Source organism: Spinacia oleracea, chromosome 5, assembly GCF_020520425.1.
Source record: "Spinacia oleracea cultivar Varoflay chromosome 5, BTI_SOV_V1, whole genome shotgun sequence".
NCBI lineage: Eukaryota > Viridiplantae > Streptophyta > Magnoliopsida > Caryophyllales > Amaranthaceae > Spinacia > Spinacia oleracea.
The window spans coordinates 93866184-93938272 of record NC_079491.1 but is presented as its reverse complement, the minus strand read 5'-3'; the positions used below and the strand labels follow the sequence as shown (position 1 = coordinate 93938272).

The following is a 72089-nucleotide window of genomic DNA, read 5'->3' as shown; positions in this document are numbered from 1 at the left end:
ATATTACGATTACGAAATATGGCAGATGGATGTCAAAACTGCTTTCTTAAACGGCGTTTTAACAGAAACTGTGTTTATGACACAGCCTGAAGGTTTTGAGGATCCAAAGAATGCTAAAAAGGTATGCAAGCTAAAGAAATCAATCTAAGGATTGAAGCAGGCATCAAGGAGCTGGAATATACGTTTAGATGAAGCAGTTAGTGACTTTGGTTTCATCAAAAACGCAGACGAATCTTGTGTATACAAGAAGGTCAATGGGAGCAAAATTGCTTTCCTAGTATTATATGTCGACGACATATTACTTATCGGAAATGACATTCCTATGTTGAACTCTGTCAAGATTTGGCTTGGGAAATGTTTTTCGATGAAGGATCTAGGAGAAGCACAGTACATATTGGGCATCAAGATTTACAGAGATAGATCTAAAAAGATGATTGGACTTAGTCAAAGCACTTATATCAATAAGTTGCTTGATAGGTTCAAGATGGCAGACTCCAAGCGAGGCTACCTACCCATGTCTCATGGAATAACTCTAAGCAAGACTCAGTGCCCAAAAACACTTGATGAGCGTAGACGAATGAATGGGATTCCATATGCATCATTGATTGGTTCAATAATGTATGCTATGATATGTACACGCCCGGATGTTGCGTACGCACTCAGTGCTACGAGCAGATACCAGTCAGACCCAGGAGAGGTGCATTGGACTGCTGCCAAGAATATTCTGAAGTACCTGAAAAGGCACAAAGATGACTTCCTGGTCTATGGTGGAGATGATGAATTCATTGTTAAAGGCTATACGGACGCAAGTTTCCAAACCGATAAAGATGATTTCAGATCACAGTCTGGGTTTGTCTTCTGCCTCAACGGAGGTGCAGTAAGCTGGAAAAGTGCTAAGCAAAGCACCATTGCGGATTCTACAACTGAAGCGGAGTACATTGCTGCACATGAAGCAGCAAAGGAAGCTATATGGCTAAGGAAGTTCATAGGCGAACTTGGTGTAGTCCCCTCCATTAAAGGACCAATAGCCCTGTATTGTGATAATAACGGAGCTATTGCACAGGCAAAGGAGCCTAGACACCACCAAAGAGTCAAGCATGTACTTCGTAGATTTCACCTTCTACGAGAGTTTGTTGAAAGAAAAGAAGTCGAGATAAGCAAGATTTGAACTGATGACAACATATCAGATCCATTGACTAAACCTCTGCCGCAGGCGAAGCACAACTCGCACACTGCAGCTATGGGAATCAAGCATATTGGAGAATGGCTTTGAAATCCTTGTTTAATGTTTTAAAGTTTTAGAGTTTAAATCTTTGTAAAACATTATTGGTTAATCATTCACAATAAATGAATAGAATTCATTTTTCCATTTATTTGTAATTTATTAAATGATGAGTCCCTTCAATTTGACGATATATTCAAGATAGACTGTCAGGACCAGTCCTGTGACTAAGAAATGTCTATCAAGTGAACTTGAATGTCAAAAGTTGAAAATGGTCCCTGGTCGGAGTTTTCTATAAAATTGGACGCATAGAAAACGTTAAACGACTAAAATGCAAGATGACTAGTAGTTCTGTTTCTTGAACTATGTGGACATGGCAATGTCATAATCATTTGCATAGATACTTACTTTGGGAAGACTAGTATCGGACAGACCTATGAAACTTTACTGTAAGAGATGAAAATATGTCATAAGTAAATTTCATTAAAATTATTAGACACTAAATCCTCAATACCTGAGTGATTTGAGATTACTTGTTTGAGAACTGGTTGTTTTGACGTTGACCAACCGTCGCACCGTAAAAGGAGGCTATAAAGGCAACGATCAGGTAATCACCTATCAAACGAAGTCTAATCTCAAGATCGGAAGAATGGGATTAGGAATGTCAATGGGGCGGGGCGGATGCGGATGTAGGTCCCTCCATCCCCATCCCCACCTAAAATTTTCATCCCCATCCCCGCCCCATCACCCATGGCGGGTACAAAATTCATCCCCATCCCCGCCCCAACGGGTGTAAGCTAAAATCCATCCCCGCCCCGCCATCCAACTGGGTATCCATCCCCGTCTTATCCCCGCTTCATACCCGCGCTAATACCCACCTAATTTTTCTTATTTAGCAAATATTTGCTATATATACGGATTAGTCAAAGTTAACTATAGAAAAAAAAAAAAATACTAATGACTAAAGTAACCTATATAATCAAAAAATACTCGTCATAAAAAAAATTCAAACAAAAAACATAAAAATCTCACCTAAACTTATATTATCACCTAAAGATGCAAATAAATCCAAACCCACCCCATCACCCATGGCGGGTATGAAGCGGGGCGAGTGGGGATGGGGCGGGGCGGGCAGGGATGGGGCGGGTTCAACACAAAATCCACACCCGCCCCATCACCCATGGCGGGTACGATTTTTATACCCATCCCCGCCCCATCACCCGCCAAACCTACCTCCATCCCCGCCTACTTGGGGCGGATGCGGGGCGGGTCTCCCGCGAAACCCGCCCCACTGACATCCCTAAATGGGATTGTCCTCCCATAAATCGGGATGAGATGCTTAAAAGTTGTACAAGGCCACTCGGAGAGCTAGAAACTGTGAAATGCATGGCCGTGCTCGGATGAATCATAGGCTATGATTATCTGTTTATTTGATCAGTTGAACTCTCAAACCGAGAAACACCTCTGGACATAATAAGGATGACAACTCTTACCTTATGTTCAAGAGCAAGCATCAAGCGACAAAGAAATTAGGAAATGCACACTTGTCCCTAAGGACAAGTGGGAGACTGAAGGAAATAATGCCCTTGGTCCAAGTATGCATTCTATGTTAAGTCTAATAAATGCGGTTCATTATTAATTAAACAAGTTAATAATTCAGTGAGATCAAGTGAGCTGAATGCCTAGCTAGAGGCCGCTTCAGTTCAAGTGGAATTAATGATCTTAATCCACAGCTTACTCTTGACTGAACCCGTAGGGTCACACAAATAGTACTTAAACGGATCAAGTATTTAATGGCATTAAATACTCTATCTATGGATATTCGGAATCGACGGATCTTGGTTTCAGTGGGAGCTGAGATCGTCACAAGCAAGAAATGAATACTCAGAAAACAATGATATTGCCGGAAACGGAAATATGGATCGTATCGGTAATATAAATATTATCCAAGTCGTAGATGTTGCCGGAAATGGAAACATGGTACGTATCGGAAAATATTTATCGGAAATGGAAATATTGCCGAAATCGGAAATATTGCCGGAAACGGAAATATTGTCAGAATCGGAAATATTATCGTAATCGGAAAATAATTCCGGAAACGGAAATATTAAATATTTGTTCGAAACGGAAATTAATTCCGGAATCGGAAATATTAAATATTGTTCGTATCGGAAATGAATTCCGGAATCGGGAATTTTATCGGAAGCGTATCGTACGAATTAGCATCGGACGAGGCCCGCTAGACGAAGGCCCAGCACGAAGCCAGGCCATCGCCCAGCGAGCCGCACGCACCAACGCACGCCTCGACCAGGCCCAGCGCAAGGCCAGGCCCAGCCAAGGGCGCGCGCGCGCGAGAGCACAGCAGCGTGGGCTTTGCGCCTGTCGTGGGGCGCAAGGCTTGCGCGGGTGCTCGGCTTGTGCAATGTTTGTGCGGGAAATCCTAATCCTATTGGGATTTGTGCAAAGATTAAAATCCTAATCCTATTAGATTTGTTTTGTTATTTAGAGTCCTAATAAATTTCTAACTAGCAAATCCACATCCTAGTAGGATTACAATTCCTTTTCCATACCCCTGTAAATAGGTGCCTAGGGTCACAATTTATGGGCACGATTGAAGTATTCAAAAGGTAAGTTTTTGAAATAAAAATCAGCCATACACTTGCAAACACTAGCCGAAATTCCTAAGCACCTTAAGGTCGATTCTAGTTGGTCTAACTTGAGGCGGATCCGGACGTAGTGTGGACTATCTACGGAGGGACGACATTTGGAGTCCTAAAGACTTGTTCTTGTTCGGTTCGGGCGCAGCTAGGGAAGGCACGCTACAACATGTATGCATCCATTCTATGCTAAATGATTATGTGTAAATAATATGCTTTCCTGGCTTTATGGTTTTTCCGCATGATTTATGAATTGTCATATGTATCATAACCTAACAGATTGTGCAAATAACAAACACTGGTTGTACAAGGCATTTACCAAGAAGAATTAAGGGAATGACACAACGACTTGATCTAATAAAATACCTTATAAATTGGACTTCACTTGGGGAGGCAAGCTCATGATCATGGACCCCAACAAAGTGTCTCACGAACCAAGAGTCGTCACTTGGATTCCACTTGAACTTGATTACAGCTTGGCACCGACATCTTGTTTTCGGTCTTGACGGGCGCTTCCTATTTGGGTTTTCCAAGTACTTTAGCTCGCGTACACCTTCCCTGCTGCACATCAGGTTTTTTGATGTGAATTTACCATCCACTTTGCTCCTTACAGCTGTTTTGTTTCCTGCTCTGAAACCTTTGGCCTTGGCATACATATAATAAAACGTTACACGCAATTTCATTGACGCAAAGGAAAATTTTTTCATATCGTCAAAATTAAAATCTTCTAGGTCTTTTCCGATTTTTTCCCATACTTCAGGGGAAATAAAGTATTCTGGAAGATTTTCGATGTCTACATCACCAGAATTACCATCATACTCAGCATTGGAGGCTACTACTGATTTCATGTCATCAATCGGTTCATGGTGTGCACTACAATTTTTATCCTCAGCCATTTATGCCTAAACACGAACGAGTATAGGTACCTGACGACAGTGTAAGAAATTAGCATGACCATTGTGTAAATAATTAGGAGACTAGCAACAATAGTTACCGATTATAACGTATTTAGTGATGATAAAAGAGTTCCCACCTACATAGAACATGGATTTATCACCTACCTTACAGCTAGCTACCAGCCTACTACCAATAACATTAAGGCTTGCAAAAGTGTGATTTAGGTACCAATGACGGTAAAAGTCACTGGTGTTGTTCCTTTTGACATAACTAAACAAACCGACAACTGAATTGTTCTTTTTCACAAAATTAAACACACCCCACAACTCAATTTCTATATGATTCAAAATTAAATGAACTAGGGTTTACGAAAGAGTCTTGTCAAAGATTGAAACCATGGTAAAAGAACCGACTTATGAAATTATACCACGTACCTAAGAAAAGAACCGAAATATAAATGAAGCATATTTATTGCTTAGTTTAAAAAGTAAAAATTTACCTTTAACAATGGTGGTTGGAGGTTGGGACACTAGGTTGGAGAAGTGCCCTTTGATGCTTCCAAGATGAGAGTTGGATAGTGAGAGAAGTTGGTATAGTGAGAGAAGTTGGTGTATTTAATGTAGGACAAATATCTTAGCTAACATAATATAAATTAATATTATAATAATACTTCGTAAGAATAAGAGACAAGTTCAGTTTGAATTTAAAAAACCATTACTTTTTTTAAAAAAAATGTAAATTATTAAAGACATTTCAAACCCCCGCGTTTCCCAATTCCTATTCCCCCCTTCTCTCTCATCTCCATTCCGCTAGTTCTTTGGTATCATCCATCAACTTTTCAAATTCTCAACTAAATTCCTCTGGTCGCGTCGTCACCCCGCCGTTGATTTATCCGATTATGTGCAGAATTCACTGATTCTCCGCTAAATTCACCGATTATCCACTCAAGTCTCTACTTCCCCCGCTTCACTGAATATCGGTACTACTTAACCCTAATTCAGTTTTCATGTGTTTGATTAATATAAATGATGGTCTCTGATGAATTGTTTTAATTATAATTGTTTGTTGGGCGTCTTCCATTTTGTATATGTAAGTTTATTGGAATGAATTAAGGTGTTAAAAATATATATTGAACTCAATTTAGGTGTACTTAATTTTGTATATGTTGGTAAATAAATGGTTATGTTCTAAACGATAATTGCAAAGACGAAAATTGCAAAAACGAAAATTGTTTCTCTGTATATATTGATACGTAGTTGCATTTTAGGTTTTTTTTAGGTATCTACTGATTACGATTTATGTTACCTTAATCAGGGTTCAAACAAGTCTCTGGAAGTGGCTAAGAAAACCAAAGCATAACACATGGAATCCAACATATAACTTGGAAATTCTTATGTTGTTCAGGGATTGGATAGGGATATAAAAAGAGTTATTGAAGAGATGGATTTTGGTAATTTGTTCTGTTTAAACTGCAAAATAGTGAGAAAGACGATGTGCAAATGGATCATGGACCACTTTGACACAAGAACTCGAACACTCAACATCAACATGGTACTAACAGTGGTGTCTCCGAGGCATGTAGAGTACCTACTTGGGTTTGAAGACACTGGTTTAGACATTATAGAGAAACATTTTTTTCGATACTGTTCCAGATGAATACCTTCGCCTTGGGTCTATGCCCACAGACCGCTTGGCCAGGGATATGAAATATTTAGATCACAACAGTCAAATGTGGTTCAAACTCCCAAATGCGATTTGCTCCACCTAGTTATCGATCCTGAAAGACCGGTGAGATGGAATTGGACAAAATACATTCTTGACAACACCAAAAGTGTTGATGCGGTATCAGAGTTCAGTATCTCCCCTACACCACCAAAAGTGTTGGGGGGTGTCCTCTTTTGTTGATGGTAGGCTCTCTTGCCCAAAAATTCCTTTTATGAGTGTCCAATGTCCAAAGTGTATGGGATCATTTTTGTAGTGCGCAAGTAAAGCAATATGTGAATTAGTGGTAGTTTCCCTCGTAAGCATTTGGTTTGATACGTAATCTATTATGCACCATACTTTACGTGCTCTATGTGATCCTCCGGCAATATCCATATGTGTGTTTGGTAACGTCATGTAGAGTCTATTAATTGTCTATTGTTTACCATTTGTCTTATGTTGGCAACTTCCACGTCGTTGTTTGGACCCTACTAGGATTGATTTTTCAAAATTCTACGTATCCCACTCTGTTACACAGAAGTTCAATTATATTAGTTTATACTTGAGTTTATATTTATTAGACGTGTGTTTTGTAGGCCATTTTTTGTGAGTACTCTACCACAAGTTCTTTGGATCAACTCTGCAGTTATTCACTTCCTAGGATCCGCGATTGGATTGACGCATCCACCTAGAACTTGGATAATCATGTTTTTAGTTTTGCGAACGATTACCAAACAACCAATGTAAGTACTTTGGACCATATTCATTTTCTATTTACATTATTTGCAAGTACTAACATGCAAGCATGCAAACTTTGTCGCCAGCTTATGAAGTTAATCGAATCTAAGAAGCTGTCCATCTCGCGTAAGTTGATCATAGATCATGATCGAAAGATGGAGTTAACGTTTAATGTTGTCCTTGACAAGCTTGAAGTGCTAAGAACGGATGTCAGCACTTTGTGTTACAAACAAAGTTAGTAACCATTTCACACTTTGGTAGATATAATTGTACTTGTGTTTTAATAAAAAACACTTATCTGATTTCATTTGCGGTGGCGACGCAGCTTTTATAGAGAACTAGTCGGATAACAATGAAGGCCTATCGGGAGGACAGATAACTGGAGGAAATAGTGAAGGGACATGAAATGAGGAGTATGGAAGCCAAGAGGATAAGGAGACCAGTGACTTGGAAATGGTGAAAAAACAAAGGATGAGCAAGAAATCTGACGAAGGTAATAGGTTTAGAATTTGTGATCTGCCTGCTGCACAAGGAATAGGATCTATAATGCTGGAGAAGGCTAGAGACAAAAAAGATAATAGTGTGATTGTCAAGGAGTCTGTGAAAGACGCAGAAAACATGATGGCAGATGATGATAAACAAATACAGGTGGAGACTGGGACAGACGTAAGAAAACTAAATGAAGAGGAGGATCATCTGAAAACTGAACTAAATGGAGAGGGGATATAGGAGAAGAGGAGAGGTTAGAGAACGAAGAGAAACAAAAGGAAATGGAAAGACGTGAGTTGGAGAAGCAAAGGCAAGAGGATAGGGTGGTTGAGAAAACAGACGGTCAGCAAACACTAGACGGTGAGGAAAGTGGGTGTTTGAATAGCTAAGAAACAACTAAGAATCTGACCGCAGAGAAGGTGGAGTTGGAGACACACGAGAACGAAAAGAGAGATAACACTAGGACAGCAAACGAGAACAAAACACTGCAAGAGGAGAAAGAGGGGCAGGAAAGGGTGTATATGGCGGAGCGACAAAGGCTTTCTGAGGAAAAATGGTGGAGGAGCCAGCGAGCCTTGAGGTGGAAGCGGAGACGAAAAATTCGCAGGATAAGACAAACCAGCAGATGCCGGAAGGGGAGGTTGAAGAACCTGGTGATGAAATGGACAACGATGATGGTGGCCCGGAAAACAACAAGAATGGCGGAAAAAATAACAAGGATGACGATCCCGCTGTGGGTGGTTCGAGTGAGAGCGTAAAAGGGAAGGGTGGTGATGAAATGGACAACAATGATGGTGGACCGGAAAACAACGAGGAGGGCGTGAAAAATAACGAGGATGACAGTCACGTAGTGGGTGGTTCGAGTGAGAGTGTAAAAAGGAAGGGTGGTGATGAAATGGACAACAATGATGGTGGACCAGAAAACAACGAGGAGGGCGAGAAAAATAACAAGGATGACGGTAACGTAGTGGGTGGTTCGAGGGAGAGTGTAAAAAGGAAAGCATAAGATGCCCCTCCGTCAGAAAAGGCACCAAAGGAACAGAGGGTAGCAACTCATGTCCATAATTGGTAATTTCCATATTGTGCGTGTTTCACTAAGTTGGTAATGTCCATACTGAAGGAAATAATGCCCTTGGTTCAAGTATGCATTCAATGATAAGTCTAATAAATGCGGTTCATTATTAATTAATTATACAAGTTAATTATTCAGTGAGATCAAGTGAACTGTATGCCTAGCTAGAGGCCGCTTCAGTTCAAGTGGAATTAATAATATTAATCCACAGCTTACTCTTGACTGAACCCATAGGGTCACACAAATAGTACGTGAACGGATCAAGTATTTAAGTGAATTAAATACTCCATTTATGGATATTCGGAATCGACGGATCTCGGTTCCCGTGGGAGCTGAAATCGTCAAAAGGCAAATTATGAATACTCTGGAAACGATGATATTGCCGGAAACGGAAATATGCATCGTATCGGAAATATAAATATTATCCAAGTCGTAGATGTTGCCGGAAACGGAAACATGGTACGTATCGGAAAATGTTATCGAAAATGGAAATATTGCCGGAATCGGAAATATTGCCGGAAACGGAAATATTGCCGGAATCGGAAATATTATCGGAATTGGAAATAAATTCCGGAATCGGAAATATTAAATATTTGTTCGAAACGGAAATTAATTCCGGAATCAAAAATATTAAATATAGTTCGAATCGGAAATGAATTCCGGAATCGGAAAATTAATCGGAAGCGGGACGTACGAAATAAACATCGGACGAGCTTGCTAGACGGAAGGCCCAGCACGAAGCCAGGCCTGCGCCTAGCGAAGCCCGCGCACAGCAGGCGAGCCAGCAGCCCTCCAAGGCATGCAAGGCCCAGCCAAGCAAGCACGCAAGGCCAGCCCCAGCCAGCATGCGGCAAGGCCAGCCCCGGCCAGCATGCGGCAAGGCCAGCAAGCTGGCACGCCCCTCGTGAGCTGCGTTGCAGCTGCTAGGCCGAGCCAGCCCACCGTGCGCGCGAGCAGGCCCCTTGCGGGCTGTTCGTGCGTGTTGGTGTGTTCGTGCATGTTACGAATCTTAAGCTTCTAGAATTCAATGATAAGTCTAATAAATGCGGTTCAGTATTAATTAACAAGTTAATAATTTAGTGAGATCAAGTGAGCTGAATGCCTAGCTAGAGGCCGCTTCAGTTCAAGTGGAATTAATGATATTAATCCACAACTTACTCTTGACTGAACCCGTATGGTCACACACATAGTACGTAAGCAGATCAAGTATTTAATGACATTAAATACTCCATCTATGGATATTCGAAATCGACGGATCTTGGTTTCAGTGGGAGCTGAGATCGTCACAAGCAAGAAAAGAATACTCCGGAAACGATAATATTACCGGAAACGAAAATATGGATCGTATCGAAAATATAAATATTATCCAAGTCGTAGATGTTGCCGGAAACGGAAACATGGTACGTATCGGAAAATATTATCGGAAATGGAAATATTGCCGGAAACGGAAATATTGTCAGAATCGGAAATATTATCGGAATCGGAAAATAATTCCGGAAACGGAAATATTAAATATTTGTTCGAAACGGAAATTAATTCCGGAATCGGAAATATTAAATATTGTTCGTATCGGAAATGAATTCCGGAACCGGGAATTTAATCGGAAGCGTATCGTACGAATAAGCATCGGACGAGGCCTGCCGGACGAAGGCCCAGCACGAAGACGGGCCATCGCCTAGCAAGCCAAAGGCGCGCCACACGCCAAGCCAAGGCAGCGCCCAGGCCCACCGCAAGGCAGGCCTAGCGCGCGCCAAGGCCATGGCTGCGTTGCGGGCCTCGTGGCGTGGGCTGAGCGCGCGCGCGCATAGGCGCCCCTCGTGGGCTGCCGTGCGTGTGTGTGTTTGTGTTCATGCACGATTCCTAAAGCTATTAGGATTTGGTATATGATTAAATTCCTAATCCTAAAAGGATAAATTAATTAATTAGAGTTCTTATAGGATTCTAGTTTAATTAATTCGTATCCTAGTAGGATTCCAATTCCCTTTCCATACCTCTATAAATAAGAGCCTACGGTCATAATTTATAGATACAACTGAAGTATTCTAAAGGTAAGTTTTTGAAAGAAAAATTCAGCCATACACTTGCTACACATTAATTTGAATGTAATTGGTCTAAAGCACCAAATTTTTTTTTTCAATTTAAATATGGTCTGCGTACCATCAAATAGTTGTAATTAGTTTTAATTATAGCTTATCCTATTTGAAGAAAATGGCGCCTCCCACGGTGAATTCAAGAGGAAGTTTCCATTTTCAAGACGGACTTTGAAGTTGAAGCTTCAAGATGAAGTCGGGCCATACTAGATCACATTTATCTTATGCATGCTTTAAGTTATTTATTGCTTTAAATATGTCTTAATTATGCATGAGATTGTGGCTTGATTATGTTGCATGATTAAGGATTTTAGTTCACTTAAAATCTAACCAACATAGTAAGAGCCTTAAGTTCCAAACTTAAAAATTGAGTTAAAAGGTGCCATGCCAAAATATACACTTGCTTGGATATCCTTTACATCAATCTAGTAATAGTTTTCGCTCAGCGAGGTGTTACTTATTGGTCCTAAAGGGGCAAGGTACACAAATAATTGTAAGTACATGTTATTTTTGGTGAAACTCAACGATATAAGTAAGGAGTCCTTTTATGTCGTGGCAAAATCGATAGGTTTACCTAATAAGTTCTTAGACGTACCTATCAACCAAGAGTAGTTTCTAGACTATTAGCAAAAGGCGTTTGCTTACCTAAAAGATTTTAGAATTGAATCTAAATACATAATGTGCTTAATTCTTCAATGGATTTTAGGATCTTGGAATCATTTTATTCACACCTGCCGGAACACATAACTTGAATAAAATGCTTAATGAACATTGAATTATGCATGTATGCTAGAATTTAAGTTTATTAAGAGAAACTGTGAATGATTATTTATTTGTTTATTCTTTTCAATTGTAGTTTTAATTATGGCAAACAACAATTCATTCAACATTCGGTCAATTCTCGAAAAGGAGAAGTTGAACGGGAAAAACTTCCTTGAATGGCAAAGGAACTTGCAAATAGTTCTTATGGAGGAAGAAAAGGAGTATGTCCTGGAAGAGGCGATGCCTGAAGCCGCAGGCGACGGGGTCACTCAGGCAGCCCTCAATCGTTGGATTGATGCCATCAAGGATGTGAAATGTCTAATGCTCGCCACCATGAGTGCAGATCTGCAGAAAACGTTCATCAACTCAGATGCTTTCACGATCATCAGTGAGTTAAAGAACATGTTCCAAGATCTGGCTCGAGTCGAAAGATTCGAGACTCATAGGCAAATTCTTGAGACCAAGCTTAAGAAAGGCGAGCCCGTAAGTCCACATGTTCTCAACATGATTGGACTCATTGAGAATATGAGTCGGCTGGATCAGCAATTTTCTCAGGAAATGGCTATAGACACCATCCTCCATTCTCTTCATAGCGGGTATGATTAGTTCAAACTGAACTACAGTATGAATAGTCTGGACAAAACTCTCTCTGAGCTTCACGGTATGCTGCAAACCGCTGAAAAGACGCTCAAAAGTGATAAGCAAGATGTGCTTATGGTGCGTGGGGGCAAGTTCAAGAAATCTGGAAAGAAGAGGAATGCTAAGAAAGGTGGCAACAAGGCCAGCCAGACTAAGCAACCAGCTGGCGCCAAATCTGAAAAGAGGAAGGTCAGTCAACCCACTTCTGAATCTGAATGCTTCTACTGCAAGAAGAATGGGCATTGGAAGAGAGATTGCTTGAAGCTAAAGGAAGATCAGAAGAACGGAACAGTCGTTCCATCTTCAGGTATTTTCGTTATAGACTGTATACTTGCTAATTCAACTTCTTGGGTATTAGATACAGGTTGTGGCTCACACTTCTGTTCCAATCCACAGGGACTAAGAAGAAGTAGAAAGTTAAGCAAGGGTGAAGTCGACCTACGAGTGGGAAATGGAGCACGGATTGCTGCATTAGCTGTAGGAACTTATTATTTGTCGTTGCCCTCTGGGCTAGTTTTGGAACTGGAAGAGTGTTTCCATGTTCCAAGTCTTACTAAAAACATCATTTCAGTTTCTTGCTTAGATGCTAAGGGATTTTCCTTTTTAATAAAAGACAATAGTTGTTCGTTTTAATTTAAAGAGATGTTTAATGGATCTGCTAGATTAGTCAATGGACTTTATTTATTAGATCACGACAAACAAGTTTATAACATAAATACCAAAAAGGCCAAAAAGGATGATTCAGATCTCACCTATCTGTGGCATTGTCGATTAAGCCATATTAACTTGAAACGCTTAGAAAGACTTTAAAAGGAAGGAATTCTAGAACCAATTGACTTATAGGATTATGGTAAATGCGAATCATGTTTACTTGGCAAAATGACAAAGCAACCTTTCTCTAAAGTTGGAGAAAGAGCAAATGAACTATTGGGTTTAATCCATACAGATGTATGTGGACAAATGAGTACAAATGCTAGAGGTGGTTTCAGCTACTTTATCACTTTCACTTATGACTTCAGTAGATATGGTTATGTCTACCTAATGAAGCATAAGTCTGAATCCTTTGACAAATTCAAGGAATTTCAGAGTGAAGTAGAGAATCAATTAGGCAAGAAGATTAAGGCACTGCGGTCTGATAGAGGCGGTGAATATCTGAGCTATGAATTTGATGACCATCTGAAAGAATGTGGAATTCTATCAGAATTGACTCCTCCTGGAACACCACAATGGAACGGTGTGTCGGAACGGAGGAACAGAACCTTGCTAGACATGGTCAGGTCAATGATGGGTCAGGCCGAACTTCCAATAGAATTTTGGGGACATACACTAAATACAGCTACACTCACTATAAATAGAGCTCCGTCTAAAGCTGTCGAAAAGACTCCATATGAGTTATAGTTTGGAAAACCTCCAAATGTGTCTTTTCTTAAGATTTGGGGATGTGAAGTATACGTCAAACGATTAATTTCAGACAAACTTCATCCGAAATCTGACAAATGTATCCTTGTGGGTTATCCAAAGGAAACAAAGGGGTATTACTTCTACAATACATCTAAGAACAAGGTGTTTGTTGCTCGAGATGGTATCTTTTTGGAAAAGGATCACATTTCCAAAATGACAAGTTGGAGAAAAGTAGACCTCGAAGAAATTCGAGTCGAACAACAAACTCTAGAGAATGCTCAAGATGACATTCAGGATGAAACTCAGAGATCTTTAGAAGAATCTGGTGAGAACCATGGTTAATCTAGAAATGTTACCCCGCGTAGATCGCAGAGATATAGATCTCAACCGGAAAGGTACTTAGGTATTTTGACGAACGAGAGCTATGACGTTCTATTACTTGAAAGTGATGAACCTGCGACTTACAAGCAAGCTATGACGAGCCCTAGCTCCAAGCAATGGCAAGAAGCCATGCAATCTGAATTAGACTCTATGTTAGAAAACCAAGTATGGGATTTGGTCGATTTGCCAGATGGCTACCAAGCCATTGGAAGCAAATGGGTTTTCAAACTGAAAAAGGACAAGGATGGGAAACTTGAAGTTTTCAAAGCTAGATTGGTTGCAAAAGGTTACAGGCAAGTCCACGGTGTGGATTACGATGAAACCTTTTCACCAGTTGCAATGCTAAAGTCTATTCGGATAAAGTTAGCAATCGCTGCATATTACGATTACGAAATATGGCAGATGGATGTCAAAACTGCTTTCTTAAACGGCTTTTTAACATAAACTGTGTTTATGACACAGCCTGAAGGTTTTGAGGATCCAAAGAATGCTAAAAAGGTATGCAAGCTAAAGAAATCAATCTACGGATTGAAGCAGGCATCAAGGAGCTGGAATATACGTTTTGATGAAGCAGTCAGTGACTTTGGTTTCATCAAGAACGCATACGAATCTTGTGTATACAAGAAGGTCAGTGGGAGCAAAATTGCTTTTCTAGTATTATATGTCGACGACATATTACTTATCGGAAATGACATTCCTATGTTGAACTCTGTCAAGATTTGGCTTGGGAAATGTTTTTCGATGAAGGATCTAGGAGAAGCACAGTACATATTGGGAATCAAGATTTACAGAGATAGATCTAAAAAGATGATTGGACTTAGTCAAAGCACTTATATCAATAAGGTGCTTGATAGGTTCAAGATGGCAGACTCCAAGCGAGGCTACCTACCCATGTCTCATGGAATAACTCTAAGCAAGACTCAGTGCCCAAAAACACTTGATGAGCGTAGACGAATGAATGGGATTCCATATGCATCATTGATTGGTTCAATAATGTATGCTATGATATGTACACGCCCGGATGTTGCGTACGCACTCAGTGCTACGAGCAGATACCAGTCAGACCCAGGAGAGGCACATTGGACTGCTGCCAAGAACATTCTGAAGTACCTGAAAAGGCACAAAGATGACTTCCTGGTCTATGGTGGAGATGGTGAATTAATTGTTAAAGGCTATACGGACGCAACTTCCAAACCGACAAAGATGATTTCAGATCACAGTCTGGGTTTGTCTTCTGCCTCAACGGAGGTGCAGTAAGCTGGAAAAGTGCTAAGCAAAGCACCATTGCGGATTCTACAACTGAAGCGGAGTACATTGCTGCACATGAAGCAGCAAAGGAAGCTATATGGCTAAGGAAGTTCATAGGCGAACTTGGTGTAGTCCCCTCCATTAAAGGACCAATAGCCCTGTATTGTGATAATAACGGAGCTATTGCACAGGCAAAGGAGCCTAGACACCACCAAAGAGTCAAGCATGTACTTCGTAGATTTCACCTTCTACGAGAGTTCGTTGAAAGAAAAGAAGTCGAGATAAGCAAGATTGGAACTGATGACAACATATCAGATCCATTGACTAAACCTCTGCCGCAAGCGAAGCACAACTCGCACACTGCAGCTATGGGAATCAAGCATATTGGAGAATGGCTTTGATGTCCTTATTTAATGTTTTAAAGTTTTAGAGTTTAAATCTTTGTAAAACATTATTGGCTAATCATTCACAATAAATGAATATAATTCATTTTTCCATTTAACTTGTGGTTTATTAAATGATGAGTCCCTTCAATTTGACGATATATTCAAGATAGACTGTCAGGACCAGTCATGTGACTAAGAAATGTCTATCAAGTGAACTTGAATGTCAGAGGTCGAAAATGGTCCCTGGTCGGAGTTTTCTATAAAATTGGACGCATAGAAAACGTTAGACGACTAGAATGCAAGATGACTAGTAGTTCTGTTTTTTGAACTATGTGGACATGGCAATGTCATAATCATTTGCATAGATACTTACTTTGGGAAGACTAGTATCGGACAGACCTATGAAACTTTACTGTAAGAGATGAAAATCTGTCATAAGTAAATTCATTAAAATTATTAGACACTAAATCCTCAGTACCTGAGTGATTTGAGATTACTTGTTTGAGAACTGGTTACTTTGACGTTGACCAACCGTCGCACCGTAAAAGGATGCTATAAAGGCAACGCTCAGGTAATCACCTATCAAACGAAGTCTAATATCAAGATCGCAACATTTGGATTGTCCTCCCATAAATCGGGATGAGATGCTAAAAGTTGTACAAGGCCACTCGGAGAGCTAGAAACTGTGAAATGCATGGCTGTGCTCGGATGAATTATAGGCTATGATTATCTGTTTATTTGATCAGTTGAACTCTGAAACCGAGAAACACCTCTGGACATAATAAGGATGACAACTCTTACCTTATGTTCAAGAGCAAGCATCGAGCGACAAAGGAATTAGGTAATGCACACTTGTCCCTAAGGACAAGTGGGAGACTGAAGGAAATAATGCCCTTGGTCCAAGTATGCATTCAATGATAAGTCTAATAAATGTGGTTCAGTAATAATTAACAAGTTATTAATTCAGTGAGATCAAGTGAGCTGAATGCCTAGCTAGAGGCCGCTTCAGTTCAAGTGGAATTAATGATATTAATCCACAGCTTACTCTTGACTGAACCCGTAGGGTCACACAAATAGTACGTAAACGGATTAAGTATTTAATGACATTAAATACTCCATCTACGGATATTCGGAATCGACGGATCTTGGTTTCAGTGGGAGCTGAGATCGTCACAAGAAAGAACAGAATACTCCGGAAACGATGATATTACCGGAAACGGAAATATGGATCGTATCGGAAATATAAATATAATCCAAGTTGTAGATGTTGCCGGAAACGGAAACATGGTACGTATCGGAAAATATTATCGGAAATGGAAATATTGCCGGAATCGGAAATATTGCCGGAAACGGAAATATTGTCAGAATCGGAAATATTATCGGAATCGGAAAATAATTCCGGAAACGGAAATATTAAATATTTGTTCGAAACGGAAATTAATTCCGGAATCGGAAATATTAAATATTGTTCGTATCGGAAATGAATTTCGGAACCGGGAATTTAATCGGAAGCGTATCGTACGAATAAGCATCGGATGAGGCCTGCCGGACGAAGGCCCAGCACGAAGCCGGGCCATCGCCCAGCAAGCCAAACGCGCGCCACACTCCAAGCCAAGGCAGCGCCCAGGCCCACCGCAAGGCAGGCCCAGCGCGCGCCAAGGCCATGGCTGCGTTGCGGGCCTCGTGGCGTGGGCAGAGCGCGCGGGCGCATTGGCGCCCCTCGTGGGCTGCCGTGCGTGTGTGTGTTTGTGTTCATGCACGATTCCTAAAGCTATTAGGATTTGGTATATGATTAAATTCCTAATCCTAAAAGGATAAATTAATTAATTGTAGTTCTTATATGATTCTAGTTTAATTAATTCGTATCCTAGTAGGATTCCAATTCCCTTTCCATACCTCTATAAATAGGAGCCTAGGGTCATAATTTATAGATACAATTGAAGTATTCTAAAGGTAAGTTTTTGAAAGAAAAATTCAGCCATACACTTGCTACACAATAGCCGAAAATTCCTAGTAACCTTAAGGGCGATTCTAGTTGGTCAAACTTGAGGCAGATCCGGACGTACTGTGGACTATCTACGGAGGGACGACACTTGGAGTCCTGAAGACTTGTTCTTGTTCGGTTCTGGCGCAGCTAGGGAGGGCACGCTACAAAGTGTATGCACCTAAATTATGCTAAATGATTATAGTGAATGGTCGGAATCGTATAATTTTATAGTGAATTTCGCATGTAAACGGCGTCTTAAAATTTTGACTAAAATAAAAATTTAGATGCCGAACCCAGAATTCCCAAATTCGAAGCCCAACAATGACTTTTCGGAGGTTTTAGTTTTTCAAACGCAAAATTTGTAATTTTTAAGATGTTAAATTAAATATTTTCGATTCTTGTTTGTAAATCTTGAATCTATGATTGACCTACTGTATATGTTTAACAATTTTAATTCCTAAGCTTGTTAATTATACAACCTAATTTGTAATTGTAATTAATTTGTTGAAATTCGAATAATTTAGAATTTGATTTGATTTTCATAATTAATTGTCAATCTAATGAGGAATCAATGATTAAAAACCACCATAAAATTTGTTAAATTTGGAAAATTTTAAAATTTTATGACCTGGATTTGAAACTATGAAAATAAACATGATCGGAAATTAATTTGAATAATAAATTTTTGATTTTTTGCCCTAAATTTATGAAATTAATATGATTTATTAATTCGTCGATAAATTTAAATAATAAAGTTTTGATTTATAGAAAACCCGTTCACGAATCTCGCACGAACGAAGCAATGGACGCTAAGTGTTACCCTTAAGGGGTGTTGTATACTGCGGGCATGAGACGACGAGCAAGGGAGCTCGTCACCCATGCGGTACGAATGCAGCGAGCAAGGGCGTGGCACGAGAGCGCAAGGCAGCAACCCTGCCTAGCGTTGAGTGCTGCGAGCAGTGGGCGGGTTGGGCGAGAAGCGAGGCAGCAAAAAAGACGAGGTCACGCTCCCGGACAGCGAGAGCTGGCTCGACCAGCGAGCGCTGCTCTGCACCAGCGAGCGCTGCCTCGCCCAGCGAGGGATGCCTCGCCACGGCGAGCGAGCTGCTGCGCGTAGGCGTGGCTGCTCGGCTTGCTGCGTCTACGCGTGGCTGCTCATGCCTTGCTATACGATCAGTCGAGTGGCAACCCATGTGGCGTTGCTACTACGTGGACTCGACGAGGCATGGGCGCGAGCCCATGGCCTCGTCTTGACCCGATTGGTTCGTTTTAATTTAATTTTGATTTTCAGTTGGAAAAACGATTTTAATTAAATTTAAAATTCGTAATTTATTTTTTTTCTCGGAATTTAATTTTGAATAATTTAATTATTATAAATTTTATTTATACTAATTATTTTACTAAATTAAAACCTTAATTAATTTAATTCAACGAAAATAAATTAAAGGATTTAAATAATAATTTATATGAGCTTTAAATTTTAATTAGTTTTGTAAGTTTCCTGTTAGACTAGGAAATACAATTTTATGTTTAAAATTAGTAAAGCATGTAAATTTCTTGGTTTTAGTGGGAGCGTTTTAGTCATAAACTCTTGATTAGGTCTACATTCCTTTAAGGTTAAAACAATTCGATTAGAATTAATAAGGATTAAATAATTTGTATATTATTGGAAGCCTTGATTAATTGCTGCAAATATTTATGTGATGCATAATATGTTCTACTAACAAGCTATATGGGTCATTCATTGATAAATGAATGGGTGAATGGTATATTGTAAATGTACTGTTTTGCAGGTTATGGAAAGTGACTAGTATGGCCCAAATAGGATAGAAAATATGGTCTGCGTACCATTAATTTGAATGTAAAATTGGTCTAAAGTACCAAAGTTTTATTGCTTTAAATATGGTCTGCGTACCATCAAATAGTTGTAATTAGTTTCAATTATAGCTTACCCTATTTGAAGAAAATGGCGCCTCCCATGGTGAAATTCAAGACGGAGTTTCCAATCCATTTTCAAGACGGTATTTGAAGTTGAAGCTTCAAGATGAAGTCGAGCCATACTAGATCACATTTATATCTTATGCATGCTTTAAGTTATTTATTGCTTTAAATATGTCTTAATTATGCATGAGATTGTGGCTTGATTATGTTGCATGATTAAGGATTTTAGTTCACTTAAAATCTAACCAACATAGTAAGAGCCTTAAGTTCCAAACTTTAAAAATTGAGTTAAAAGGTGCCATGCCAAAATAACACTTACTTGGATAAGCTTTACATCAATCTTAGTAATAGTTTTCCGCCATATATAGCGAGGTGTTACTTATTGATCTTAAAGGGGTAAGGTACACAAATAATTGTGAGTACATGTTAGTTTTGGTGAAACTCAACGATATAAGTAAGGAGTCCTTTTATGTCGCGGCAAATGAGATTGGTTTACCTAATAAGTTCTTAGACATACCTATCAACCAAGAGTAGTAATTTCTAGACTATTAGCAAAGGCATTGCTTACCTAAACTATTTTAGAATTGAGTCTAAACACATAATGTGCTTAATTCTTCAATGATTTAAGGGTCTTGGAATCATTTTATTCACACCTGCCGGAAAAATATATTCGAATAAAATGCCAATAACTTGTTTAAATTGCATGATTGCTTTAATTTTCAAGTTATTACTCATGATAAATGTTTAGACTTTGCATGCTTCAATGTATGTTTTAATTATTGTTTATAATTAAATATCTTGCACTGCAGTAATTCCTTTTAGAAAGGTAACAGTAAATTTCCTTGATTGGTTGTGAATCCAAGAACGATTCACGGAAATGAGAGAAAGTGAGCAATTTAAAATGTACGTTTCTTTTAGCGACTTTTATGGTGGTTTTCGAGTATCAAAGTCGAATGGCAAACCGATTGGTGCTTGTGAATTCAAAATACATATAGTTTTGAGATCATAAAGCATTGAGTTTAAACGCTCAGCCTTACCAATGGTTAACAACCTAATATCCTTGTCCATTCAAATTCTCGAATGAGTCTAGTCCCTTGACATTCGAATAGATCGATGCTTAGAGAACTTTAGAAGGTTCTGGTAAGATCATCTAGTTGAAATTGAATATTCAACATAAATAAAATGGTAAGAACTTTGTTGAAGTGACATTGGACATGTCTAACAAAGTATAAAAGTCAACACTAGAGAAGTCAATTCTTAAGACTATAAGAAAGGGTACAAGAAATAGGAAAACAAGGAACAAAAGAAAGGAACTTACAATTCCGTTTCTACCTATAAAGTTTATGTTTAAAGAAAAGTAACCTAGCAAATAATCTTCCTTGGTATCATATACCGCTTGAGGTTCTTACTTCGGTAATAACTCAAACAATGGAAGCTAGGCTACACTTATGGCCAACGAGTGGGAAATGAAGCATGGAAATGCTACATTAGTTGTAGGGTCATCTGGTTTGTTTTAAGTCCTTTCAAGGCTGGAACTTAATGGCTATTTTGTTTTATAATCAGCATACCTAAATTTCTGCTTCAAACACAGAAAGACTCACATTCAAGAAAAACAAAAACTATGTTTGTTTGTTATTTGAATGAAATGGTCATTTACGGGTTGAGTCAATATGCTTGATTAAAACAAACAACTCTTTAAATAATAAGAACTTTACTAGGTTCAAATCAAACTCTTGATTTTGAGTTCCACTAAACTTTGGCATTGTTACTTAGACCATTTCAACAAGTTAACATTCTAAAGCTCTATTTTGATGGACTTTTGAAAGTTGATTAATTTCTAGATCATTCAAGACAAGCTAAGTCTTACTTGTTGAAAGTAACAAAAGATGTGAACTATTGTTAGAACGCCTAGACAATAGAGTTCAAAGTTAAAGAAAGATTTTTATGACTTTATTATTTCACATGGTTTTGAGTGAATATGGATTTATTTACTCAATGTGATATAAGTTTGAATCTGTTTGGCTAGTTCAAAGATTCTTAGAAAAGTATAAAATTACCACTTGGCAAGAAATCATAAAGATCTAGGTTAGATCATGACAATGATTACCTTAAGACCAAAAATGATCATCAATGATTGTGTGTTGTAATTTCACGATCTAGCTCCATAAGATATGGCATATCTAAGTTGGAATGATCGAAGTCAATTAGTACTTGATTCGATCAATGATAAATCATAAAGACTTTTCCTATAATTTCTAAAACAAAATGCTCAACTACCACCAAACTAAACCAAATTCATCAAAGCTATTGAAAAATAATTTCAGAATACATTTTCAATTATATCTAAAGAGTTGCTAAACTCAGTGGGAGCTTAGTGTTTGTTATTCGACAAACTAAGGTCCAAATATAGATATATGTTTCATTGTGATTTATTCTAATGAGACACAAAGGTATTGTTTCTACCACAAATTTTTGAGAACATAATGTTTGTTTGCTCGAAATAATGTCCTTTTGGAGATTCGTTTCCAAAATGACAAGTGGGAGAAAATAGACCTCGAAAGTCTTCGAGGCGAACAACAAACATAAACGGACGTTTCGGAGGCTTTTAGAAGTTCTTCAGAAAATCCGAACACTTATTCTTTAAGGACTTTAGAAGTGGCTTTAAAGAATAGACATCTCTTAGAAGACTTTACAAGTGCTTCAAGGAGAACGGAATATACAAAGGACTTTCAAGTGGCTATTGATATTCTATTGTTTGATGTTATATACCCAAGTAGGCATAGAGTTCAAGTCACTGAAACTATGAGGTTCTTCTATTAGATAGTGAAGAAACATAGAGTTCAGGTCACTGAACCTGTGAGATTCTTCTATTAGATAGTGAAAAAAACCTACAACTTATGTACAGTCAAACTATTATCATGCAGATTAATGAGTTTGTGACCTGTAAGAAAGCTATGACGAAATATAGATTCCCTAAAATAGTTAGAGGCCATATATAGACTCAAATGTTTTAGATGGTTAAAGGCCATAAAACATAATCAATGTTTTGATGACAAAATTGACGTTTTGTTGATTTGCAAGAATAGTTTCACACCTATTGGTTGCAAGTTTGTTTTAAGGATAAAAACCAACAAACATGAAAATTGTGTCTTCACACAAAGCTAGATTAGTTGCTAAAGGTTACAAGCAAATTCACGGCGTGGATTGTGTTGAAACCTCATGCATAATCGTAATGCTCAAGTCTATAAATCAAGCAATGGCAATTGGATGACAAAAAATCTTCCTTAATCAAATGTTGAAAGAAACTATGTACATGGCATGTCATAGGATTTGTGGATCCAAATAAAATACTAGCTTGAAAAGGAAAGCTAGCTTATAAAATCTAAGTACAGCTTTAAGCAAGCGATTGGGAATTGAAACTGTATTTTAGTGAAGCTAATAAGTATATTAGTTTCATAATAAGTACATAATTCTTATAGATATATAAGAAGTTTAGTGGGAGTACGTAAAACTTAATTGGTCCTATGTGTATCACACACATATCTCTCTATTGTGAAATAACATTCAAATGCTAAATGACTTAGATTTGAAAATTACTCATCAATGATGGACCAAGGCAAAACTTAGTATATACTGGGTTTTAAGATTGATCTATTTACAAATATCTTAAATTATTGTTTTGGATTAAGTAATGGCATTTACTAAATCAAACACGAAAGACTCCATTGGATATATTCGACCCATATGAATAAATCTAAGTAAAGAATGTTTGACCTATGTATAAGCATTTACTAAGTTAAACATCAAAGGATCTAAGTGAGATTCTTCACCTATATTATATGTTAAAGAATTTAGTTGGATTCAGTATCTACTGAAACTGAATAATCCAATGTTCCATGAATAGAATTCAATTGGGAATTATTCTGCAAAAAAATTTATCATGTATGATATAATGTGAGGGTCGCCAAAAATGTATCGTATGGATTTAGGCATTACGAATATATACCAATCTCTATTGATCTAAGTGAAGATCAACTAGATTGAGATCAAGAAAAACTTATGGTACTTGAAAAGGTACATAAGAATAGTTCTTGATTCAACGAAATAAAGATATGCTAAATATTGATGCTACACGCATAAACATTGGCAAAGGATCAAGCAAGATTCCTTTGGAGTTAACCATTGACAAGGACGAGCTAAAGAGCATCGTGTTTTGAAATAGCAACATGGATTGGAGACCATGAGTTGTTGCGTGGGAAATTAAAATAATAATTTCTATGTTCTAAGATATAGTTGGAAAGTCTTCCGCATATCTGTGAACTGCTTGGATAAGTAAATCCAAACAAAGCATCACTAGGAACCTAAACAGTTGAAGTAAAATTAATTATTGCCTAAGAAGCAATAAAACAGAGTTGTTTACATTAAAGAGTTCTTCACTGAACTTGGGTGGATCACATGTCTGCTGACTTGATGGTTCTTCATTGCAAAATGCGTAGAACCAATATTGAAGTAAGAAAGACTAGATCACATAATAAACAAACTCAAAATATCTTATCATCTTATCTCGAAAGACATTCGATGAAAAGGATATTAAGATTGGCAAAGCATGATAACTAAACCTATGCAACAAGTGAAAAGCAACACTCACATCGTAGCACTGGAAATTAAGCATAGCTTTGAATTCCATGAAATATTTTAAAGATGGGTTTGAGGCCCATGGTTGTAAAACATTGAGGTTGAACATTTATCATATATGAAATGTATTTTCATATTCCATTTAATCTTGGTTTAGTATTAAGTGATGAGTCCCTTCAATTTGACGATATATTCAAGATAGACTGTCAGGGCCAGTCCTGTGACTAAGAAATGTCTATCAAGTGAACTTGAATGTCAAAAGTTGAAAATGGTCCCTGATCGGAGTTTTCTATCAAGATGGACGCATAGAAAACGCTAGACGACTAGAATGCAAGATGACTAGTAGTTCTGTTTCTTGAACTATGTGGACATGGCAATGTCGCTATCATTTGCATAGATACTTACTTTGGGAAGACTAGTATCGGACAGACCTATGAAACTTTACTGTAAGAGATGAAAATCTGTCATAAGTAAATTTCATTAAAATTATTAGACACTAATCCTCAATACCTGAGTGATTTGATATTACTTGTTTGAGAACTGGTTACTTTGACGTTGTCAACCGTCGCACCGTAAAAGGAGGCCATAACGGCAACGCTCGGGTTATCACCTATCAAACGAAGTCTAATCTCAAGATCGCAAGATTGGGATTGTCCTCCCATAAGTCGGGATGAGATGCTGAAAGTTGTACAAGGCCACTCGGAGAGCTAGAAACTGTAAAATGCATGGCCGTGCTCAGATGAATCATAGGCTATGATTATCTGTTTATTTGATCAGTTGAACTCTGAAACCGAGAAATACCTCTGGACATAATAAGGATGACAACTCTTACCTTATGTTCATGAGCAAGCATCAAGCGACAAAGGAATTAGGAAATGCACACTTGTCCCTAAGGACAAGTGGGAGACTGAAGGAAATAATGCCCTTGGTCCAAGTATGCATTCAATGATAAGTCTAATAAATGCGGTCACAATATTAATTAACTATACAAGTTAATAATTCAGTGACATCAAGTGGACTATATGCCTAGCTAGAGGCCGCTTCAGTTCAAGTGGAATTAATAATATTAATCTATAGCTTACTCTTGACTAAACCCGTAGGGTCACACAAATAGTACGTGAACGGATCAAGTATTTAAGTGAATTAAATACTCCATTTATGGATATTCGGAATCGACGGATCACGGTTCCGGTGGGAGATGAAATTGTTAAAAGGCAAATTATGAATACTCTCGAAACGATGATATTGTCGGAAACGGAAATATAGATCGTGTCGGAAATATAAATATAATCCAAGTCGTAGATGTTGCCGAAAACGGAAACATAGTACGTATCGGAAAATATTATCGGAAATGGAAATATTTCCGGAATCGGAAATATTATCGGAATCGGAAATAAATTCCGGAATCGGAAATATTAAATATTTGTTCGAAACGTAAATTAATTCCGGAATCGGAAATATTAAATATTGTTCGAATCGGAAATGAATTCCGGAATCGGAAAATTAATCGGAAGCGCAACGTACGAAATAAAAATCGGACGAGCTTGCTAGAAGCAAGGCCCAGCACAAAGCCAGGCCTGCGCTTAGCGAAGCCCGCGCACAGCAAGCGAGCTAGCAGCCCGCCAAGGCACGCAAGGCCCATCCAAGCAAGCACGCAAGGCCAGGCCCAGCATGCGGCAAGGCCAGCAAGCTGGCGCGCCCCTCGTGGGCTGCGTTGCAGCTGCTGTTCCGAGCCAGCCAACCACGCGCGCGGGCAGGCCCCTTGCGTGCTGTTCGTGCGTGTTGGTGTGTTCGTGCATGTTACGAATCCTTAAGCTTCTAGGACTTATCCGATTATACTATTTTCCTGAAACTACTATAATTAGTTGTTGAGTCAAACACTAAAATAAATAGATTTAATTAGAATCTAATTCTAATAGAATTAGATAAGTTGAATCCTAGTAGGTTTCTAGTTCCGATAATCCTACCCTATAAATAGGTGGTGGAAATCAAAATTTATAATACATCTATTCAAGTATTCATATAGTATTAAGTTAAAAACTAAAGTTAACAATTTGCCACAATATTATAAACGAATAACATAATACCTTAGGTTAAATTCTAGTTATTTGAATCTAAGGCGGATCCGAACGTGCTGTGGACTATCTACGGAGGGACTACTGTAGACACCTACTTTTGTCCCCATTCCCGAAAGGGAAAGGTTCGATGATGAAAACGTAAATCTCCACTTGACAACGCATCTCTATAAAAATTACGAATCTCAATTCCCCTTTTGATTTCACCCGAAACCTGCTATTTATAGAAACCTGCTATTTATGAAAACCTGCTAAAAATAGTAACTGCCGTAATGGTAGTTGTTAAAAGTGGCAAGTCATAAAACATAGAAACCTGTCAGAATTAGGTGTTGCACTCCAACATAAATCCTAAATGAGATAGAAAACTGCGAGAATCCTATTCCTAATATGATTCGGAAATCAGAGTTACGTATTAATTAAAATCCTAACGAGCCTAGAGTTCGTAACGGGCCCAGACGCATTCCGTCATGAAATTGATACGCACTAAAGACTCGATTAAGTCTCAAACACTACGGATTTCAGGAATCCGAATCTGACTAAAAAACAGCCCAAACATCAATTTCAACGCCCAGCCCTGGGCGCGGAAATTGCATGGGTCCTATTTTCAACGCCCAGAGCTGGGCGCCAATATCTTCGGCGCCCAGGCCTGGGCGCTGAAAATACCTGGGTACGTGTTTTTTCCTAATTCTTTGTGGATTAGAACTCTGCAATTCTATCTTTCCACGAACTCTTCCCTATAAATAGACCCCTAAATTCGACGTGAAAGAACACAACAACACATAATTATATTCTGAGTATTGACTCCAACCCTTAGCCTAAGCCTCTCGCTGCGAAATTGTTCACGCGTTCTGTCGCAATCGATCCATAAATCGAACAGAACGTATCCTGTCCCATAATTGAGATTCGTTAAATAAAAAGGAGAAATAGCAAAGTCAAAGTGGTTAGTTTTCTTAGAACCGTGACGCACCTCTCAAGGGTGCGTCGTAATGTGTCCCTTTTCGATGATTTAACTGCTTTCCTCGCCCTTTTTATGAACTGTTAAACTAATCTAATCTGATTGTTCTATCACGCCTAACAAATATAATATTTTTGGGAAATCGGATTATCATGCTAGGTCCCTCAATGCTATTTAAATCAGATAATCACGATCGAATTAGTATTATATGCTGCATATTGCTAAAATCAACTCAGATTAGTTTAATAGTTAACGCATGTCCCTTCAATTATTTATGCTGAGCTAGTAAGGATATCCTGCCTCTGGAGTTATCGACGAGCGAAGTACTCCTCTCGGTAGTTACAGTCCCCCGAACCCTCAATCTCTACCTTGCGGGTGTATATTGAGAGATCCCCACACCAGGGATCACAAGGGAACCTACGTCCGTCGTGGTCAAACATAATTGCACTCCCTTTATGTCACGATAACCGGGTTTTGTCAGTTTTTCTCATTGTCGTTAAAAACTGAATGGCGACTCCTATATTACTAGTCAATTGGGTGTATACTCACAGGAAATCCAATTACACTTGATTGAATAAAAAGAATCGTTACACCCACGAGGGACGAGGTCACGCATTAGCCTCGCGCTTTTTCGACCCCCTCACACTACTCATTGGCCTTGGTTGATGTAAACTCATGACCCTAGCTTAAGGCTGCAAATTGTGAGTCCTAGCGGATGTAATCCTCATGCTTGACCAATACCTATACAAATTATCCTATCTCATACAACCCATCCTTTAAACCGTCTTGAGTCACGAATAAAAAAGGAAAACAAGTGAAAAGTACAAAAAAGTAATAAATAATAAAAAGGAAACTTTGCAAAGCGCCTCTAAAGTTAGTCTAAAAAGAAAAAGAAGCATTTAGCGCACCAAAAAAGATCCTCCCATAAGTCATTTTCAGCGCCCATAGCTGGGCGCCGAAATCTTTAGCGCCCCAGCCTGGGCGCTGAATCTCTTTGCTTGCTAAAATTTTGTCCAGAAGTGCTCGTCATTTTATCCGCACATGCACGGAAAAATAACGAACACCTGCTAGGGATACAGCACGTATTCAGATATACGTACCACCAAAAAATACATGTACTCAAAAAAATTATAAAACAAATTTTGGCAGCAGATTTAAATAATAATAAACTCCACTTATTCTACCATTTCAAATAATATGTTTCCACCTCGGAACGTACTTGTTTAAAATCGGCATTCTAAGAAACCATTTTCTAGGCTTAGAACTACGCAAGACCTGATTCCAAATTAAATCTATTTAAGGCGGATACGTAGGCAATCCATGATTCGGTCCAACCAATTTGCAAAAATATTAAAGCCTATAGAAAAACAAGAATAAAAAATAGAAGTCCCTTATTGAAATTTAATTACTTGCAATCCAAGTCGAAAGAAAAATTTAAATCAAAGGAAGAATCCAAGTCACCAAGATGCCAAAACGAGCATACATCGAAAAATAATAAGGGAACGTCCCCTTGCCAGAAGGAGCACTCACACTCCTAGGCACTTAGCCAAGACTCAAAAGACCGCTTTGCCTCAATTGAATGGGGGCTAGCGCAAGCGTCCATGACCTCTAAAATACTCGACTTGACCCTCCCTAAAGCGGACTAACTCACTTAAAGACTTTCTTTCACCACTAGACATAGTCGTTCGCCTAAAAGTCCTTCTTTTACCACTAGACACAGTCATAATCGCCAACAAGTAGTAAAGGCAGTAAGCTTGCAATAAAGAGAATTGTTCTACGGCATCGCCCCATCGTTTCTTCGAACTCAGGGCACCCGTTCATGGTAATTCAAATGCTTGCTAATCCCCTTTGAAAAAAAGAAACAGACATTGTGAATAGGACTTGGCACTTAACCAAGGCTCACCCTACTCAGACATATGACACGGGCATCTAAAATCGAAATCTGAAAGCATCCTTAATGGGAAGACATAATAGCAATTGGGGGCTAAAAATTGAAATGAAAGAGCTAGGGAAAGAACTAAATATACCTTGACCTTTTGTACAGACATACACCAAGTAAATCTAAGCCAATTTGAAAACGGTTTATATTCCCGCAATTCTAGAAAAGATGGCCCTAAAAGCCCAAAGCATATGCCAAACGGGCACAAGTATATCTCGTCGCCTGCACCCTGGCTTCCAGCAAATCCTTAGACAGCATTCCAAAAATCGTAACAGTATTTTGATTCACTCATGTAATCCTGTACGAACCCTTCTATAAGTCAACCTACTTAGGACACCTCGGATTGTACACAGTAGGATTCAGATTTTAAATAATTTTAAAATAATTTTCAAAGACTTTTTCGAACATAATAAAGTGTCGTTGGTTTAAGCTAAGTATGCGTTTATCTCAATGTTGCAAGTGAGTCAAAAGATTTCCAAATATGATTATGGGTAAAGAAAGGCACCTAGCTTTTGGTCAAGGCACACTTCCACATGTTACTACCTTGACCATGGCGATGTCGCATAATACGACATTTACAAGAGAAGTAGCATGTCACTACTCGAACGTACCTCGCACTAAACGAGTCTGGTTCAAACTATTCATGATCCATGTCACCATGAATGCACAAAAACGTATGCAAGGCATTATAGCACCAAGCCAATCCCGTAGCTACAGTTGGGGGCTTGAGAAAAACACTCTAAAAATGCTCGGAATGACGATTTTATCGCAAATTCTCGACGCTAATGCTATACATACATCATAGGGGCACAATCCTAACCTTTAATCGTGTAAAACGAACTTTAGAGTGGCTACAACCCCTCCCAAATTATAAAGCACTACTTAGAATATATAAAGTAACCCCACTAACAAGGGTAACTGAAAATCGCGAGTCACCAAAACTCCGATCAAACTACTGCACCTAACGTTCGCCCTATAAAGCGCCCGTTACACAGTCTACCTCGTTCCAAAGCAAAAGCGAAAGAAAAAAATCAAGGATAAGAACTGTCAAAATATACCCAGAGATAAATTTCAACTCCCAGAGCTGGGCGCCTATATCTTCAAACGCCCCAGCCTGGGCGCTGAATCCTTCTGCTAGCCAAAGTTTTGCCCAGATATAAAAATAAGAAAAAAACACCTATGAATCCTCGCATCGAACGAAGTAATAAGCCGTGCAAACCCACGCAGAAGGTGCTACACTTGTTCAAGCAACTGAACGAGGTGTGATGAAGTACTCCAATGCAAAAAATAATAATGATATCCCAACACCTGGAGGAATGTTCTAAGACACGCTGTTAGGCCACACAAGCTTACGTCGCACCATAAGTTCAACCATCCCACGGTATAAGTCTAAAAAAAGAGTGAGGCATATTGCATTAATGCGGTCACGGCCAAGAGCAGGAGGCGAAGACTACTTATCGCCCAAATTCAAAATGCAAGTCACACGACTTCTACATTAAGGATTAAAGGTAGCAAAACATTACCTACCACGGAAGGGATATCTCGCACTTACACGAGCGAAACCCCAAGGCATCTTTTTCGAAAGAACCTACGAAAATCGTACGCCAAAAGGAAGCATCCCAGCATGCATACTTGGGGGCTCCAAGCTACGAAACAACCATAGCAAAATAAAAAAAATCTCAAAGCAAATGTTTGAACAAACGAAAGGGCACGATGTTTGAGCCCACTTCATGAATGGGCCTGAACCCTATCAAGCTTCTAAGCAAACTATTCAAAATCAGTCATTGCTCAAAAAAAAATTGATTCAAGCAAACTGATTAATGGACCGCACACAACGACCATTCTATGAACGCTCGTTCACACATACATATCATCATTCTAAGTTTCGAACATTCACGAACGCGTTCAAAAGGAAAAATATACAACAACAAGAGCGGTCAAAGTCTTACGCCTCAAGGTATGTTCCTCGAGCCAAATAGACTCGCCCAACTATCGCAATAACTGTACGCCTTAAGAGCAACAGTTCCTTAAAATAACCGCCCCAAAGCGACAAGCACCGTAGTCCACCAAACGGCTACGGCTTCTCAAGAAAATCATCACGTTCTAAAAATAAAGAAAAAACTAAAGAGAAGAGAATACATAGAACTTCCAAGAGGCCAACTGTGTCATCAAGAAAGCTCGCCAGGAATTATTTTCAGCGCCCAGCGCTGGGCGCCGAAATCTTTAACGCCTAGGCTTGGGCGGCGAAACTGATCCCAGACCCTCTCTGACTTCTATAGGGTCCTGCCATATTCATTTGACTTGAAAGTTGCAGATTTCTTTACTGAAAGTCGCACCTCACGGCTTTGTTAAGAGTAGCACACCACTACAAAGATCGCTCGCACTTACGAGCACAATCCCAAACACGATCAAGGACATTACAGATTGCGTAGGAACCTCTTTGACAAGAAATCACTAAAGGAAAAATCCTTATAAGTGGCTCATCAAAAGTTGCCCTTATACAATAAGAGCAACTTTTAATGATTAAAAAAATAAAAATAAAAATTTAATTGTTAAAACTTTCTCTCCTTTTGAAATAAGCGCAACTTTAATCACGTACTCCAGCTTCTTCTCTTCTCTCAGCTCGCAGTCACGTACTCCATATTCACTTACTCCATAAGCCTCCTTCTTCTCTCGTGCAAGTCAGCCCCTCCGACCACCATCACCGCCCACCATCACCACCGGCTCCTCTCCTCCAAAGTCCGGCCGTTCTTCTCCTCCAAAATTCGCAGTGCTGGCCTCCAGACTCCGGTCGTTCTTCTTCACAAGCCTAGCTTCGTCCTCCTCTGCGTCATCTTCACCGGCGATACTGGTTATGCTTCATCATCTATCCGGTAAATTACTCAAAATTCCTCTCTTAATTGATTTAATTGATTTCAATTTCGGGATTTTGTTTCCCCAAATTATAAAACCCTCATTTAATTTTCTAAACTCCTTAAACCCCACAAAATTGCGAACTCAAAAAGGTAAATTATTACGTGAATGTTTTACATTTTAGCTTAACAATCTTATCTAGCTAGCCAATTGCGTATTGATACTGGTTATGAGGATCAGTCGAATGCTTTCAGTTTATTCTGACTTGGTGTATTTAGTTGTTAAATTGATTCTATTACTGGTTGTTTCGTTTTGCGGTTGGATTCTTGTGCCAACAAAAGAGTATCGAGTAATCACATGATTGCACAATTACTTAATCCAATTTTCTTTAATTGAATTTGGGTAAATGAGGGATTGGTTAGATATTGTTGTTGACATCAATGCCTCTTGTTATTGCAATTCTTTTCTTTTGTAATGCCATGGAATTTCCAATTTGTTTGTTGTTACAAGTGTATGCCCAATCATGATATAGCTTTTTTCTTTATTTTTTAGTTTTTCTTCGTAGGCATTAAGATTCTTGAATTTAAGCATTAACATTATGAATTTGGATAATTTCCTTGGTATATGAGAATCAACTTCTATTGCCATGTTCCTTCATAAAGTGTAATTATGATCCCTCCATTTGGTTTATCATTTCATTCAATTGGTGAGATTCCAGTGGGTAATCATGGTTGTTTTCTCTATGTGGTTTTCCCCCTTTTGCGTTTATTTAAAAATTCTTTTTACTCCCACCAACTGTAAATTAAACAGCTGAAGGAGAAAGTAGAGGACCTGAAAGGAGTCAACTAAGATCTGAAACTGAGATAATATGTCCAATACTCACATATTGGATAAATTACGCTCTTCGATTTGTAGTTGGCAGCAAGTTTCTTTTATTTGTTTGTATGGATAAAGGATCTTAAGGGAAGGAAGGGAAGCAAGAGTGAGATATACCTTCCTTTATTTGGAAATGGATTGAGGAAAGGGAAATAAATCGGAATGATAAATCGGATTTAGGTAACTATTATAGTGGAATGAGTTTTATCTATTAGGTAACAATTGTTATGTGATATGCAGTGTTTTTTTTACTGATCTGCACTAATCTGTTATCCGATCTGCAATGTTTTACACTGATCTTCTATCTAATATGCAATGTTCTGCAATGTCTGCATTGTTTTACACTGATCTTCTATCTAATATGCAATGTTTTGCAATGATCTGCACTGATATGTTATCTGTTCTGCACTATTTTGCATTGATCTACTATCTGATCTGCACTTATTTGTTATCTGATCTGCACTATTTTGCAATGATATGCTATCTGGTCTGGACCATTTTGCACTCATCTGCACTGATCTGCACTAATCTCTTGACTAATTTGCACTGATCTGCACTGGCAGCACTGATATGCAAAGACTGATCTGCAGTGACTCATCTCCACTGACTGATCTTCACCATATGCCTAACTAAATCCGGCTGGTACATGGTGTTAATGAGGATGCCTTTTATGTATAAAAGGACAACTGTAAACTTTTCTATGACCTAAAAAGCCAAACACAAACTGCAGCTCTTGATGCCTGAATCTTTATTACTTAAATAACTTGCAGCAGAAAATTAGTTTTCAGAACTTCAGCTCTTGATATCTGAATCCTGATTACTAGCAGTATATTCGAGTGAGATTACTTTATGTTCAACGTCTCCAAGAACTTAGACTCGGAATATGATATGGTAGAAACAAGAGAGTAATCCAACATAATCAAACCTTTCTCCTTCAAGACTAGGTGCAAAAGACTCGCAAGTTCAGACGCAAATAATACCCACACACAGAAATAAGAGAAGCAGGGAGAAATTTAATTGATGAAAACTCAACTGAGTGGAATAAAAAATTAGTAGCTTTAGCTACCACTCTCATGGTTAGTGACTTTAGGTCACAACTCTCTTTACAATACAAAACACAGGATATCCTATTCTCCCTCTCTTCTTTCTCTATTTAAGCACTTAGGGATTTCTTCCTAGTACGCTTCGTTTAATGAGGTTCTGCTGCTACTTTCTATCTGCTAGTGTGGCAACGGTTCTTTCCCCCTTCCTCACTTGTGTTGTGTTTATTGTTCTTGTCTGGTTCTTTGTCAGATGATGTTGGTTATGCTGGTCCCTTTTTTTTGCTTCTTGCTGTACACCAGTTGGACACGTGGACAGTTAGGATGGTTCATTACACTATGATGGTCTTATGTCTAGGTAATGTTCTCTTCTCAAGCTAAAAGTAAACAAGGAACACTTCTTTGCCAAGAAACTAGGCTTGTAACCAAAACTGTGTAAGTGTGTAACAAAAAATTTGGAAGATTATTGGGCATACTTTTTTATTTCTACTCAGCTTAATGTAATAGCATTTGCCTCCTTGATTTATCAACTGTAGAAGAAACCACGTTTTTATTCTTTGTAGCTCTTATTTGGCAATTGACATCTTGTTTACGACTGATAAATCTCGGTTTTTCGCTTGGTTTAAACCAATTCAGCATAAGGACTATTTTCGCTGAGAGAAACTTATGTTGGACGTTTAGGCTTAGAGCACTTCCCTGCTGAAGGAATTCGAGCTCATATTCTCTCAGATGTTGTTGTTCTGTTTACAGCATTCTCTGGCTAGGTTTACAGCATTCAAATTCTTATTGGAACAAACAGGGGCGCATCTCTTGAAGATAGGGGTACCTTAAAAGTGCAGATTACTAAGTTTGCATAAGTGTTTAGGAGGAGAACTTCTGGTACGTTTTACTTTCTGGAAAATAGTGGTGATCGTAAGTAGGTGAGGAAAGAGGAGAAATTTTGGTGCGATGTCCTTCAATATTGTTTAAAGAACGTCAAATTCCTTCATAATTGTTCTGCAGTCATCATTTCCAAATTGAAATTGTCTTTTTCTTACAATCGGGAAGTCGTTGAAATTGGAAGATTCCAGTAGCTGAGTTGACTGTTTGATTCCCTCATTAGAAAGTTGTCCACCATGTGTTTGATAAAATTCCTGAACCAAAGTCGTGGTCTTTATTTTATTTTATTGTGCTTGTCTTTTATTTTGTGATTTTACGAATACCCTTTTAGTTAGTATTGAAAAATTGTTGGTGTACTCTTGGTTTCTGGGTTGTTCTCTTATGATGCATTTTCTTGCTTTTTGCCCCCTTCAGAAAGGATGCTGCGATCATTTTTGTTGAAGGAGACTGTAAGATTGAATTCCAGGCTTTCTGGGTTCAATCAATTGGTAAGTTATCCTGCAAAGTTGCAATGTACTTTCAGTTTATCTTTGTCCTAATATATAGTAAAATTGAATGAATCAGAGAGGGATTCACAGCAGAAATAAGAAAGCTATGGATTTTATAGCAAAAGGGTGGAGTGCTATGAAAGAAGTTGATAGAGTCATTGATTATTGTGAACTTAATGACAAGCGCCTCATTCCTCTTCTCAGGGTGAGTGCTTGTTTTTCGGTCTTTCTGGTCCTTTTAGACCTCATGTTTGCTAATGCATGAAGTATATGACTGTGTTTAAAGACATCTCACTTGAATGCGTTCCAAACTTGAAATATTTCCTAAACCCTTTTATGTCTCAAGCATTCTGTTGCGAATCGATAATACTTGTTTTTAATTAGACTTACATTGTGATGGATTTGCTAAGTTTCGTATGCTTCTATCTGATTTAATTGTATGCTATACTAGGGTGCTAAGGAGAATTTTGAGTTGGCTTTAGAAGTTGACAATTCAAATACCAATGCACGCTACTGGTTGTCCAAGCTAGACCTTAAATACCATGTCCCAGGGGCATGCAAAGCAGTGTGAGTTACATTCGAGACGTGATTACTTTTTATGTGTTAACTGGAATCTTTCTCTTAATCATGCTACTGAAACACTGGTTTTATCTCTAAGACCCTGATAAGAAAATTATTTAGAGTAAACAAAAAAGACCAGTAGAATTGTGCTTGATGCTTGTTGTTGTCTCTTCTCTTGCTGAGTAGATTCGTTGTTTCTTAACATGTTTTTAAGATCCTTAGTCAGCCATCTCAATTGTTACAGTCTTTCTTTAGATAGGACATAGAAATGGTGGTTTCACCAAGAGTGATCTCCTTAAAAAATTTCTTTCTGTCAGATGAGCTGCTTTGCTGGTTGAAGCTGCTGAAATGGGAATCCTGATGCACTATACGAGTTAGGTGGCCGCTTAAGAGTCGAGGTTGGTTCATTCAAGTTTTCAACTCATGTTGTTGCTTTTATGTCATAATTGGTGTGCTATTGTAAGTTATTTCCAGTCCTTTCTACTTTAAGGATATCTTGCTAAAAAAGCCTCTCAGTTCGGGACCGGGCCTTTTCATGTAATCTGAAGCACGGTATATCGGGGATGTTTGAAGGAAAATGGCCATGCAGAAATACAGTCTAACATCCTTCAGATGATTGGGGTGTGGCAAATAACTTTTTTTGGGGGGGGGGGGGGGGGGGGGGGTGGGGGTGGGGGGGGAATGGGGATACTTGCTTTTTCTCCTTCTTCCTTTCTCTATATCCATTCTTTTTGAGATGCCTCTTTGTCAAACTAGGATATTAGTCGCTAAGCTCTTGTTTTATGTATTGACCAAAAGTGTCTTCATTCTGCCACTGGACCTTTCACCACATTGTAAAGGCTGATTTCCATGAACACTATCTATATGTAGAAAATATTGCCACTACTTCACTCTGCAAAAATGTTCAAAGCATATTTGCATTTTTTTGCTTGAAATTATCATGATTCAAGGGGTGCAAGGAGGGAGTTTATCACAATCAACCAGAGCAACTAGGATGCAAATAGAGTCATGTCCCTTGGCATCCTCATTGGCCTGACCTTTCTCCCGGAGGAGGTCCTACGGGGGTTATAATTTGAAAAAAAAACTTGGTTTTCTTAGGGTTCAGCAATAAGTCCCTAATTAGATATAGAATTTGGCATTGGCTAACGCTGAAGTGCAACAGTTAGGAGGACATTGAATGCGTGTTTAATTAAGAAAAAAAAAGAGGAGAGAACTCTTTGTGTTGAAGTTAGAAATTATATATAATGATTTGAATGGTAGGGATGGTCTCTGGAACTGTAGTACCCTCATCCATGGTAGGTCCAGACTTAAAACAATAATTACCCTTGTAGTAAAATCTTTGAACTAGTTTCTCTCTTAAAACCCTCCAAAATACCATCAAGGCCTGAAGTTACAACCTCTTAGTTTGCTTTCTAATATTAATTGTTTTCTATGTTTTTGGCACTAGTTTCTCTATGGTGCCTGAATAGTTTGGGTAGTGTTTTCACAAATGGGAATCATGCAAAATTTGATTGGCGTGTTTGAGGTAAGATGCGTTAAAATTATCAGCCTTATGTTAGTTCTTGTATTATGTGCACCAGGCCACCAGGTAATCTCAGTTCGTATAAGTTTTATTCCGAGTCTGAGGTCTTAAAAAAAGTGTAGAGTAGCTGATCCTCGTTGGGATATCTTCTGATCACTCACTAAATGTATTCAAAATATGTATGGTACTGAGGAGTGAGGAGTGGTAAATATTTCTTGTTAATGCTGCTGTTGATTTCTTCAATTTGAATTCATTTAAACATTTGATTCCGAAATTAAGTTGGTAAATTTTCTTTTAAAAATCTGATATTGAAGTATTTTTCACTTTATTATGGCAGAATGACTATGTTCAATCATCTCAGCAAGCATTCTATTATCTGGAGAAGGTTGTCGAACAGGTACTTTTCATCATATATTGTAGTCGAGGATCAAATTGCTAAGCATCACATATCTAGGTTCGTTTGTTGGTGGTTGAGATCGAAAATGCCATTTTTGGCCATAAATGACCTATATCGACCCAAATGACCCTTAGGTGTGCATAAAGAACTTCAAATGAGTCTTATAATCATATAACTAATCATATGAATCATGAAAAACGTTTAGAATATGGAAATGGGTTCGTTTGTTGGTAGTTGGGATCGAAAATGCCATTTTTGGCCATAAATGACCTATATCGACCCAAATGACCCTTAGGCGTGCATAACGAACTTGAAATGAGTTTCATAAACATATAACTAATCATATGAATCATTAAAAAGGTTTAGAATGTGGATATAGGTTTGTTTGTTGGTAGTTGGGATCGAAAATGCCATTTTTGACCATAAATGACCTATATCGACCCAAATGAACCATAGGTGTGCATAACGAATTTGAAATGAGTCTTATAATCATATAACTAATCATCTAAATCATGAAAAAGGTTTAGAATGTGGATATAAGTTCGTTTGTTCGTAGTTGGGATCGAAAATGCCATTTTTGGCCTTAAATGACCTACATCGACCCAAATGACCAATATGCATGCATAACGAACTTGAAATGAGTCTTATAATCATCTGACTAATCATATAAATCGTGAAAAAGGGTTAGAATGTGGAAAGAGGTTCGTTTGTTGGTAGTTAGGTTCAAAAGTGTCATTTTTTGCCAATATAATTGTTTTCGCGACCAATATAATTTTTGTTTTCGCATATGAAACTTAATTTAATTTATTGGTTTGCATGTACGGTGTTCTTTTAATGGTTTTCAAAACTCCAAGGGAGGGGCCATTTACCAAAAAGGAGTTGGATGAAGTTCGAGACAAGTGGGCTATTTACTTCAACGATTGTGAACTACCCTCAATGTAATAAATAGAGCAGACTTGTAGTTATTCGTGACTCTTACATTATTTTGTTATTGATCGATTTAATTAATTACATTTGAATTATTTCGGTAATATTATTGGAAATTTGAAATTTATATCATTTTTGAGAATGTCAAGCTGATGTTTGATGAAATAGAAATTATATTGCAAAATCAGAAATTATATTGCAGAATATTAGGAATTATATTGCAGATTTTTTTTTTTAAAAAAAAAACTCAAAAGTTGCCCTTGTTTGCAACAAGAGCAACTTATGTGCAGCTTATAAGGTGCCCTTGTTTGCAACAAGGGCAACTTATGTGCAGCTTATAAGGTGCCCTTGTTGCAACAAAGGCACCTTATAAGTTTCACATAAGGTGCCCTTGTTGCAAACAAGGGCACCTTATAAGATTATAAGTTGCCCTTTTTAAGGGCAACTTTTGATAATTTTACAAAAGTGACCCCCCATTGGTGGCACTTACGAAGGGCAACTTATAAGCCACTTTTAAGAGCAACTTATCAAGTTTTTTCCTCTAGTGAATGACCGTCAAGCACGAATGCTTGGGGGCTCGAAGGAAAATATATATTATGCAAAGTAAAAACAATATTCCCAGACTACGCTGTACGAAGTCCCGTGTTTGGATGTCTCAAAAAATAAAACCGGTTTACGACCTCAAGACAAAGGTCGCCGTTGATACTTATACATAGTCCCCTAATCAAGGACTCAGGTAGTGGCAAGATTGAGCCGTAAAAACTAGCTCAAAACCATGAAAGGTGATGACCACAAGACAATGGTCCGTCTAAGCACGTTGTCAACCCACATTCAGGTTACAACTAAATCCGAGCATCCCTCGAAAGAATTCGCTCCTGCAAGAATGAATGAAAAGAAATTCTCAAGAGAAATCACAAAAAATAAAATAGGGACTTGTCCACCTCAATCAGGCAAGACCGCGGCACGCGAATCCCAAATCAAAAGACGAATTCAGGTTCGCTCACCTCCAGCGAGCGGGGCGTCCACCCTTAGCGGACAGGGCTCGCCCACCTTCAGCGGGCGGGGTCTGCGTCACTAGCCGCGCAGGTCCTCAGTTTTCGAAAAATAGAATCTTCAAAAACAAAATGAAACAGGCTCGCCATCTTCAGCCGGCGGGGTCTACGGCGCAAACCACGTAGGTCCTTATTTTCAAAAAATAAACGCAAAACAAATTTCAAAATAGATTCGTCCACTTCTATCGGACGGGGTGTCCACCCTTAGCGGACAGGTTCGCCATCTTTAGCCGGCGAGGTCTGCGTCACAATCCGCGTAGGTCCTTATTTTCAAATATTCAAAAACAAGATTCGTCCACTTTTTCGGACGGGGCGTCCACCCTTAGCGGACAGGCTCGCCATCTTTAGCCGGCGGGGTCTATGTCACAAGACGCGTAGGTCCTTATTTTCAAATTTCAAAAAACAAGATTCGTCCACTTTTTCGGACGGGGCGTCCACCCTTAGCGGACAGGCTCGACATCTTTAGCCGGCGGGGTCTGCGTCACAAGACGCGCAGGTCCTTAGTCGCTGCAGCGATAACTTTTTCTGGTTTTCCCTTTTCCAAAAATTAAAAGGATTGGTTTTTCGTTTTTTTTCAAAAAAGAGCGATGTGTTGGATTTTCCTTCGTTTTACGTCCTGTGAAAACAAGGGAGTTTTCTCGTTTGGCTAGCCCTGAAAATGAGAATCTTTAAAACCATTTTTACCTCGTGGTTGGGCTTGGCCAGGCCCAATTACACTTTATAGCTTTGATTTCGAAAACATCTGTAGCTACTCCCAATGACAAAGTGAGGGAGTTTCTAAGCACCTTTAGATCCTTCCAATGACAAAGTGAGGAAGTTTCTATACTATCAGTTGACAAATCCCAATGACACGTGAGGGATATGTCGACATTTAATTTCAAAGTGATAACCCTTAAGTCAAATGTTATCACTCGGGGGCTCGTGAGACCCTCGCAAAACAGGTCACATACACCATGGCTTGTGTGACGCACTCCGTCTAGTACTTTGACCATCGTCTTACTCCAAGACTCAGTCAAAGTGGGGGCTAACAGTAGACACCTACTTTTGTCCCCATTCCCGAAAGGGAAAGGTTCGATGATGAAAACGTAAATCTCCACTTGACAACGCATCTCCTATAAAAATAACGAATCTCAATTCCCCTTTTCATTTCACCCGAAACCTGGTATTTATAGAAACCTGCTATTTATGAAAACCTGCTAAAAATAGTAACTTCCGTAATGGTAGTTTTTAAAAGTGGCAAGTCATAAAAGATAGAAACCTGTCAGAATTAGGTGTTGCACTCCAACATAAATCCTAAATGAGATAGAAAACTGCGAGAATCCTATTCCTAATATGATTCGAAAATAAGAGTTACGTATTAATTAAAATCCTAACGAGCCTAGAGGTCGTAACGGGCCCAGACGCATTCCGTCATGAAATTGATACGCACTAAAGACTCGATTAAGTCTCAAACACTACGGATTTCAGGAATCCGAATCTGACTAAGAAAACAGCCCAAACATCAATTTCAACGCCCAGCCTTGGGCGCTGAAATTGCATGGGTCCTATTTTCAACGCCCAGAGCTGGGCGCCGAAATCTTTGACGCCCAGAGCTGGGCACTGAAAATACTTGGGACGTGTTTTTTCCTAATTCCTCGTGGATTAGAGTTCTACAATTCTATCTTTCCACGAACTCTTTTCTATAAATAGGGCCCTAAGTTCGACGTGAAACACACAACACGCAATTCATATTCTGAGTATTGACTCCAACCCTTAGCCTAAGCCTCTCGCTGCGAAATTGTTCACGCGTTCTGTCGCAATTGATCCATTAATCGAACAGAACGTATCCCGTCCCATAATTTGAGATTCGTTAAATAAAAAGGAGAAATAGCAAAGTCAAAGTGGTTAGTTTTCTGAGAACCGTGACGCACCTCTCAAGGGTGTGTCGTAATGTGTCCCTTTTCGATGATTTAATTGCTTTCCACGCCCTTTTTATGAACTGTTAAACTAACTAAATCTGATTGTTCTACCACGCCTAACAAATATAATATTTTTGGGAAATTGGATTATCATGCTAGGTCCCTTAATACTATTTAAATCAGATAATCACGATCGATCTAGTATTATATGTTGCATATTGCTAAAATCAACTCAGATTAGTTTAATAGTTAACGCATGTCCCTTCAATTATTTATGCTGCGCTAGTAAGGATATCCTGCCTCTGGAGTTATCGAAGAGAGAGTACTCCTCTCGGTAGTTACAGTCCCCCGAACCCTCAATCTCTACCTTGCGGGTGTATGTTGAGAGATCCCCACACCAGGGATCACAAGGGAACCTACGGCCGTCGTGGTCAAACATAATTGCACTCCCTTTATGTCACGATAACCGGGTTTTGTCAGTTTTTCTCATTGTTGTTAAATACTGAATGGCGACTCCTATATTACTAGTCAATTGGGTGTAAACTCACAGGAAATCCAATTACACTTGATTGAACAAAAAAGAATCGGCACACCCACGAGGGACGAGGTCACGCATTAGCCTCGCGCTTTTTCGACCCCCTCACAACTACACTTGGAGTCCTAAACTTGTTCTTGTTCGGTTCGGGAGCAGCCAGGGAAGGCACGCTTCGAATGTATGCATCCTAAATTATGCTAATTGTTATGTGGCAATTAAGTTGGATTCCTGGCTTTATGGTTTTTCCGCATGAAAAATATGTTTTATATTTGTCATAACCTAACACATACTGTGCCTACAAAAAGGATCTCATTTTGTACTTTGAACTATGAAATCTATGTGTGTTTCACTAAGTTGGTAATATCTATGATAATATAATGGGCATTACCAACCTCAGATATTTTCCTGTTATTGGAATTTACAGTTATCTTTGGACTTATTGTTATTCTGTGTCAGATTTTTGCTGAACAAGTTCTACCCTTCAAAATTGAAAAGAAGAAAGTGAGAGCTATCATGGCCAATGTGTTGGCCACCCCTGCAAAGAACATAGCTGAGTATGTGTGTGACAATCGAAGAGATAAATGGTAAGCTGAACCTCTTACGTGTGTTTTGGTAACATACAACATTGTATAGGTTTTTTAATATTTGGGTTGGTCTGGGTTGTATAGATTCCACAGTGAAATCCTCGTCAAGTGCAAGGAGTTTGACACATCAAGACTAGAGTTACGCACTTTGTATCCCACGAGATTCATTTCGGACCATCTAAGGCTTGACAAAGTTTAAGTTTCAGCGTCCATTTTTAATCATGACTTAAGTATCTATCTAATATTTATCAGGTGGTAAACTTGGCTTGCATTCTAGTCACGGTTGAGAATCCTCAATTGTGGTGTTTCCCTAAGACCCTACAGGTAATTTATTAAACTATACAACATTTTCGTACATAGAACATGCGTGAATATACATCATTTCCTCTCTCGTAGGTTATGGATGTGAAGAAATTAATGGACGGGGACATTGAGTGGAACTTGCCATCGTATTTGACCGGTGACCCTGAAAAGTGCCTGAAGGTGATTTTCATTTGGCAGTTAGTTATGCATTATTTTATTTTATTTTGGGTTGGAATTATTAATTCTTTATAAGCTTTGTAGATGTACATCCCCTATTATTCATATAAACCAGATTATTGGTTTCTATTGGTTGTCGACATTCATGGGAAGCAGGCTCAATTTATGATTCAAGTTACTCTGTTGGGCCATATAAAAGACGACAAAAAATTGTGCGAGACCAGGTGTTATGAGTATTACATGTATGTGTTTTACAAGTACGCAGTGTGGGACTTGATTTTTCTTAATATATGTGTTGAATGGCAATGCAACTGAAGAGGTTGTCCGCTATCCTCTCCTCCAACTCGGAAAAGAACAAAAGTCCCGGTAGGTTTAACGGAATGCAGAATTGGAGGTTTACAAAGGCATCATCATATCCACAACAAGAAAACAAGTTCGTTTATGTTCAATTCCCACCCTTTTGTATTTGACAAATCCATTTCGTGTAAACTGTTCTGTAATTATTTAATACAAATTTTAGGGTTGATTCTGGGATGCATGTGATTAAGACCATGATGGAAACAGATTCAGAAAAGTGGGCAAAAATAGAAAACTATAAGGTATAATGCCTTGATAATACTCTTAACTAAATTTAAGAAATTGATTGGTGTACATATATGCATGCCTTGATAACACTCTTAACTAAATTCAAGAAATTGATATATGCTCAATTGTTACATCATCTCAGGAAATGTGTCGGTTTCGTTTCGAAACGATGGCAAGGTTTGTTGATTGGGAACAGAACGTACTCAAAGAAGAGGTGGCCGGGAGGATTTCTGCATGTCTGAGTAGCAACAATTGAAAGCAATATCAATGTATTGTGTGCTTAGTATTATTAGAATTCCCTTTAACTTGTAGTTGGAACGCTACCGCTTGCTGTGTTGGTAGCTACCAAACTCCTTGTAATGTAGTATAATTTATGAAATAACGTAACCACTAAGCCATGTTTTAATGTACGTTATAATTATAATTATATAAAACTAAGGTATTAAATTATATCCCTTTTATTAAGTACCCAACTGGCAACTTAAACAAAATGACATCAAAATAAATTACAAATATTAGTAACCTCATGAATTACTTCGTGAGAACGCTTATGGTAACTACCATTACAAAACTTGGTAATGGCCTAACGCATACATTTTTTGTTGTTTCAGTGTAGAATAAAGACGCGCGATTTGAAATGAGTTAAAAAATTCAAATATAAATTAACTCCTCAACTGCCCATCTCTTCCCCCCCCCCCCCTTTAGTAATTGCTCTTCGCTCTCTCTCTAATTTAACTGCACGTCTCTCTGTCTCCCCCGCTCTCTCAAACATAAAGGAATCTCTCTCTCTCTCTCTCTCTCTCTCTCTCTCTCTCTCGCTCCCTCTCTCTCTCTCTCCTCGTAATTCCATCGCCAACCGCAAGTTTGAAAGCGTGAACGGCCATCAATACCGCACCAACGACCGTCCGATACCGTTATCGTGGTATCCAAAAACTCGGGTACATCTCTGTTCTTTAAATTCAATTTTGGTACTTTTCTGTACTTTTAATTCGATTTTGTTGAACAATGATAGTTTAATTTTGGTACTTTTCTGTACTTTTAATTCGGTTATGTTGAACAATGATTGTTCAATTTTGGTACTATCTGAAGTGTTGACTCGTTTTATTTCATGGGTTCATGTGGATGTGTTTGCTTCTATTTATTCTGTTGTGTATGGGTTCGATTGATCGCTGGATTTTAATTGTTAGTCGAAGAATGACCTAAGAAAAAAGTAGTTGATTTTTTACAACATTGGTTATGTTTTCGATTGGTAATTGAATTGTTATAATTTTATAACTACCACCGCATATCTATCTATCGTGTATGCTTTGGATCTTGAAATAATGCAATTGGAATAGTTAACTTGTTGATGTAAGTTACATTTTTCAGGAAGTTAGGGTTAGAGCATGTCCTTAAGAAAGACTCGGTCGGTGAAGCAGGACAAGGGTATGTCCAGTTCTAATCGGCCAACAAACACGGTACGCAATAACCATAGCATGCTGTATGAACGTATTCACTAGTTGTAAACAGTAGTATCATGCATTGTTTGGTTGTCATTTCTGCACGCAGGAACCTTGGTCTGTATTGTCTGACTTGGATACGCTTATAGATGTTTTGAAGGGACTTTCACCGGAGAAAAAGGACCTTATTACTGATTAGGATTTTGGAGCTTTGCATGAATTGAAATGTAGAACTGTAAGAAAATCAATGTGCAAATGGATCATAGACCACTTTGATCCGGACAGTAGCACACTAGCTATCAATAATGTTGAAACAGTAGTGTCTCCAAGGCATGTAGAGTACCTACTTGGTTTTCAAGACTCTGGGTTTGATATCTTGGAGAAAGAACTTCCAGGTGATTAGGATGAAGAGTTCATTTCCTTTTCCACTAAGACCCGACTTGTCCACCGATGTTAGGAAATTGGAACACACAGATAAGTTTTTCAAACAAGCATTTACTATGTTCTTCATTGCAACGTTCGCTCCGCCTTATAAAAGATCTAGAGAGAGTTTACTACACCTTTTTGCTCAACCACATAAGTTTGGTCCCTGGAATTGGGCAAAGTTCATTCTAGACAATACGTTAGCTGCAGTTGCAGAGTTTAAAGCTGCTGATGGGAAAATTGAGTTGGTAGGGTGCCCTCTATTATTGATGGTAAGGTCCTGCCTTGTTACTCCCAGGTTACATTTTGAGATTTAGTTGGATACCACCAACTCTGCATATTGTTCTGTCCATCTAATATCTAACTGTAATACTCACTAATATATGATGGTGCATTTGTGTTGTCCACGTATATGCTAGGGTCAGTTAAACTTTCATATGTTCTTTGTAGGCCCTGTTTTGTGAGTACTCTAACACAACTCAATTGCGCCTTTGGAGTTATGCAACACCTAGGATTAGCGACTGGAATGATAAATCTACCAAATTGATGGACAGTTTTGTTTTATCCTCTCCGGATGGCTACATGACAGAGAACGTAAGTGGAAATGTAAAAGACAAATTTCAATGCTGCCTACTTACAGTTTCTATAAGTGCTAATTGGCGAAACATTTCTCAGCTAATGCAGTATAACGAGAAGAGGAAGGCTGTGATCACCAAGAAGGTGACCATGGGTCATGATACAAAAATAGAGTTCTTGTTTGATCTTGTCATAGGCAGGTGTGAAGGGATACGAAAGAATTTGAACTGTGTGTATGTTGTCATTGGTAAGTCATCTATTTTATTTTAAATATGTCATCCCCCACAGAATTTTAAAAGTTGCCTTGTCGTGATTATGCAGAGTCAAAAACAAAACCAGGTGTAGGTATTACCACGGTGGTGAAGATGACGAAGACACCAATGCAGTTGATTCCTCCCCTTCCGAAGAGGATAATGACCCCAACAACATTCCAAGTGAGATGGAGAGTAGGATTCCAAGAGAGGTGAAGAGTGCCGGTGGCAAGGCAGTGAAGAGACAGTGCAAGAGAAAGGCAACTAGTGAACTTAGCGCGGAGAATAAGGAAGATTACGATGAAACTGAGGATGACACTGAGGATAAACTTAGCCGTCTGATAAGGAGAACACCTATACTTCGTGGAAAGTTAAACTCATATCATGAGGAGGAGAAGGAGCAGGAGGACAAGCGGAAGATTCGACAGGAAAAGAGAGTGAGATTTGATAAGAAAGTGAAAAAGATGTTTATGGATGACCCGGATTATGTCATCGTTGCGACAGACAATGAAGATGAAACCGATGACGATGATGATGACGCTACACAAATCGATAACATTAAAAAAGATGAATATCTTGGAATAGAGTCAAAACCGGTGAAAACGAGTAAAATAGTTACAAGGAAGAGGAAAACATTATCTTCTATATTCGAACAAAGATCATCAGACGAAGCCAAGGTAACAAATTAAATTAGAAGTTCATTGCAGTAATTGGTAGAGTCTTTCTTAAAACAATATAGGGCAGTGTCCTTAACCCTTATTTGGTATCCACCAAAGGAAAGGGTGACATCCAGATTAAATACTATCTTGGTTGAATGGATATTTCATGCTTTGGTAGGGTCCTTTAACGTTATTCGGTACCCACCAACGGGTGACATCCAGATTAATAATCTCTTGGTACAATGAATATTTCATGCTTTGGTAGTGTCCTTTAACGTTATGCGGTACCCACCAACGAGAAACATCCAGATTAATACTTTCTTGGTATAATACATATTTCATGCTTTGGTAGTGTCCTTAAACGTTATTCGGCACCCACCTACGGGTGACATCTAGATTAATACTTTGTTGGTACAATGGAATATTTCATCCTTTGGTAGTGTCCTTAAAAGTTATTCGGTACCCACCAACGGGTGACATCCAGATTAATATTATCTTGGTTCAACGGTTATTTCATACTTTTATACGTTCTTGGTAGTATCCTTAACTCTATTCGGTAGCGACCAACAATAGTGATAATGGGTTGTATTTAGTTGAAATAGGAATTGTGTCTACCATCTGTGCAGGTTGTTGATGATGATGATACAAGAAGTCTATCTATTAAACGCTCTGACATTGATAAGGGGAGATTGATTCCAATCATGGAGAGATGCACGGAAACCGAACGTAACATAGCTGCTTATGTGCTAGACGATGACACAGATATGGGGTAAGCTATAATTTACCTTCCGCGGCTAAAAGTAATTGAGAAATATTTTTAAAATGTGTGCTCCCTCTATTTACACAGTGAATTATTAATTAAGAACCATTGGATTGAAGCGACGCGGCTTGAGTTACGCGATTTCTATCCCTGGACCACAATTTTAGAAACGGTACGTATTTATATACAATTCAGTGTGAGCTACCATTTGGCATAATTCCTTAGGTATTACATCATACTTAACAGGCGATGAACTGCATTGACATTAGAATTACGGAAAAGAATCCTCAAATTTGGTATATTCCCACACACCTCAAGGTAATCTACGGATCACTTATGTATATGCAAATGGGGCAAGTTCACGTAGTCACTATCTGAGTTTGGATTTAACTATACGTGTAGGACATGGATTATGCCACACTGAAGGCGGAAGGTTCCATTGGGAAAGCAGATACTTACTTTCCATACAAGTACCCTGTGAACCCATAGTACTTGCCGATTGATCCAGACCTGTGCCAAATCGTAACTTTTCAGCTCACTGCGTTTACACCGTTGTTACCGGAATTAGGTTCATGTTTTTTAAATTTTTCCTCTTTCTTTGCAGATATTCATCCCGTGTTTTTCCGAAGATCCAGATCATTGGTTCCTACTCGTTGTAAACATGAAAGCATGTCAAGCGTATTTGTATGACTCGTGTATTGATGATAGAGTTGCCTTAAACCGGATAAAGATTGCAAAGTGGCAGGTATTTCATGTGAATACTTTTTTGATTTCTTTGTTGTATAAATCTTCAAACTCGGTGTGTAAAGCACGTTCATTAACTTGTAATGCAGATGAAAAAATGCTCAAGCATGCAACTGGAAAGAACACCCCAAGCGCAAGAGATTATGTAATATATGATCGTGGGCAGTCCTTCCAAATGCCTCATTCCCACAACAACTAAACGAGTACGTTACTACTATTCTTGAACTCATTTTAAATTCATATTTGTATTTCTCATATACATTAATGTAATCATGGTATTGCCAATTTTTAGGTTCGATTGCGGAATGTATGTGATTAAGTTATTGATGGATACAGAATCTAGATACAACAAATGAGAATACTGCCAAGTAATGACACCTTTCCATTCGTACTAGTTTAAAGTGTATGTTCATACTCTTCACGTACTTATCTTTGCCACTGTTATCCTTGTACGATATGGATGTGTCTCGGCTTCAAACGTTGGCATGGTTAATGGGCTGGGAAAACAACTACATCAAAGATGAGGTGTTAAAGAAGGTAGAAGCATGTGCGAAACAAAAGTAGAGTTTGAAGTAGTCAATCCCTGTGTATATTAACGCATCCAAGTCATTTGACAACTACAAATTTTTATTAAGTCCTACGCACTTTTGTACATTTGACAATGTGGCATTATTAATTTGTTATGTTAATCAAATACAAACCATCCAATGCGAATTACCAGAAGGTCACTTGGTGAGCGCCTAAATTGTTAAGCAACTTATTCGTGCCTTATCCCAAGTATCTATCACGTGACCATGAACTTTTTACATTAAAGTATATAAGCTTTGCATTTTAATTGAGGTATATATTAATTGAAAATAAAGGACACAAAACACTTGTCTTCTAATACGTTAATATAAATATAGGTAACGACCAACAATGTAGATAGACACTACCAAAATTTCACATCCTTATCCTCCAAACCCAGGCGAACTCAATTACAACAAGGACACCACCAACGCTGACCCACCCGTCGACGATGATAAATTTGAAAAACTACTATTACCAGGGAATTATGGGGGAATGGGGCCGAGTATGGCCCGGATTGATGAGGGATTGTATTCTCAATCCAAATAAAGCGCCACACTATGCGACCAATATGCAAATGGTGCACCCACAACAACCGGGGAGATCAGTTCCAGCACACATCGCAAATCTACAGGATGCAGAGGAAATGAGAGAAGTGGCGGCGATTTTTTTGAGATGGTGGATGACACGACTCAAAAAAGAGTACTCGTCCTTGGTAATTCCATGGGAACTCCAATTTCTATCGGATCTAAAACCCGTGCTTCCAATAGAAAGAAAAACGTTGTTGATTACTTGGGATTGGCAAATGGCGGAATGGGAGGCAGCGATAGACAATATTAAACTATTTCTATTGGAACGAGAGGAAAGTTCGTTGTCCCTGTGTTGTGCTTGGGGGAAAGCAAGGAAGAATGGGAAAACAATGTATGGAGTCAAAATCAAGAGCAACAGACTCGAGATGTTCAGTCCTTATCTGAAGAAGATGGTGATTTTGGACAACAATTGCTCCTACAATACGAGGAAAAGGTTAGCAAGGCTACCCCCCATTCACCCCGCTATGTCGATTATGCTATGGAATGCTAGAGGGATGGCGAGAAAATGGTTTAACAGGGACTTTATGAAGCTTATGAGCGACCATGGTCCAGAAATGGCTATCATTACTGAAACTAGGGTGTCTAGGTCCAGTGTTGAAAAATTTGTTGAGGGGTTACCTTTCAATTCTTTTGATACATTTGACCCAGTGGGAGTCGCGGGTGGTATCATCATTCTTTGGAACTCGGGTGTTAACTCTTTTTCAGTAGTTTCGAAGGATCCCAGAGCAATCCATGGAGTTGTCCAGGTAAACACAACCCCCCCCCCCCCTTCTCTATTTCTGTTGCATATGCTGATTGTAAATTTAAGGGAAAGATTAAAATGTGGAATGATTTAAAAAACATTGTTGGAACAATTAATATGCCTTGATTAGTTCTTAGTGATTGTACATGGAAACCATGCATCATTGTAACTTCATGGAAACCATGGAAACCATGCATCATTATTACTGATACAAAATTTATCTAGTTTAATAAGAGAAACGATGATACAATCCTTGAAATCAAAGAGATAAACCAATCAAACAGATTGCTAACTTCAATATTGAAAAATTGTAGGCAACTCCTGTCATTCTTGAACGACCCAGAGATGATATGCGTACCAAGAGCAGGGGATAGACTTACAGACAGCTTGGCTTTAGAAGCAAGGAGGAAGAGAACATATATATTACATTTTTGTCTAGAACCTCTGTATGTCTGTTATTCCTCAAACATATATATTTATTAGTCATTCTTAAGACATATAACGAAATGGTTTGAAACCTTTGTGTGTGTCAAACAGTCTTTGGTCATTACTTTTCGTAATCGATACAAAATGTTAGCAAAACAAAATTATTTTGCAACATATGCTATTACCAATTATTACCTTGGTACTTACCAGAACTAACAGATGCGTATTGATTAGTTCTTGGACCTATTCATAATAGGTTGGTAATTACATAACGTATGTTTGGTAGTCACTGAAGAAACAACTTCACTTCTACACGATGATAAACAAATGTAAACAAGGCGCAAAGTTACTATAAAGGTAAGTGGAATGGGGTTAAATATAATGAATAGTAGGTACCATTTCACAGCGTGGTAATAACCATTTCACAGTTGAGGGCGGTTTGCAATGTGTAATGGCTCGTGCAGCGACATGAAAAAATTCCTTTGAATTGACTTTAACCTTATCTTCTCTTCCTCGCAAATTTTAAGGTCGGTTATCATTTCCTTATTCACTTCTGCAATTCCGTTCTCCACTTCATCATATCGTTCGAGGAAATACTTCAAATTTTCTGAATCATTGTCATTGCCTTCCCAACGTAGGTTGATAGTCCTATCAGATATGCATTCACGTATAAATTTCTTCGCCTGCTTGATTTCATCATTTTCCCTCTTTATGGAATGACTGTCTTGGGGTTGGGGGTGGTTTGTATGAGGGATCCATTGATTTTTTATGTTTGAACGATGAAAGATATTCAACTTATTAAAATGTACGAACTGCGTACTCTATTTATAGAAAAAATATTACCCATAGAGGGGATGTATTTTATTTTTCTAAAACTGAAATAAAAAAACAAAAAAAATTAACTAGAAAATAACTGCCATAAATTGAATAATAATAACGGTTGTAATACATGTTGAATAATAATAACCTATTACTCCCTCTGTATTTATTTAAGGGATACACTTGCCTTTTTCGGCCATATTTATTTAAGAGATACACTTGTCATTTTTAGTAACTTACCAACCCCACAATCTAATTAAATAATATATCTACACCCCACTCCCACCCCCACTCCCTAAAATGACATGGTCCCCACTTGTTTTTCTTATTAAAATATCTACTTAACCCCACTTGTTTTATTACTTTATTTCATTCAATTATTTTTCTTAATACGCGTGCCCGACCAAGTGTATCTCTTAAATAATACGAAGGGAGTAATAATAACTGTTGTTGTACATGTTAAATAATTATAACCTATCGATGATAAATTGAATAATAATAACCTATTGAATAATAATAATTGTTGTTGAATGATAATAAATATTTATAGGTAACTGTTGTTGTTACCCATCGAGGGGATGTTTTTAATTGTTTAGTTCTTTGGTCATTACTTTTTCTAATCGATGCAAAATGTTAGCAAAACAAAAATATTTTGCAACACAGACTATTACCAATTATTTCCTTAGTACTTACCCCAACTAAAAGATGCCTATTGATTAGTTCTCTGACCTATTCATAATAGGTTGGTAATTACATAACGTATGTTTGGTACTCACCGAAGAAACAATTTCAATTCTGCACGATTATAAACAGATGTAAACAAGGCGCAAAGTTACTTTTGTGGGGATACAGAAAGGTAAGTGGTATGGGGTTACATATAATGTATAATAGGTACCATTTCACAGCGTGTTAATAGCCAGGTGGTATACACAACATAAAGTTAATAGTATGTGGATACAAAAAGGAAATTACCATAATCTAAGTTTGGCGACTACCAATATAAATAGGAGTTCGAATCAATCGAAGAGTTAATTTCTATTAATCCATCTTAATACGTATAACGAAATGGTGAATACCATGAATAATAACATATGATTTGGTCAATACTTTTCCCCATACATAACCAATTAAGCAACTAATAAATTGATTATAAACACAGGTAAAAATTGGTCATTGTAACAAATTAACCTAATTAAGAATACTCGAACTACATCTTATCCTAATTAATAATACTCGAACAACATCTTAATTCTACTTGACTAACCACTACTGCAACTACAATGAATACAAACATGAAGAAATCCATGAATAGTAACATATGATCTGCTCCCCAATTCCTATTGTGCTTTTCTACCTCATTCAATGTTAATTAATTGGGGATACAGGAAGGTAACTATCTTATACTTTACATGGTGACTACCATGATTATAAAGTATTTATTGTGCTTTTCTACCTCATTCAATGTTAATTACCTGGGGATACAGGAAGGTAAGTGGTATGAGGTTACATATAAGTAACGCATAGTGGTTACCATATCACAGAGTAGTGATTGACATGTGGCATACACAACATATAGTTAATAGTATGGGGATGAAGAAAGGTAGTAGCTGTTAGGTTATGATACATATGACAATTCATAAATCATGCGGAAAAACCATAAACCCAGGAAAACATATTATTTACACATAATCATTTAGCATAGATTAGATGCATACTCTTTGTTGCGTGCCTTCCCTAGCTGCGCCCGAACCGAACAAGAACAAGTCTTTAGGACTCCAAGTGTCGTCCCTCCGTAGATAGTCCACAGCACGTCCGGATCCGCCTTAAGATTGACCAACTAGAATCGCCCTTAAGGTACTATTATTTTCGGCACTTTATAGGCAAATGTGTGACTGAATTTTTCTCTCAAAAACTCACTTTGAATACTTTGAAACTTGTGTTATAAATTGTGAGCCCTAGCCTCATATTTATAGCGGTATGGAAAGGGAATCGAAATCCTATTCAGATACAAATTAATTAAACCTAGAATCCTACAAGAACTCTAATTTAATTAATTTATCAAATAGAATTAGGAATTTAATCATTAACCGAACTCTGCATGTTTTAGGAAACGTGCACGAACACAAACACTTGCACACACACGCACGGCAGCCACGATGGGCCCCATGCGTGCGCGCGAGCAGCAGCCCACTCAGCGCCCGCGCGCGCTGCGCGCTGCGCGCAGCCTGCTGGGCCTGGCCTTGCGCTGGGCCAGGCGTGGCTGTTTGTGCGGCGCGCTTGGCTTGCTGGGCGATGGCCTGGCTTCGTGTTGGGCCTCGTCCGGCAGGCCTCGTCCGATGCTTATTCGTACGATGCGCTTCCGATTAAATTTTCCGATTCCGGAATTCATTTCCGATACGAACAATATTTAATATTTCCGATTCCGGAATTAATTTCCGTTTCGAACAAATATTTAATATTTCCGTTTCCGGAATTATTTTCCGATTCCGGTAATATTTCCGATTCTGACAATATTTCCGTTTCCGGCAATATTTCCGATTCTGGCAATATTTCCATTTCCGATAATATTTTCCGACACGTACCATGTTTCCGTTTCCGGCAACATCTACGACTTGGATAATATTTATATTTCCGATACGATCCATATTTCCGTTTCCGGCAATATCATCGTTTCCGGAGTATTCATTCCTTGCCTGTGACGATCTTAGCTCCCACTGAAACCAAGATCCGTCGGTTCCGAATATTCATAGATGGAGTATTTAATGCTATTAAATACTTGATCCGTTTACGTACTATTTGTGTGACCCTACGGGTTCAGTCAAGAGTAAGCTGTGGATTAATATCATTAATTCCACTTGAACTGAAGCGGCCTCTAGCTAGGCATTCAGCTCACTTGATCTCACTGAATTATTAACTTGTTAATTAATACTGAACCGCATTTATTAGACTTAATCATAGAATGCATACTTGGACCAAGGGCATTATTTCCTTCAGTCTCCCACTTGTCCTTAGGGACAAGTGTGCATTTCCTAATTCCTTTGTCGCTCGATGCTTGCTCTTGAACATAAGGTAAGAGTTGTCATCCTTATTATGTCCAGAGGTGTTCCTCGGTTTCAGAGTTCAACTGATCAAATAAACAGATAATCATAGCCTATGATTCATCCGAGCACGGCCATGCATTTCACAGTTTCTAGCTCTCCGAGTGGCCTTGTACAACTTTTAAGCATCTCATCCCGATTTATGGGAGGACAATCCCAATCTTGCGATCTTGAGATTAGACTTCGTTTGATAGGTGATTACCTGAGCGTTGCCTTTATAGCCTCCTTTTACGGTGCGACGGTTGGTCAACGTCAAAGCAACCAGTTCTCAAACAAGTAATCTTCAAATCACTCAGGTATTGAGGATTTAGTGTCTAATAATTTAATGAAATTTACTTATGACAGACTTTCATCTCTTACAGTAAAGTTTCATAGGTCTCGTCCGATACTAGTCTTCCCAAAGTAAGTATCTATGCAAATGATTATGACATTGCCATGTCCACATAGTTCAAGAAACAGAACTACTAGTCATCTTGCATTCTAATCGTCTAACGTTTTCTATGCGTCCAATTTTATAGAAAACTCCGATTAGGGACCATTTTCAACCTTTGACATTCAAGTTCACTTGATAGACATTTCTTAGTCACAGGACTGGTCCTGACAGTCTATCTTGAATATATCGTCAAATTGAAGGGACTCATCATTTAATAAACCACAAATTAAATGGATAAATGAATTCTTTTCATTTATTGTGAATGATTAACCAATAATGTTTTACAAAGATTTAAACTCTAAAACTTTAAAACATTAAACAGAGACATCAAAGCCATTCTCCAATATGCTTGATTCCCATAGCTGCAGTGTGCGAGTTGTGCTTCGCCTGCGGCAGAGGTTTAGTTAATGGATCTGATATGTTGTCATCAGTTCCAATTTTGCTTATCTCGACTTCTTTTCTTTCAACGAACTCTCGTAGAAGGTGAAATCTACGAAGTACATGCTTGACTCTCTGGTGGTGTCTAGGCTCTTTTGCCTGTGCAATAGCTCCGTTATTATCACAATACAGGGCTATTGGTCCTTTAATGGAGGGGACTACACCAAGTTCTCCTATGAACTTCCTTAGCCATATAGCTTCCTTTGCTGCTTCATGTGCAGCAATGTACTCCGCTTCAGTTGTAGAATCCGCAATGGTGCTTTGCTTAGCACTTTTCCAGCTTACTGCTCCTCCGTTGAGGCAGAAGACAAACCCAGACTGTGATCTGAAATCATCTTTGTCGGTTTGGAAACTTGCGTCCGTATAGCCTTTAACAATTAATTCATCATCTCCACCATAGACCAGGAAGTCATCTTTGTGCCTTTTCAGGTACTTCAGAATGTTCTTGGCAGCAGTCCAATGCGCCTCTCCTGGGTCTGACTGGTATCTGCTCGTAGCACTGAGTGCGTACGCAACATCCGGGCGTGTACATATCATAGCATACATTATTGAACCAATCAATGATGCATATGGAATCCCATTCATTCGTCTACGCTCATCAAGTGTTTTTGGGCACTGAGTCTTGCTTAGAGTCATTCCATGAGACATGGGTAGGTAGCCTCGCTTGGAGTCCGCCATCTTGAACCTATCAAGCACCTTATTGATATAAGTGCTTTGACTAAGTCCAATCATCTTTTTAGATCTATCTCTGTAAATCTTGATGCCCAATATGTACTGTGCTTCTCCTAGATCCTTCATCGAAAAACATTTCCCAAGCCAAATCTTGACAGAGTTCAACATAGGAATGTCATTTCCGATAAGCAATATGTCATCGACATATAATATTAGGAAAGCAATTTTGCTCCCACTGACCTTCTTGTATACACAAGATTCGTCCGCGTTCTTGATGAAACCAAAGTCACTGACTGCTTCATCAAAACGTATATTCCAGCTCCTGGATGCCTGCTTCAATCCGTAGATTGACTTCTTTAGCTTGCATACCTTTTTAGCATTCTTTGGATCCTCAAAACCTTCAGGCTGTGTCATAAACACAGTTTCTGTTAAAACGCCGTTTAAGAAAGCAGTTTTGACATCCATCTGCCATATTTCGTAATCGTAATATGCAGCGATTGCTAACATTATTCGAATAGACTTTAGCATTGCAACTGGTGAAAAGGTTTCATCGTAATCCACACCGTGGACTTGCCTGTAACCTTTTGCAACCAATCTAGCTTTGAAAACTTCAAGTTTCCCATCCTTGTCCTTTTTCAGTTTGAAAACCCATTTGCTTCCAATGGCTTGGTAGCCATCTGGCAAATCGACCAAATCCCATACTTGGTTTTCAGACATGGAGTCTAATTCAGATTGCATGGCTTCTTGCCATTGCTTGGAGCTAGGGCTCGTCATAGCTTGCTTGTAAGTCGCAGGTTCATCACTTTCAAGTAATAGAACGTCATAGTTCTCGTTCGTCAAAATACCTAAGTACCTTTCCGGTTGAGATCTATATCTTTGCGATCTACGCGGGGTAACATTTCTAGATTGACCATGATTCTCACCAGATTCTTCTAAAGATCTCTGAGTTTCATCCTGAATGTCATCTTGAGCATTCTCTAGAGTTTGTTGTTCGACTCGAATTTCTTCGAGGTCTACTTTTCTCCCACTTGTCATTTTGGAAATGTGATCCTTCTCCAAAAAGACACCATCTCGAGCAACAAACACTTTGTTCTCAGATATATTGTAGAAGTAATACCCCTTTGTTTCCTTTGGATAGCCCACAAGGATACATTTGTCAGATTTTGGATGAAGTTTGTCTGAAATTAATCGTTTGACGTATACTTCACATCCCCAAATCTTAAGAAAAGACACATTTGGAGGCTTTCCAAACCATAATTCGTATGGAGTCTTTTCGACAGCTTTAGACGGAGCTCTATTTATAGTGAGTGCAGCTGTATTTAGTGCATGTCCCCAAAATTCTAATGGAAGTTCGGCCTGACCCATCATTGACCTGACCATGTCTAGCAAGGTTCTGTTCCTCCGTTCTGACACACCGTTCCATTGTGGTGTTCCAGGAGGAGTCAATTCTGATAGAATTCCACATTCTTTCAGATGGTCATCAAATTCATAGCTCAGATATTCACCGCCTCTATCAGACCGCAGTGCCTTAATCTTCTTGCCTAATTGATTCTCTACTTCACTCTGAAATTCCTTGAATTTGTCAAAGGATTCAGACTTATGCTTCATTAGGTAGACATAACCATACCTACTGAAGTCATCAGTGAAAGTGATAAAGTAGCTGAAACCACCTCTAGCATTTGTACTCATTGGTCCACATACATCTGTATGGATTAAACCCAATAGTTCATTTGCTCTTTCTCCAACTTTAGAGAAAGGTTGCTTCGTCATTTTGCCAAGTAAACATGATTCGCATTTACCATAATCCTCTAAGTCAAATGGTTCTAGAATTCCTTCCCTTTGAAGTCTTTCTAAGCGTTTCAAGTTTATATGGCCTAATCGACAATGCCACAGATAGGTGAGATCTGAATCATCCTTTTTGGCCTTTTTGGTATTTATGTTATATACTTGTTTGTCGTGATCTAATAAATAAAGTCCATTGACTAATCTAGCAGATCCATAAAACATCTCTTTAAAATAAAACGAACAACTATTGTCTTTTATTATAAAGGAAAATCCCTTAGCATCTAAGCAAGAAACTGAAATGATGTTTTTAGTAAGACTTGGAACATGGAAACATTCTTCCAGTTCCAAAACTAGCCCGGAGGGCAACGACAAATAGTAAGTTCCTACAGCTAATGCAGCAATCCGTGCTCCATTTCCCACTCGTAGGTCGACTTCACCCTTGCTTAACTTTCTACTTCTTCTTAGTCCCTGTGGATTGGAACATAAGTGTGAGCCACAACCTGTATCTAATACCCAAGAAGTTGAATTAGCAAGTATACAGTCTATAACGAAAATACCTGAAGATGGAACGACTGTTCCGTTCTTCTGATCTTCCTTTAGCTTTGGACATTCTCTTTTGTAATGGCCTATTCCATCACAATAAAGACAGCTTGATGTGGACTTGTCCTGCTTTGATTTAGCATTGCCTTTGGACTTTCCACCTTTCTTGAATGGTCTCTTTCTAGCCTTGAGTAAATCTTTGGCTTCACAGTCCAGTACTATTTCAACCTTTCTGACAAGGTGAATAAATTCTGCAACTGTTTCTTCTCTTGGTTCACTTAGGTATAGTTGCTTGAAGCGACCAAACCCACTGTGTAGTGAATTGAGCAAGACAGAGACTGCCATCCTTTCGCTTATTGGTGTTCCTAGTAGACTTAGGCGATCAAAATATGAACACATAAGATCCACATGGAACCTCAGTGGGACGCCTACCCTTTGTTTAGTGCGAAGGAGCTGAACATGTGTTTCTTGGACCTCCATCCTATAACACCTGTTGGGAGAACTAACCTTTAGACCAGACATTGATTCAATCAACTCATGGACGTTCAGGTCCCTGTCCTCCGTACTTCCACGACAGATATCCCTCAGATTCTTGATGAGCGTAAAAGGTTCATAGGCTACAAACCTTCTAGCCCAATCATCAGGGATATTGTTCAGCATGAGACTCATAACCTTTTTGAGATCCGCATCCCAGGCGTAAAATCTCTCAGGGGTCATGTCTCTGGCATAGTAGCTTGGCATGGGATGTGACAGTACATACTCAAGTCCATTGAGTTTGACTATTTCAACTAGCTTAGCTTCCCATTCAAGAAAATTTGTCAGGTTCAGCTTGACCATAAGCTCAGAACCCATGATGATGTTTTGATTGTTGTTTGCCATATTAAAACTACAATTGAAAAGAATAAACAAATAAATAACCATTCACAGTTTCTCTTAATAAACTTAAATTCTAGCATACATGCATAATTCAATGTTTATTAAGCATTTTATTCAAATTATGTGTTCCGGCAGGTGTGAATAAAATGATTCCAAGATCCTAAAATCATTGAAGAACTAAGCACAGTTTGTCGACTTAATCCTAGAACATCTTAGGTAAGCAAAAGCCTTTTGCTAATAGTCTAGAAACTATTCTTGGTTGATAGGTACGTCTAAGAACTTATTAGGTAAACCTATCGAATTTGCCACGACATAAAAGGACTCCTTACTTATATCGTTGAGTTTCACCAAAACTAACATGTACTCACAATTATTTGTGTACCTTGTCCCTTTAGGACCAATAAGTAACACCTCGCTGAGCGAAAACTATTACTAGATTGATGTAAAGGATATCCAAGCAAGTGTATATTTTGGCATGGCACCTTTTAACTCAATTTTTAAGTTTGGAACTTAAGGCTCTTACTATGTTGGTTAGATTTTAAGTGAACTAAAATCCTTAATCATGCAACATAATCAAGCTTTTGATCTCATGCATTTTAAGACATATTTAAAACAATAAATAACTTAAAACATGCATAAGATATTTGTGATCTAGTATGGCCCGACTTCATCTTGAAGCTTTGACTTCAAAGTCCGTCTTGAAAATCTCCGTGGGAGGCACCATTTTCTTCAAATAGGATAAGCTATAACTAATTACAACTATTTGATGGTTCGCAGACCATATTTGAATTGAAAAATAACTTTGGTACTTTAGACCAATTACATTCAAATTAATGGTACGCAGACCATATTTTCTATCCTATTTGGGCCATACTAGTCACTTCATAACCTGCAAAACAGTACATATACAATATATACCATTCACCCATTCATTATCATGAATGGCCCACATAGCTGGTTAGTAAAACACATTATGCATCACGTAAACATTTGCAGCAATTAATCAAGGGCACCAATAATCTACCAATTATTCAGTCCTTATTAATTCTAATCAAGTTGTTTTAACCTTAAGGATTTGTAGACCTAATCATGAGTTTATGACTAAAAAGCGCTCCCACTTAAACCAATAAATTCATATGCTTTACCAATTTTAAACATAAAAATGTATTTCTAGTCTAACCGGAAACATACAAATTTAATTAAAATTTAAAGCTCATATAAATTTATAATTGAATCCAAAAAGTTTAATTTAATTTCAGTCGCATTTAAATTAATTCATGATTTTAATTTTAGTAAAATAATTAGAATAAATAACATTTATTATAATTATAATATTCAAAATTAAAATCCAAGAAAATAATTTAAATTATTAATTTTAAAATTAATTAAAATTACGTGAACTGAAATTTTCAAATTAAACCTTCAGAACGATCTAATCGTAACGCAAACACCCTACGCGTTGCACGCCCATGGGCCGCACGCACACAGCCATTGCTGGCCATGTGCGCGCAGCCCATGCGCTCGTCGCATAGCTGCTGCATCCCTATCGCAAGCCACCGCACGCATTGGTGCTCGCTGCGCGCGACATCGCTCGCTGGGCGCGCGACATCGCTCACTGGGCGCGCGAGCCATCGCTCGCTGGGCGCGCGACATCGCTCGCTGGGCGGGCGACATCGCTCGCTGTGCGCGCGAGCAATGCTAGGCGCAGCGCTCGTGGCACGCGAGCTTGCGCTCGCTGCGCGCGAGGCTGCGCGCTCTTGTGCGAGGCAGCGCGCGTTGTGGCGCAGCTCGCTTGCTGCCCACACGCGACTGCCTTGGCTCGCCCTACGCCCATGCCCATTCGTCCATTGGTCGTGGCACACGACACAAGGCAGGGCTGCTGCCTTGTGCTCGTGCACTACGCCCTTGCTCATTGCATTCGTGCCGCACGGGCGACGAGCTCCCTTGCTCGTCGTCGCATGCCCGCATTATACAACACCCCTTAAGGGTAACACGAAGCGTCCATTGCTTCGTGCGTGCAAGTTATATGAACGAATCGCATAAAATTTAAAATTTATATTTAAAATTAATGACAAATTAATAAATAATATTAATTTCATAATTTTAGGGCGAAAAAATCGAAAATTTATTATCCAATTGATTTCCGATTGTTATGGATTCAAGTCTAGGTCATAAAAATTTAAAATTTATCGTAAATTTACAATTTTTATGGTGGTTTTTAATCATAGGTTTCTAATTAAATTACAATTAATTATGAAAATCAAATTAATTCTAAATTATTCTAATTTTCAACAAATTAATCATAATTACAAATTAGATTGCATAATTAACAAGACTAGGCATTCAAACTTGTTAAACATATGCAGTAGGTCAATCAAAAATTCAAGATTTATCAACAAGAATCGCAAATATTTAATTTAACATCTTAAATTTACGAAATTTTTGCATTCGAAAAACTAAAACCTTCGGAAAGTCATAGTCAAAATTTTAGAATGCCTTTTACATGCGGAATTGACATAAAAATCACTCAATTCGGATGAGTAACGAAGAAACTGCCGAAAAACTGCGTACGTATAATTAAATAAACGCAATTTGCAATTAATTAACAATTACGAAAATTAATCACCCCTTTTAATTCTTGCAAATTTGTAATATTTAACCATGTTCATGCAATTTAGATTATGAAAATAATAAGGGGCTCGTGATACCACTGTTAGGTTATGATACATATGACAATTCATAAATCATGCGGAAAAACCATAAACCCAGGAAAACATATTATTTACACATAATCATTTAGCATAGATTAGATGCATACTCTTTGTTGCGTGCCTTCCCTAGCTGCGCCCGAACCGAACAAGAATAAGTCTTTAGGACTCCAAGTGTCGTCCCTCCGTAGATAGTCCACAGCACGTCCGGATCCGCCTTAAGATTGACCAACTAGAATCGCCCTTAAGGTACTATTATTTTCGGCACTTTATAGGCAAATGTGTGACTGAATTTTTCTCTCAAAAACTCACTTTGAATACTTTGAAACTTGTGTTATAAATTGTGAGCCCTAGCCTCATATTTATAGCGGTATGGAAAGGGAATCGAAATCCTATTCAGATACAAATTAATTAAACCTAGAATCCTACAAGAACTCTAACTTAATTAATTTATCAAATAGAATTAGGAATTTAATCATTAACCGAACTCTGCATGTTTTAGGAAACGTGCACGAACACAAACACTTGCACACACACGCACGGCAGCCACGATGGGCCCCATGCGTGCGCGCGAGCAGCAGCCCACTCAGCGCCCGCGCGCGCTGCGCGCTGCGCGTGCTGTGCGCGCTGTGCGCGCTGCGCGCTGCGCGTGCTGTGCGCGCTGTGCGCGCTGCGCGCTGCGCGTGCTGTGCGCGCTGTGCGCGCTGCGCGCTGCGCGTGCTGTGCGCGCTGTGCGCGCTGCGCGCTGCGCGCGCTGCGCGCTGCGCGCAGCCTGCTGGGCCTGGCCTTGCGCTGGGCCTGGCGTGGCTGTTTGTGCGGCGCGCTTGGCTTGCTGGGCGATGGCCTGGCTTCGTGCTGGGCCTCGTCCGGCAGGCCTCGTCCGATGCTTATTCGTACGATGCGCTTCCGATTAAATTTTCCGATTCCGGAATTCATTTCCGATACGAACAATATTTAATATTTCCGATTCCGGAATTAATTTCCGTTTCGAACAAATATTTAATATTTCCGTTTCCGGAATTATTTTCCGATTCCGGTAATATTTCCGATTCTGACAATATTTCCGTTTCCGGCAATATTTCCGATTCTGGCAATATTTCCATTTCCGATAATATTTTCCGACACGTACCATGTTTCCGTTTCCGGCAACATCTACGACTTGGATAATATTTATATTTCCGATACGATCCATATTTCCGTTTCCGGCAATATCATCGTTTCCGGAGTATTCATTCTGTTATTTGGATGGAACACTACAAGAGGGGGGGTGAATTGTAATATGGAACTTGCTAGCCAATTTTTGCGGAATTATAAAGAACATAAGCAAGTATAGAAACAATGCAAGAGAGATTTTACGAGGAAACTTTTCAGGGCCCAACTGGAAAGAAAACCTCGACCCACTAGGGATTTCAACTCAAACTCTTTTCACTATAGGGCAACAACTCAGTTACAATCCTATAAGAAACTTGGCCATTACTTGAGTTCCTCTACGAACTCAAGTTCCCAATAGTTGTTCCCTCAAACAACTACGCTCTCACTGACTTCCCTAGAAGTCTCTCTTGACTCTTAGACTTCACTCAAAGCCTCTCTGCTTCTCTCTCATAGACTTCACTCAAAGCCTACCCAAATACATATCAGGAACTCACTCACGTTCCTGCCCCATACACATCAGGAACTCACTCAAGTTCCAGCCCAAAACTTGATACAAGAATTCACTCAAACCCTTGACCAATTCCCCATTACAAGAGTTCACTCAACCCTTGACCAACTCTCAAAATATTGATGATTGATAATTGATTAGTATCCCTCTAGAATGTAGCACGTGAAAAACCAATGGGGAACATGTCACTCGTAGGAACTTGGAACTCGTAGGAACTGACTCAAAAATGTGGAATGAAAAACATATTCTTCTATAACATTATTCCACAGCCAACCCTTATGGAATGACACAAGTCAGACTCTTTGGAATGAAGATATAAGCCTCTATTTATAGCGTGTACAAGACTTAACCATAATCCCACTAATTCCTCCACTAACAGTAAGTTTCCTAACTTCTAGGCACTTACCCATGATCAGTTAGTTGGAGAGAAACTTGGGGAGAAAGCAGTCAAAGTCTTGGGCACAACTTATACCACGTTTACAGTAAAACAGTTAGAGTAAAAATAGGAAATAAAAAGAAAATAAATACTTGGAGAAAAAACAACGTTTTATCAAAACATAATCCAGGAGATATTTTTCCAAAACTCACTTTTTATTTATTTTCTTATGCAAAAATATTTTACTGAAAACCTTTTCATAAACGTGAAATAAATACATGAGATTTCGTTCGTGCAGGAACTTGCATTACAAGTTCCAACACTCACAAACTCATTATACGTATTTTAAATTTTGACTCTTTATTTTCCAAAAGCAGGTAAGATAAAAATAAATAAAAGATGAAATTAAAATCAGAATCCTAATTAAAGTTGATTTAATTTAAAACTTATCTTTTATTTAAAACTAAATCTTATCCTAAAATAACTAGTGCATATTATCTAAAACTCTTAACCAAGTAGAGATTTATTAAGAAACAAAACTCTAAATAAATCCCTACAGATTACGATAATAATATGCAACATATTCACTGACTCTTAGATGCTTTTGACTCTAAGTTCCACGAGTTCCTTTTGACACCTTGTTCCATTACCTTTCACGCTACTACATACTTACATGAATCCTAGAAAATAAACTCTTATTTCCTGTCTTCATGTTCCATGCTGCTCCGCATGTTGGTTGTTCCACCTCTGGAACTTCTCGAACCATGTTCCCATCAGGAACTTATTTATGCCTGCTTGATCAGTTTCTCTGATTGTCCAAGTCTACATGCTTTGGCCTTCTCTTGTTCCTGCTCTGGAACTCCTGGTTTTCTTAGCATAGAAACTTAAACATTTATTAGTTAAGTTTGCCTGTCATCATCAAAACCCTGTGGGTCAACAAATTCCCCCTTTTTGGTGATGACAAACCAAGCAAACTTAATAGAGAAAATAAATCCAACATGCATAGAAATCTTAAAACAAAATATTTACAAGAGTTAAAAGAATATACATAGTTGTAACATACTTGAGAAAAGCAGATATTTGAGACTAGGAACTCAAAATATTTACAAGAGTTAAAAGAATATACATAGTTGTAACATACTTGAGAAAAGCAGATATTTGAGACTAGGAACTCAAAATATTTTGCCTTCAATGTTTGCCTTTCTTTTCCCCCTTTTGGCATCATCAAAAAGGTTTAGCTAATTGTATTAATTTAATCCCATCACAGCACCATACTAACGAGAATGGTTAGTCAGAATCAGAGACAAAGCAAAATATCTCCCTCAATGTTGTACTGTTTAGACAATCATACTCAAGCGAATAGAATTCAAAGTGAAAAGAAATTATCATAAGCCAATGTTCCTTAGCAACAAGCAGAAAAGAAAGAAATAAGTTCACCCAAAAAAAAACAGAAAAGCAAAATAAAAATAATGAAAAATTATTTCAAAATACATAAACACCATCAATTTGTATTTTGCAGGGATAGGAAATTTATGAGGTAAAGGTTAGGCATGGCTCATGATTTTAATGAATGTATTCCTTTGTCACTTGTTTCTCTGCATGTCTCCTTCTTTACGGATTTTCAACTGAAGATCCTCGCCATAAAATACACCGTTGTTCCTTTCTTTCTTCTATTCTTCTTTAGCAGTACGTATAAATTCTTTGAAGCTTTTTTTATAGTTCCTTGATTCAATTTTTGTAGGAACTTACATTTATGGTGTAAGTTCCCATGTGAATCTTGAAGGAACTACATAATTTTTGAGATAATTCTTTAAGGTATAGACAACTTCATTTGCATTTCAACTTGGAAACTTGAAATGCTTGTAGGAACTTATGATCCCTTCTCTTTCTATTTTCACATATCTCTCCTTTTATTACCCTTTTTTTTTTTTGATTTCTTTTGTCTCCTTTTTTTTTTTTTCATCTCCCTTTTTTTTTCAAAATGTACATTAACGCTCTATTAATCACCTTCCTCATTAGTTCCCCCTCAGTTGTTGCTGCATCGATTTAGTGACAAAGGAGGAATATTTTGTAGAGGGTTTTGTATAGTGATGAATTTTTGAGAATGTTTTTGAAGAGAACAAATAAATCAACGTGTGGTATTGATTTGGCTTTTGTGGTTTCTAATAGGTTGATATGGTAAGAGAATATTGGGAAACATTTTTGTGAGGAACAAAACTTAATTGGTGCATAAGTCTTTTAGGATATAGGTGAAAGAGATTTTAAGTGTTTTAGGTGTTTATGATAGATTGAAACATTTAAAAGATAAAATTTTATTTTATTGGGTGTAACTTAACAGAAGATGGAACATCCTTGAGGAAAATTGAGATCGGCAAGGAGTCCTTTCATTAAGCAAATACGAAAAATTGTAAAGGAAAAAGAATAAACGAAGATTGAATCAAAAGAAAAAATATAAAAAATTGCTTGTCGTACTAGTAATAGGAACACACAAAACAACATGGCTTATGACTCTTCTTTTTACCTTTTCATCAGTTAGCACAAGTAATTATGAACCAAAAAACGAGAAATTAGGAGAGTCCTTCACAATGTACAATTCTGATCTATGTTCACACACAAGAATTGCGTGGGATTAATTTTACCAAAAGCTAAATACTTACAGTTTTGCCATATTTGGGGAACTTCAAGGAAAATATATCCAGCTTGAATATACTGAGTTCCAGTCACATTTTCTCGTGCTTCTGATCAAGAGTTATAGGATGGTAAAATGCGACTTTCGGAGATTTGATTGGAACCTCTCGCTTAGACCTATGGATATGGCAATATTTGGTCTATTAGCGGTTAAATATTGGACAATTTAACAATCATACCTCTGAAGCTTTGTGTATGGCTCACAATCATCCCTTAGGAACCTTCATCTAGTCTTGCTCGTGTTCCTGTGGGAGTGTGATGCGTCTCTGCATTCTTACGCTCATGTTACTTTATGAGTTTAGTAAAGTACTTACACAAAGATTTGTTAGTTGTACCAAAGAATATATAATCAGTGATAAATACGTACAACAACCAAATTATAACATGCATTCATATGAAGGATTTTTAAAGAAAATTCATGATGCATGAAGAATAATTCTTTGGAAAAATAAGCTATAATGCGTTTTCCTTTTACAGCACAAAATACAAGTGTGACACATTTACTTTAAGCATACATAAGTGCCTTATTTAAATATGTGTATGCGTTCCAAATCAACAAAACTCTTGTTAAAGACTATGTTATGCTCATGTCATGCTTCACTAAGTCTTGATCCTCCAAACAGTCCATGAGTAGATGAAATCATAAAGAAAGCATATTCACATAATGCATTGCAAAACTTGTACACTTGTATTAATAAGTTAACAATATAACGCATTAAAACATGCTATGATATGAATAAGAAAAATTTACCTTATATAAATTTTCACCATGTATATGATTTCTTTGAAGTGCTGGACTGATTTTGATGACTTTATGTTCGAGTTCCTAGAGTGCTAGTTCCACCATCTTGATGCCCTCACATCTTATGGAAACATTCATGTGTAATCGAATATTGTCAATCATTCTTCAGAAGTTCCTTGACATGCTTTTGTCATTTGATCATTTCAAATATCACTCTCTATTTAATTTTTATAGAAATTAAGAGAGTGGTTGTTGTGTTCTTTCATCATGTTCATATAAACACTTATGATAATGAAACCTTATAAAACAATTCGTTATGTTCAACATTTATGTATATATATCACTAATAAATCAGTTTCTCTTGAAAACAAAATATGTTAATTTTAAAATCAGTTTTCAAGAAGGGACTTGACATTGTTCTTTATAAGAAAAAAAGAAGTCATCTTCTGTTTGGAACAACCTACGTCCCATATGTGCAACAACATAGGATTATATATAATTACCTTATAAACAAGCTACTGGAGAAAGAGTCTCCTAAAAATCAATACCTTTCTGACTGGTTGTTCCTTTCAAGAACCAACCTTCTCTGAGTTCCTTTGTCGATGTCATTGATAAATTGATTGAATGAATGTTGTAGTGCACACAGGAACTCGATAAATGAATCTGGCAATTCCTCTACTACTAGAGCAGTCGTGGAACTTGTTGCATGATATTGATTGATCGAGTTGATCTTCAGCTTCATGAACTGGAACTTGAACCTTAGTTTGAGGTTCCTCGACATGAGCTTATGTAGCTGGCTACTGTTGCTTTTAATAGTGACATATTTTATCATTAGAAACTCGATTAGTTCTACAGGAACTTGCGAGTTCAATATTGAAATAAACTTTAACCTGTTGCTGGGAATAGTCATGTTAGTTTCAATCACAAGTAATATATTCACTTATTTCAACGCACATTTTTATATTTGTTGTAAACTCTGGATCATCTTCAATAACCCCTAGAAATATCAAATTATTGTTAGGAACCAAATTGTGATCCACAAAGTATGTGTTCCCTCTTTGATTCCCTTCAACTATGACATTTATTACTAATGATGTAATTTGTTTTTAAAATTACCAGAGAAAACATAATTTTGGAAACTCTAAACAAATGTGCATTAATTACTCGACAATAAAAATTCACAATGGAACAGGAACTTGACTTACCAACTTTTCATTTGTAACCAATCTTACCTTAACTGTCAAAAGTTATAAGTTTCCACTGTAGGTAGCAACCAAACGATAATAGTGAATTTTCTTTCATAGAACAATCATTGTCGAGATATAACGAGTTGTTCCCCCTTAGTTGTAGCCACCTCATTTTTCATGTTACAAGTAAGCTAGAACATGTTCCTATGGTCTTCATGACCATTCTCCATCTTGAGTTATTTTAATATGAGTAATCTGGGAAAAAATAACACTCAAGTGTAGTACTTTTGTGCAAAGTTATGATTAGCAGGTTAGTCTAAAATAAATATATATATATACTCAAACATAATAACAAAATATGATGTTCCTGAAAAGTTACTTCACGAAAGAAACATGAAACATATATTCCATGGAACTTAGGTTAACAAGAACCAAGAACTTGTACATGAAAAACTTTGACACCAAAAATTTGCTATCAAATAGTTTATGCACCATTTATCAAGTTACTGTAACCTTGAGTTCGCTGATTGTTTCACCAGAACTTAGAAAGAGTTCCTTTGATCAATGAAACTTATTATTATGCATTTTATACATATTAAATTCCAAAACAAAACCTATAACACAAATAAGGTTAGTTTGCACAATAATTTAAGAGAAACAGGTTTATAAAAAAATTCAACATTAATTAACACAAGTAAAATGAGGGAACAACCTTACTAGCATTTCACATGATTGAGTTCCTTTGAGATGTTCAAAGTGACTTCCAATTATATAGTGCATGTGAGTTGATTCATTGATATGACCCATCATATTTGGAAGGAACTTACATGCTGGTGGAACTGGAACTAGTTTACATCTGAAGTTCCAAGTTCCGAGCCTGAGTTCCTCTTCACTATTCCAACGAATCTAATGGATTTCCAACTCATTTTTCCTTGGTGTAATTCTGATGTTGTTCCTTTACTTCATACACACACTCAATCATGAGTTATAAACCTGTAAAAATCATTTCTCTTCTACTACGTTCCATAATCATGCATTAGTAGTAAATATATTTAAGTAGCATAATTTAGAAGATTAAAGTATACAAAAATTGTAAACTAACAGACCTGTAAACAATTAATGGTCTTGGGAACTTGACATGATTTCAGTTCCTTTGTTTTTAGCATTAGCATCTTAGAAAATGATTATTTTAAACTGCTGGATCTAAGATTCAACATGCATACATGTAATAAATATTCAATATACTCATAATACATGGAAAAATCGTTCTTTGGACAATAAATGATATAACATTAGATTATGTAGCCCAAAGAATAAAGTTCCCTTCGCAGGGAAACCAAGTTCCAAGAGTGGCTATATGCATTGTTCCTTTGTCTTGTTCATTGAACCATTCTTATTAAACAAATAATGCATAAATGTAAAATCAATTTTAGAATCTGAAATTTGTCTCACAAAAACATATTTGAGAAGATCCAAAATCGATTAAACAAATTCAAAATACATTTGAATAATTTTCATAAAACGTTGTCAGGAACTTGAGTTAAATAAATAGCGTATGCATATAAAGATCTCAAACATTAGATGTTTACCTTAAATATATCATTAAGGATCTTTTAGTTGCAGCCTTTATCTGTTCCTTGGAATGGTGCTGGAATGAGTTCCTTTATCTAGAAGTTCCTCTTCGGATTTTGATCCTTGTTCCGAAGTGGGGTGCTGATGTAATGTATCTTTAATAATGTCACACCCTCATGAGTTACTAAGTGTAACTCGTGGGTCAACAGTGATCCAGTGAGTTCCTCAATGTGGAACTTATATTCATAGGAACTCTGGCATATTAATGTGCATCTTTGTTTGTTCCTGTACCAATTTCTTTGTCAAGGGAACCCAACAGATTTGGGTCCCTTCTTGTTAGTAGTAACTGTTAAGAAAATAATCAACACAACAACTACTACCAAGATACAATAAGCCTTCATATAAATGATATTCAATATATTCATGAAGCATATAAAATAATAGTTCTTAGGCAGAGAAAAAATAAGAAGAATATTTTGTTGCCTAAAAATTAAAAACTCCGAGTTCCACATATATGCATTTTTCAAAATACGTTTCCTTGACATAATTTTAATGTACTGAAGTTTGAAAAAATAAATTGAAAAATCATTTATTAAATATAGATTTTAGATTTTTCAAATTTAATTTTAAATCAAAACAAAACAGAAGTTCCATTAGAAACAATGCAAGGAACACACAAAAAATTAATGCATGCACACAAAGAAGGTCTAAAGGAATAGATATTTACCTTAGAAGATCGCCTGTTACACCTTGACTGACTTTTATTCAACAATAAAAGTCAGATCTGCCTTGTTCCTTTGAATGGGTAGGATCGAGTTCCTTTCATCAAGTTTCTTGTAATTGTTCCTCCTTCCAGGAACTTAACTCGGCAGGGTTGCCTGCTTATCAGCGAGTTCCGGCTCTGATACCAATTGTTATTTGGATGGAACACTACAAGAGGGGGGGTGAATTGTAATATGGAACTTGCTAGCCAATTTTTGCGGAATTATAAAGAACATAAGCAAGTATAGAAACAATGCAAGAGAGATTTTACGAGGAAACTTTTCAGGGCCCAACTGGAAAGAAAACCTCGACCCACTAGGGATTTCAACTCAAACTCTTTTCACTATAGGGCAACAACTCAGTTACAATCCTATAAGAAACTTGGCCATTACTTGAGTTCCTCTACGAACTCAAGTTCCCAATAGTTGTTCCCTCAAACAACTACGCTCTCACTGACTTCCCTAGAAGTCTCTCTTGACTCTTAGACTTCACTCAAAGCCTCTCTGCTTCTCTCTCATAGACTTCACTCAAAGCCTACCCAAATACATATCAGGAACTCACTCACGTTCCTGCCCCATACACATCAGGAACTCACTCAAGTTCCAGCCCAAAACTTGATACAAGAATTCACTCAAACCCTTGACCAATTCCCCATTACAAGAGT

The 72089-nt window shown here is 38.1% G+C and overlaps 1 protein-coding gene and 1 pseudogene across 1 annotated transcript; both read left to right on the top strand.

Annotated features, from left to right (window-relative positions):
- The first annotated feature begins 8257 nt into the window (after positions 1–8257).
- LOC110775353 (uncharacterized) lies at positions 8258–8710 on the top strand. The gene has a single exon (XM_021979966.1). It carries the CDS (start codon positions 8258–8260, stop codon positions 8708–8710), a length of 453 nt encoding a protein of 150 aa, XP_021835658.1.
- Positions 8711–31795: 23085 nt separating this feature from the next.
- LOC110775350 (uncharacterized) lies at positions 31796–38906 on the top strand (annotated as a pseudogene).
- Positions 38907–72089: the final 33183 nt, after the last annotated feature.

Coding starts and splice junctions, on each gene's coding strand:
- LOC110775353 (XM_021979966.1), top strand. CDS start 8,258: ATGGTGGAGGAGCCAGCGAGCCTTGAGGTGGAAGCGGAGACGAAAAAT.